At 42.4% G+C, this 72,089-nt stretch overlaps 2 protein-coding genes across 2 annotated transcripts; one reads left to right on the forward strand and one right to left on the reverse strand.

Moving 5' to 3' along the window:
* Nucleotides 1-10,059: 10,059 nt before the first annotated feature.
* On the reverse strand, nucleotides 10,060-29,078 carry FNTA (farnesyltransferase, CAAX box, subunit alpha). The gene is made up of 9 exons (XM_089675363.1): nucleotides 28,869-29,078; nucleotides 26,568-26,653; nucleotides 19,323-19,437; nucleotides 19,022-19,126; nucleotides 17,393-17,519; nucleotides 15,859-16,007; nucleotides 14,880-14,942; nucleotides 13,796-13,967; nucleotides 10,060-10,831 (listed from the first exon to the last, which is right to left on the reverse strand). Exons 1-9 carry the CDS (start codon nucleotides 29,024-29,026, stop codon nucleotides 10,691-10,693), a joined length of 1,116 nt encoding a protein of 371 aa, XP_089531489.1. The 5' UTR covers nucleotides 29,027-29,078; the 3' UTR covers nucleotides 10,060-10,690.
* A 17,033-nt stretch (nucleotides 29,079-46,111) lies between these two features.
* LOC149473584 (thymosin beta-11-like) lies at nucleotides 46,112-47,255 on the forward strand. Its single transcript, XM_089676273.1, has 3 exons — nucleotides 46,112-46,261; nucleotides 46,779-46,892; nucleotides 47,028-47,255. The coding sequence occupies exons 2-3, from the start codon at nucleotides 46,793-46,795 to the stop codon at nucleotides 47,057-47,059; spliced, it is 132 nt and encodes a 43-aa protein (XP_089532399.1). The 5' UTR covers nucleotides 46,112-46,261; nucleotides 46,779-46,792; the 3' UTR covers nucleotides 47,060-47,255.
* The last annotated feature ends 24,834 nt before the right edge of the window (nucleotides 47,256-72,089 follow it).

A 72,089-nucleotide genomic window follows, 5' to 3' on the forward strand; every position in this document is an offset into this window, starting at 1 on the left:
AACATTTTCGTGCACATAGGATTTACTTACACAATCACTTAGTATGAAGATCCATTCACAAAAAAAAGTCTACAGATCAAAATATCAAGAAAACAAAGCATGTGAAAAAAAAAACCCCTCCCACCTCTACAAATCCCCTCCCACCTCTACAAACCCCCTACACATACATTTGTCAGCAGGTTTGTAAGAAAAATGCATTGGAGTCTAAATAAGCAAACAAAATTAAAACAAGGGCAGATTTTAAACAAAACGATTGACATGTGTGAGGCTTTCAATGCAAAGAGAAAAAACACAATCATTGTGCAATAACACACAAACACTTTACAAGGCCAAAAATATGCAAACATTTCCAGCCCACTTCCAAACACAGCCTGAGTGGTGTCTGGGGCAATTCAGCACAAAATCTCTTCTTCCCCCAAACCACTACAAGCAAGGACTTAGTCACAAACCACCCGGCCTAGTAACAGGCCAAATCACTCCCTACTGCACGTCTTTATATAAGCTAGGTTGTATTTGGAGCGTGCCAAACAAGGCCCCACACCCAATGAAGCCACACCCACCACTGACCTTAAGTTGGTCAGTGAAAGTGTTTTCACCTGATGAATCCACTTCCTACCTGCATTAACCCTTGGTATACAGGCCCCACAAATCAGAAAGAAATATACAGTGAAATGTACGTGTGCAGCATACAACAGAACATTGAGCAGGGATGTGAAAGGGAACCCCAATTGGAACCTTTATTGCTACTATGGTCACAATTCCCTCCAGATTCTCGCATGAGTTAAGACAGTCACATGACCACATCTTGTATGCAATACTGAAAATGACAAATCGATTTGACTAGTATGGTGAATTTCCCATCAATTGGCAAAACACTCCAGAAATCAAACTTCACCAAACATTACACTCTGGGCAAAGCTGATTTACAAATTCTGCGACTTACAGTAAAATTGACCATTTCAATGCAATTTTCAAGACATCTGACACAGATCTCTATGCAAATTGCCACTAAAGTAGTACATGTACTACTATATACTACATACATATACTATATGTACTATAGAAATCAATGTTTGAAACACACCCATATGGTCGCTCTAATAGCATACAATAGGGTGCGACTTTGCAGACTTTATCTCTCTCTGTCAGCTCTTTGCTTGCCAAATCCTTCACAAAAGTGGATGGAGTGTAAACCATCATTATCAAATCTATTAGTGCTCCAGGCTCTTATCCCATTGTATGACATTCACATAAGGTGCAGCTTTGAAGGTGTTTCAACAGACAAGGCCTCATTCTAATTCACATTTTAGGGATCATTTAGACAGAAAGCAAAGATGTTGCCAGAACATGTATGTGAAGACAGCCACACATGGAGATCATGCTACTTCCTCACCGGGGTTGGGATTCAAACCGACAACCCTAGAGTTGTGAGGCAGTAGTGCTAACCACTAATCCACGGAGCTACATTGCTAATCCAGCCTGTATTTCTGTGCTGTGAATCAATCTTAGGTCCCTGGGCATGGTCAGTATAACTACCAGATATCTCCAATGTGACACAAATGTTGTGCTATGTTGCCAATTCAGATGTATGTTGGTTCTATGTATCCCAATACAAAGGATTGCAATACTAATACAGGCGTACCTCGGTTTACCAATGCCTCAGGGAACGTCATATTTGGGGTACAAATGCCAAACCATTTCAGTTAATTGGTCTGTTTACAAATGTTTGAATAATTTGGTATGGGCATGTGGCCTGGTATGGTTCAGGAGGGGGGGAGGCGCTCGCTTGTCCCCCCCCCCCTTTCCTGACCTGCTGGGCTGCATGCTCAGATAAGTATCTGTTATGGATTTTGGGGGGTACCCCATGCTGTTTTTTATTTAATTTCAGCGTGGAGTTACCCCTTAACATCCATACGAGACCCGAATGGCTTATTATGGATGAGAGGGGGGACCCCACGCCGGGTTTTTTACAAATTGTTTATAATTCCCTGCAATACTTTTACATCAACTGTCAGTGGGGAACTCCGCCGACAGCTGAAACATGAGCGCTGCATTGGTTTTCGCTACTAAAATGCTGCATGAGTTGATAACATAACTCATGCGGGATTGTAGGAGCGACAGCCATGTGTTTATGTTTCAACTGTCAGCGGGGTTCCCCACTGACAGCTGAATGTACAAAAAAAAAAAAAGCGTGGGGTCCCCCCTCACATCCGTACCAAGCCCTTCGGATCTGGTATGGATATTAAGGGGGAACTCCACGCTGAAATAAAAAAAAAACAGCTTGGGGATCCCCCCAAAATCCATACCAGACCCTTATCCGAGCATGCAGCCCGGCAGGTCAGGAAAGGGGGGGGGGACGAGCGAGCGCCCCCCCTCCTGAACTATACCAGGCCACATGCCCTCAACATGGGGGGGTGCTTTGGGGAAGGGGGGCTCCCCCCCAAAGCACCTTGTCCCCATGTTAATGGGGACAAGGGCCTCTTCCGTTATTGGGATAATTGGTCGGACATTTTTTGGGATTTTAGCAAATTTTGTTTACCAGTAAAGTTGAAAATTTTTTGTTCCAAATTTACTGATAAAAAAAATGTGCCAAAATCCCGAAAAACAGCTGACCAATTAACCCACTAACGGCCCGAAAATCGTTCGATTTTTTTTTCGGCAGAAAAATCGGCCGATTTTAGACCCATCTATGGCCTGCTTTACATGGGTCTAAAATCGTCCGCAAAAAAAATCGGCTGATTTTCGGCCCGTTAGTGGGTTAATTGGTCAGCCATTTTTGGGGATTTTGCAACTTTTTTTAATTGGTAAATTTGGATAAAAATTGGCCGATTTTGCAGATCGGCCGATTTTAGCTGCAATGATCGGCAAATTGGCTGATCTTTTAACAGATAAAAAATCTGCACATGAGCCATGACCTGCAAGAAAAAGAAGAATAAAAAAAAAGAATAAGAAAAAGAAAAATGCAGGCCATAGATGGGGCGAAAACTGACCGTTTTAAAAAAAAAAAAAAAATTCGGTTGTTCAATGGGCCGACGTTACCACCAATGGTAAAAAAATTGTTCGATTTTCGCCCCGTCTACGGCCTGCAAATATAATAGCAAAGTAATTACTTCTGTCCCTGCAGAGAGCTGCGCTATTATATTTGACATTAAAAAGTATAAAGGTTGCAACATTGTATCTATTTGTATCCGAATAAAAACATCTATATCCGGAATGGATACAAATAGATACAATGTTGCAGTCTCTATACTTTTTAATGTCAAATATAATAGCGGAGCTCTCTGCAGGGACAGAAGGAATGTTTCAGCTGTCATCGGGGTTTCCCACTGACAGCTGAATTTCAAATTATTTCCGTGAATTAAATAAATAATAAAAAAAACAGCGTGGGTCCCCCCCTCTCATCCTTACCAAGCCCTTCAGGTCTGGTATGGATATTAAGGGGGAACTCCACACTGAAATTAAAAAAAAAAACAGCGTGGGTCCCCCTCAATATCCATACCAGACCCTTATCCGAGCATGCAGCCCGGCAGGTCAGGAAAGGGGGGGGACGAGCGAGCGCCCCCCCCCTCCTGAACCATACCAGGCCACATGCCCTCAACATGGGGGGGTGCTTTGGGGCAGGGGGGGCTCCCCCCCCAAAGCACCTTGTCCCCATGTTGATGAGGACAAGGGCCTCTTCCCCACAACCCTGGCCGGTGGTTGTGGGGGTCTGCGGGCAGGGGGCTTATCAGAATCTGGAAGCCCCCTTTAACAAGGGGGCCCCCAGATCCCGCCCCCCCCCCTACGTGAACGAGTCTGCGGTACACGGTCCGCAGACTTATTCACAAAAAAACTAAGTGTGGTGTAAAAAAAACACAGTACAGGGTCTTTGACAAGTCCTTTATTAAAACAATGTCCCCCGAAGTAGATCCAACATCAATCACGGCGGCGGCGGCAGGGACCCGAAAAAAGAAAAAAAAAAAAAGGTTCCGCTCCCGTCGGAGGCTTCCAGCCTTGTGAAGAAGAGGCTAGCTGACAGTTCTTAAATAGGTATGGGGCGGGGCCAGCCGGGCACATCATCCCCGCCCCTTACCTATTTGAGAAATGTCACCCTGTCTCTCCGCTGAGGCTAACTAGCTGAATGCAGGAGACAGTCTGACATTTCTTATATAGCTATGGGGCGGGGCCAGCCGGGAACAGCAAGCATGTGACATGGGGCGGGTCACTCGGATGATGTCCCCGGCTGGCCCCGCCCCCATACCTATATAAGAAATGTCAGCTAGCCTCTTCTTCACAAGGCTGGAAGCCTCCGAAGGGAGCGGAACCTTTTTTTTTTTTTCTTTTTTCTGGTCCCTGCCGCCGCCGCCGCCGCGATTGACGTTGGATCTACTTCGGGGGACATTGTTTTAATAAAGGACTTGTCAAAGACCCTGTACTGTGTTTTTTTTACACCACACTTATAGTTTTTTTGTGAATAAGTCTGCTGGACCATGTACCGCAGACTCGTTCACGTAGGGGGGGGGCCGGGATCTGGGGGCCCCCTTGTTAAAGGGGGCTTCCAGATTCTGATAAGCCCCCCGCCCGCAGACCCCCACAACCACCGGCCAGGGTTGTGGGGAAGAGGCCCTTGTCCTCATCAACATGGGGACAAGGTGCTTTGGGGGGGAGCCCCCCTGCCCCAAAGCACCCCCCCCCATGTTGAGGGCATGTGGCCTGGTATGGTTCAGGAGGGGGGGCGCTCGCTCGTCCCCCCCCTTTCCTGACCTGCCGGGCTGCATGCTCGGATAAGGGTCTGGTATGGATATTGAGGGGGACCCACGCTGCTTTTTTTTTTAATTTCAGTGTGGAGTTCCCCCTTAATATCCATACCAGACCTGAAGGGCTTAATAAGGATGAGAGGGGAAACCCACGCTGTTTTTTTTTTTTTTTTTTTTTATTGCGGACCTTTATTATTACATTCAGCTGTCAAAATAAATATTATCTAGACCTTTGAAATAAGTAAAATCATTACAGAAATAATTATAAAGGATAAGAAACAAAAATAGAATCACTAGAACTAAGGAAATCTAGTTAGATTACATGAAGATATGCCGAGTGCTGTTTATTAAACACAATAGACGCGACCGAGTGCCGGCTGTCAGAGGAATCCACAGTAAGGCTACGTTCACACTAGCCTTGTGTGCAGGCGGCAGAGAGGAGTTTGGTAAGCGTTTTTACTGCTTCCCAAACGCCTCTGCCAATTCTGCACATTACAGCACATGGTGCTGTTCTAAGGGCTCGTTCACACTAGGCTGTTTTGCCAACGCTTGCCAAACGCCCCTATAGCGTTTGGCAAGCGTTGGTCCGGTGTTTGCGGAGCGTTTTTAACGCTCGGCAAACGCTCCGCAAACGCCGCATGCGCGGTTTAGCGGAGGTTGCTAGGCGTTTGCCGAGCGTTAATAACGTCCCACAAACGCCTATATTGCATTTGAGTGGTGTTACCACTCCGCAAACACCCCGCAACCGCGTCGCAACCGCACCGCAAACGCCGGCCGGGCGCTTGCGGAGCGGCACCATAGACGAGAATAGGAGGCTTCAAAGCCTCCTGACTCGACCAGAGGCGTCCGTTTTGCCACGACGCGACGCAAACGCTCCTGTTAGAACAGCACCATGTGCTGTAATGTGCAGAATTGGCAGAGGCGTTTGGGAAGCGGTAAAAACGCTTCCCAAACGCCTCTCTGCCGCCTGCACACAAGGCTAGTGTGAACGTAGCCTAACGGGAGCGTTTGCGTCGCGTCGCGGCAAAACGGACGCCTCTGGACGAGTCAGGAGGCTTTGAAGCCTCCTATTCTCGTCTATGGTGCCGCTCCGCAAACGCCCGGCCGGCGTTTGCGGTGCGGTTGCGACGCGGTTGCGGGGCGTTTGCGGAGCGGTAACACCACTCAAACTGCATTATAGGCGTTTGTGGGGCGTTATTAACGCTCGGCAAACGCCTAGCAACCGCCGCTAAACCGCGCATGCGGCGTTTGCGGAGCGTTTGCCGAGCGTTAATAATGCTCCTCAAAACGCCGGACCAACGCTTGCCAAAAGCTATAGGGGCGTTTGGCAAGCGTTGGCAAAACAGCCTAGTGTGAACGAGCCCTTAGATTCACTATTAGTCAGTGGCTAAAAAGCAAACGCCCATGGCAGAAGTCTAAAATGTGTTCTGCACATGCTCAGTTGTATCTGCCAAAGACACTGCACGGGCTTCTAGATTTTTACTGTGTCGATTTTCTTGAAAAAAACGATTTTTAACACATTCTTAATTTTTTTGGAAATAGCAGATATTGTTTAAAGTGAAGTCCTGATCTTTGGCAAAGCAAATTTCTAAGTGAACATGTCTCTGCAGTGATTTTTCATGGTTTTAGACTTGCTTCTTAGCAAGTCTGCTTTGTGAGTCTGATTCCGGGCGTGTGTCTTTTTGTGAATTAGATTGGGCATCTGCTTATGGGCTCTGCTCACTAGTGAAGTAGGTTGCAGGGTAAAAAATGACGGACGCCCATGAAAATTGGGCTTAAGCCCATAAATATGCGCCCACGCCCAATAGTGAATCAGGGCCCAAGTATCTGCGGAGAGGACAGAGCCCGCTCTGCTATATGGGCAGCCAGGAGTAAACAGACTCTGCTGTCTGTTTACAGCCGGCTACCTCCTATCTGCTCCACCTAAACGAAAGAATAGAGGGCCTAATCAGATCCAGAGGTCAGGGGTTGTAAATAGGCACAAGTCCATTTTCACCTGCCTGTCCATAGGAATGAATAGACTTTCCGATCAGGTCTGCTTGAACAACTGACAGGCGGCCCTGATCATAACGTCCATCTGAAAGGGGCTCAACAGTCATGCAATAAGATTTTTCAATTACAGAACCACAATGGCAGCCCCTACAGTTCTTTCATGACAGGTTCATGAAAACTGTAGGGGCTGCAATTGAAAAATCTTATTGCCTGGTGACCTTGCTGAGCATTGATTCATGATTGCATACCACTTGCTGCAATATATGTAATAGTGATTAAACTCTTCCATACGCTTGAATGGGAGTGAAATTTGGATTTTTACCATTAAAGCTATAATTATCAATATGTGTGACAAGATATCCTGCAGTAATGATACATTTTTTTATCTAGATTGTTTCAATTTGAGCTCTTAAACCGGCTGCATGATTAGGCTGTGGCAGTGTGCTTTCCTCCTCTCAAGCACCCACTAGCTCTGAGACAGGTAAAGGTAGTCACGGCACTGGAGCTAGTATGCCACAATTTAGTCATGGTATAGTTACTTCCATCAGACCCTAGCAGTATACTGGGGTTTGATGGACATGTCAATGCTGCGTATTCTTGTATAGTTTCAATAACTAGCAAGCTGTGAAGTCATTATAAAGAAATTGTGGAGAGCGCAACTTTACTCTGTTATAAGCAGCAATAATGTAATGAAGCCGAATGATAGTCCAAGGGCTTGCAAGCCCTAACAATGTGACCTAGTGGTAGAAATGATACCATGTATGCCATCCCACTAGACACTGACATTTACATTATTTGCTACACTGTCATTTACCTGGGAGATCTGCAGAGAGGAGCAGCTGATGCCCTAGGTCTGGTATCCCAAGCTCACGATTAACAGAATGCAGTTACACGATCTCCAACCGTCATATGCACCTTACCAGGTGGGCCAGCACTGGCCCTTTTAAAAGGCAATTTTGTGCTTCGCTGATACCATCATAAGATACCATACTGTCTTGCTGTATTAATGTAAGTAGCTGCTTGCACATACTTTTTTCCTTTGTTTGTACCATAACTATTTACATTTATAGAAAACTACATGTGGCATCAGAATGCCTATAACGCACGTTAAAAATGTCCATGGGTCAAAAGACAAATATGATGTCTTTATGACATTTCTCTACATTTACAAGTAACACATTGGCCATGACTTACTAAAGGCAAGTTCACTATTCAGTTTGCAAGTCGTACATTTCAAGGGAATTTGCCACCAGCTTTATGAATGTGGTAAAGTTTAAATTTTCAAAGAATACCCAATCATATGCAGGGGAAAGAGAAAAAGAATTCAAAATGTATGCAACAGCACATACAAACATTTTTTGTTGTTTGGGTTATTAACTAGCAAGGTATTGTCTAACTACATTGCTTTACAAATGAATAGACACTGACACGCTGAATCATCCAAAACCTTCCAATATCTGCAGAAGATTCTGGGGCCAAACTTTAGGAGATTTCTAAACTAGTTCCCAGGTCCATCCAACTGTCATTTTGAGGGTCTCCTTTAACCACTTCCCGACCACCCTATAGCAGATATACTGCTACAGAGTAGCACGGGAGCGCCAAATCACATAAACACACGATTTTGCATTTCTGGATAGGGGCACACATGCCCTACCTGCGCCACCATTCGCGGCCACAGTTGTCAATCACCAGGTCCCGGCCAATGATTACTCGCCAGCGCCCGGTGATTGCCGAGCATCTCCGACAGGGAGAACTGTTTGTAAACAAAACAGTTCTGTCAGCTCCTGCACACTTCTTTGGATGTCAGTCGTGCACAGCAGTGTGATTACAGTGAAGCACAGGGACACAGCTTATAGTGAAACAGCACACACACAGTTAACCCTTGATCGTCCCTCATGTTAACCCCTTCCTGCCCAGTGCCATTAGTACAATGTCAGTGCTTTTTTTTTTTTTTTTTTTTAGCACTGATCACTGTATTGGTGTTACTGGGGATGTCCGTGACACCAAGTCAGTTCCCCCCAGTGTCAGAATGCCCGCCACAGTCCCACTTTAAGTCGCTGATCGCCGCTATTACTAGTAAAAATAAAAAATTCCGGTATCTATACCGCCATTTGTAAACGCTATAAAATTTTCATGCAAACCAATTAATTTACACGTATTGGGATTTTTTTTGTAGCAAAGACATGTAGCAGAATACATTTTGGCCTAAATTTATGCCGAAATTTTATTTTTTTTATTTTTTTACTGTACATGTTTAATAGCAAAAGTCAAAAATATTTGTTTTTTTCCTCAAAATTGTGTTTTTTTTTTTTATAGTGCAAAAAAAAAAACAAAAAAAAAAAAAAAAACGCACAGGCGATCAAATACCACCACAAGATAGCTCAATTTGTGGGAAAAAAGGGACGTAAACTTCATTTGGGTGCAGCGTTACATGACCGTGCAATTGTCAGTTAAAGTAATGCAGCGCTGTAACACAAAAAATGGCCTGGTCAGGAAGGGGGGTAAATCCTCAGGAGGCCAAGCAGTTAATATTCCCAAATCCAGTCTCTAGCCATTTTGGTATGCCTTACTCTCTTACTTTTTATTAGATATTTAAAGCTTTTTTTTTTTTTTTTTATCAGCACAAGGGATGGTACTTACATTCAAGGAGAGCTGTCCCTTGCTGGTTCACACCTGCATTTTCCAGGAATGTGCAGATATCAACAAATCGTGCTTGCAGTGCCATTAATTGTGAATGGTACTCCAAACATGGCTAGCAAACACTCAATAACAGAAAAGGTCTTGCAGTTTTTTGGCCTATTTGTCCTATTCAAATAAATGAGCTGCACTATGCGATTGCACAAAAAAAAAAAAACTTGAACAAATGTGCAATAAAAGCAACTTGGCTGTGTGAATGGGGCTGTAGTTGAAATCTAAAGTCATCACCACCCCCCCTCCATACCCCTGCAATAATACGATCAGCTGGACCTGTCACAGCACTCAAGAGTGCTGAATACACAGTATCTTCCCTTTCTCCCTAAACTCAACCATTCATAGAAGCTGTATAACAGCTTCCAATAATGAAAAGAGCTCTATGAATGGAGGACAGGCAAATAAATGAAAGGTCCACCTCCCTCCAGTCATAGAGCGCTTTTATTGATGGAAGCTATAGTACAAATTCTATGAATGGAGGGGAAGAGGGGTCAAAAAGTTGGGCATAGTAAAGGGCGGTCAGGGTATGACCTTTGCACAGACACTGTCATATTGTCCTGTATGGGCAAGGGGTTAGTGTCGCTTTAAAGCTGCTACGGAGATAACAACAATTTGAGACAAAGCAGCACAGATACACAACTGACAGATGCAAATAGGTTTATTATAAGACCCATGTTTACGATTTAGTTTATTGCAAGAAAATGGCTACATCTTCAACAAATCATCGCAGCTTCTTAAAATATTTAGCATCTGTCAAGTAGATGTGGTAGGAGTTCACGTAAGAAGAAACATAACATGAACATACAATAAGTGATTTATATTTTTTCTCCAAAAGCAAATGTAGCAATAATTAGGGTTTAGAATAACATCACAAGCTGAAAAAATTCCTGGTGAATCTATTTTACATTTCAGAAACCCAATCAACGACAGGCATACTAGTAAAGGTTTACTTCAGCCAAGAATCAGGTAAGCTGGAACATAAGAACCACGATGGTCTTCTCCAGCTGACACTCTGGTGCTCCTTCTGGCTACAAGTGGCATCATGCTTTAAATACCTTTGCCAATATTCTGATTTTTGTTTATGTGACTGGAACTCTTTAGGCAGCTGAAAGGGCATACATGATGAGTTGGTTATCCTTGATTTAAAGTCAGTGTATCATACACAGTCATGGGTTAGACAGTTTTGGATTAATAGTGAATTTTTTTTTCCCCCCCAAGTAAAAAACGAAAATTGTTAAATACACCATTAAATATGGAGCTATATGTTAGAATCATTGTCCATTAGTATCTTCTTGACTAATTTCTTCTTTCTCAGAATTCTTTGACCCATACTTAATCTGTAGTAAGCGTCCAAGATAGCGCCAGTATTCTTTTCTAATAGTATCTTTATCTGTGGCAAGAAGTTCACAAAGCTGAAAAAGAGAGATAGACACAAAATTACTTAAGTGGCTGTACAGATAAATGGTTTTTTTACCTTAAAAAAGGGATTCTAAAAAAGGCACAAATTTTTATTTGTTATAAATAAACATGTCATACTTACCTGCTCTGTGCAATAGTTTTGCTAAGTGCCAACTGCTCACTCCCGAGTAAGCTCTGTGCGTCCATTGACACAGAGAGCAGCTCATCCCCCCCACCCCCTCCTTACTGGCTGTGACTGACAGAAATACGAGCCAATGACAGTACTGCCCTTCTATCCAATAAGAAGAGAGAGATACTCGAGCACATCACTGGACCAAGGTCAGGCTTAGGTATTTGGGGGGGGGGTGGCAGGGAGCTGCATGCAGAATTTTTCTTTTTTTATTCAATGAATGCATTAAGGCAAAAAAAACCTTTTGCCTTTAGAACCACTCTATTGCATTCTCTGCATTAAGGTAAAAAAAACCTTTCCATGTCGGGTCCTCTCAGCTCCTCCAAAATAGTTGCCTGAGCTTGATCTCAATTCAACCCTGTACCTGTCTGCAACAGCACTCCTCTTCTCCCCCCTCTTGTCACAGGAGACTCAGGAGCCATCCCTCTGCTGTCAATCAACTCCTGTGAGCAGAGTGGGGTGGGGAGCTGAGCAGAATAGCAGAACTGCAGAACTGTGCGCATCAATAGACACACAAAATGCAGCTCGAGAATGAGCCTGCACAAGTAGCCCGTAGCAAGCTGCTTACTATGGGTAGGGGCACTCAGAGAAGAGGACGGTCCAGGAGCACCAGCAGGGGACCCCAGAAGAGGAGGATTGCGGCTGCTCTGTGCAAAATCATTGTACAGAGCAGGTAACATGACATGTTATGTTATTTTAGAAAATAAAAAATTAAACCTTTACAATCACTTAAGTGTCAGATGAATTAATAAATCAAGAACAAAACCTGATAGGATCCAGTGATTTAAAAAAACAAAAACAAAACTGCCATTTGTAAAAGTTTCTGGCCCATTAGGTTGAAGTGTCTGTAACCATAATAGCTTAATTGCTTGGCATTTCAAGAGCAACAGTGACCATGGAGATGACTGCATACATAAAGCATGGCAAGACAATCTGTACAGAGAACCTTAAACTAAAAGAAACCAATGCTTACATTTAATTAAGAATTGAAGATCTTCCATGGATGATAGCTTTGTGAAGTTCTTTGAAGACGTTTTCTTGTGGAAACAGGGTCTTGGTGGATACAGAGTTCCACTGTATTAGTGTTCAGCAGTTCAATTTAATTACAGTTTGGTTTTTAGTCACCATTTTATTTTGCTGGTGAAGTTATGCCATGCGCAGTCATACCTGTGCAGACTGTTGCTGTTGAAAAATCAAACAATTTGGCTATAAGGGTTGCACATACTCCAGCTAAACAGGCACCATGATTTCTTTTGTTTGGATGTCTCACAAGTCATCCATTTTTACAGACCACTCATACTAACCACTGCTAAACACAAAAGAAAAGTTTAACAAAACTAAAAGCAGAGAGAATCTGGAGCTGTACATAGTAACCTATCAGCGCCTAACTGCAGCTTTTTCACTTGGTCTCTGACCAAACAGTCAGAAACAGACTTCATAAGAGTGGCCTGAGGGCCCGATGTCTTCTAATGGACCCTGTGCTCACTGCCCGGCACCATAGAGCTCTATTGGCATTTGCTATTGAACACCAGAATGGCAGGTCTGCCACTGGTGCCCTGTGCTTTTCACAGATGAGCACATGTGACAGACGTGAAAGGGTCTGGAGAAGGTGTGGAAAATGTTGTCTGTAACATCGTTCAGCATGACCGTTTTGGTGGTGGGTCAATGATGGTCTGGGGAGGCATATCCATGGAGGGACGCACAGACCTCTACAGGCTAGACAATGGCACCCTGACTGCCATTAGGTATCGGGATGAAATCCTTGGACCCATTGTCAGACCCTACACTGGTACAGAGAGGTCCTGGGTTCCTCCTGGTGCACTACAATGCCCGGCCTCATGTGGCAAGAGTATGCAGGCAGTTCCTGAAGGATGAAGGAATTGATACCATTGAATGGCCCCCATGCTCGCCTGACCTAAATCCAATAGAACACCTCTGGGATATCATGTTTCGCTCTATCCAATGCCGCCAGGTTGCACCTCAGACTGTCCAGGAGCACAGTGATGCCCTGGTCCAGATCTGGGAGGAAATACCCCAGGACACAATCCGTTGTCTCTTTAGGAGCATGCCATGTTGTCAGGCATGCATATAAGCACGTGGGGGCCATACAAACAACTGAGTACCATTTTGAGTTTCTGCAATGAAATTTCAGCCAAATGGACTAGCCTTCTGCATAATTTTTTCACTTTGATTTTCGGCGGGGGGGGGCTTTGAATTCGGTCCTCTGTAGGTTTATATTTTTAATTTCCATCAAACAATGGGGCATCATGTTCTTAACACATTACCCAGTCCATATCAGTATAGATATCCAGCATGATATTTTTCCCTATCGAGAGATCAGATGTGTTTTCAAGGTGTTCCTTCAATTTTTTTGAGCAGTGTATTTTGTATGTTTTCTATATATTTTGGTCTGCAAGTTTTTTGAAAGGTTTTTCAAAAGCTTACACTTCAGCTCAGTTAGACACACTATAAAAGGTATTCCCAATATTTTTACTTTCCTACTACTACCCATGGCCAACACGGGACCATACTTTATTTAATGCTACATAGAAAGGTTTGCCTGTTGCAGTGTGATCATTTACAGTGCTACAAGGAATAGGAGGAATACATGACAATGCTGGAGGATGAGCTGATCACAATGAGCAGGAAATTATGTTGCAGGAGGGTTGGCAAACCATACCAACTGATCTTTTGTGGTCTGATCCTCTGGTAGGTAGCTAGAGTGGCAGCATGTGCTAGCATAATCAGGCTGTATGTACTCTAAATGTTCCTTGTTAGAATTACAAACCTCTAGCGCTTTCCTCAGCGTATCCTCAGGATCTTTACATTTCTTTTCCAACATGTCATCAAACAAGTCCACTAAAAAGGCAATAAGAAATGGGGAGCTGTGCGTTTGCTGTATACTCTGGATCTGCTCAAGAAGGTTTGGGTAGTCAGACATGCCACGATCTTGTAATATTCTAGTGGGAAAAGAAAAACACAAAACAGATATTTTGTTTCAAAAGATTTTATAATTGGTAAACTGAATGTGTACAGACTTACTTCATAAGGCAGTGTAAAATAACAGGATAGCCCATTGCAACTAATCAGAATTCAACCTTTTTTGTATAAATTTAGAAGAGTTGGATCTGTGAAAAGCAACTAGTAAATGCTCAGAAGAAAAAACACTCTTCATTTTAGTCTTATGATAAAGTTAAGAGGAAAAAAAAAATATTCTGGGGAAGGTGGGGGAACCTCTCAACTGCTCAGGTTTATAATTTCTCCATCAAACCTGCCACCAATTATCCCCATCCAAAATGTTTATATTGCAAATGCAGGATTATTTTGTATGTAAGATTTAGGATATTAAAAGCAGTTGTAAAGGATAACTTTTTTACTTTTAAATAGTAAACCTAGTACACTTACCTGCTCTGTGCAATGGTATTGCACAGAGCATCCCCAAACCTCCTCTTCTGGGCAACCCTGTTGGGGCTTCTCTGCACGCCACCACAGGAAACCCCTTCCTGTGGAGGTGCATGTGCGGGCTAGATCCATAGACACAAACAGAGTCACTTGGCCCAGCCCTGCTCCCTCGTCATAGGATGTGAACGACAGCAGGAAGAGCCAGAAGGCTCCTGCTGCTGCCTCTGAACTGTGAATGTAGGGAGAGACGAGAAAGCCATAATATGTGGGCACAGTGCTGATCAAGTGAGGACTCAGGTAAGTATATTGGGGGGTCCATACAAAAACTGGCGCATTAAAGTAAAAAAAAAATCTTGCTTTTACAACCACTTTAATGCAGATATATTTTGTCACTGCACAAAGCATATCACAGTTGCACAAATTCTGCTGATATATCAATAGTTTTATATTTAAAAATAAACTGATCTTACCCTCGCAAATAGTTCCATGCACTTTCATTGTGTGGTGCAACCTTGATCATCTCTACAGCATATCTGAATACAAAAAAATAAATAAGTAAATAGTGACTGGAAAGTTGTAGCATAAAATATGATTTACAAAATTAATAACTAAATCAAAAAAAAGATATAATACAGAAAAACTAAATGATTTATACAAACATGTACTGACAAGTCAGAGTTTATCCATTAAAGTGGATCTAAAGTCTCAAGGTTTTATTAACCTTCATGCATTTAACCTATGTATGAAAGTAAAAAAAACCTTCTTTGTGCAGCAGCCCCCCCAAATACTCACCTAAACCCCCTCTCCATTTAGCGATGTGTACTGGAGTCTCGGCTATCCCGGGACTCCCTCTCCTCATTGGCTGAGACAGAAGCAGGCTCCCACTGCTGTCAATCACAGTCAGGGAGCCAATGAAAAGAGAGAGAGGGCGGGGCCGAGCCGCGGCTCCGTGTGTGAATGGGCACATGGGGTAGCGAGTGCCCCCTATAGCAAGCTGCTTGCTGTGGGGGCAACCGACAGGAGGGAGGGGCCTGGAGCGCTGGTGGGGGATTCGAGAAGAGGATGATCTGGGCTGCTGTGTGCAAAACCACTGCACTCAGCAGGTAAGTATTACATGTTTGTTATTTTAAAAAAATATATAAAAGTGATTCTAATGTATTACCTTCATTTGCACACTTCCTGTTTTGGCTATGGGACAGGAAGTGAAGGAAAATCTCCCCAATGGAACATAAATAGCAACAAAACTGACAGGGGTTAAAACTCTCTCTTAATCCAAAATGAAATGTTTTGCCTATAGTTCTACTTTATGAAAACTATATACAGCATACTGAAGCTGTGTAACTGGGTGACTACTATTATTTTATCATCATCGCATGAAGAATTGAGATAAACCATATTACTGTTAATCAATAATGTAACGCACAGTCCAATTACGCAAGCAACACTTACTGAACCTCTCTCTCTAGAATTTGGGGATTGCTGTATCCTGATGTGTTAGAAATAATAAAGTATCTTTGGTTCCAAGCAGAATTGTTTCGCAAGTCTCTAGCCAACAGCAGATCAACATACTGTAACTCGCCATCCCACAAATTAAATTCCTGGAATGATATAACATGATTAAACCAAACAAGGAAAATAATAATGTGTTATACCATCAAACAAGTCATAAAACCACACAAAAAAGAATCTACATCATGTATTCATATGTATATATGGCCAACAGTTAGTGAAGGAACACATAAATGAAAGAGTGGGCTACAAGGATCTTTACAGTATATTGAGTTACACATAGAAATCAACGATTTCAGCAAACACCTACAGTCAGAAAAAAAATTATTTGTGACTAGTTATCTTGGGTTACAGTAAACTGCTCCTTGCCTGTATTAAACAGAATTACAATTGAAAACCTAGAAAAAAACATTGGATATGTAATCGTGTATACACTGACTCGCTATGGAAGTTGGGTCTTCACCCTGTTCAGGTTATTTTTTGGGTTTTTTTAACAACAGAATAAAAAGTAATAAAAAAAAATGTATAAGAAAAAGGGGAGAAAAGAAAAAGAAAAAGAAAAAAAAAAAAAAAGAGAAGGGGGAGAAATGAAAAAAAAAAAAAAGGAGGGGAAAGAAGGGGACAAAGTGTGGGAGTGGGAGGGCAGAGAAGGCCCAGTTCTTCCATCCAATGATAAGCTCCCTCCTGACTTTAGAGGCCTACTCACTGAGAGACCAGATATAACTGCCAGGGAATCCAAATCTCACAATGCTTCTCGGGCTGGTTCTTAATTAACTGTTCCATAAGTTGAATGTCAGATACCCTTTTACGCCAATGTTCGAATGTGGGTGGAGAAATTTGTTTCCACTGGGCCAGTATACACGCTTTTGCAGCCTTCAGAAGACGTTTGATAGATAAATGCATATTATGTAAGAGATATGTGACTAGCGAGTCAGCAAAGGACCATCTGGTAAAATTTAACTTCTGATCAAAAAAAGTAATCATTGGACATTCCCAGATGTTGAAAATGGAGCCTTCCACCTTTTGACAATGCCAGCGTAGAGGGGACACTTGAGAGTGTGGCGTTTTATCCCACCTGGTAATTTATGACCATTTTCTTTATATGTGTTTGCCAGTGAGGCTTTGTGAGCAAAAAAATTAAATTTTAGCTTTTTGGGTGGAAAAGAACTAACATTCAAATCCTGTTTCCATTTTGTCAAGAAGCCCGAGTCCCATTGATGAATCTGTCCCTTTCAACCAGTCTGTTCTAAAGCCATTGTAAAGAAAGTTTACCACAAAGACTAGTAATTCCCAAATTATTGATTATTAATTAATGCCTGAACAGCTCACCTAACACTTTCATCAACAAGTTCAAGAATGAATTGTTTAACCTATACATAATCATTTTAATTTAGCTGTTACAAAGATCTTTGTTACAGATAAAAAAAAAAAATAAAAAAAATTGTAAGAATTGTACTCATAATAATAGAAATACCTGAATAACCCATTGCCTATGCTGCCATGCGTGGTAGTTTTTAGCATCCTGGTTTAAAATGTCTGCAATAAACTCAAGCTCTTCTGATGGATCCTTTAGCAGCTCAACCAGCACTCTCCTGTGGTGCCTAAACAAGTAAAATAGCATTTAGAGTTTCTACCGCTTCATTTAGCAACACAGTGCAAAGTTGTGATGTTCATTAACCACGGTGAACACAGGTCATTGAGAAAAACAAAATCTATTTAATTGCAACGGTTCATTGAGGTTTGTTTTCTTCGTCCCAAAAAATCTAGTGAAAACGATACCAATTATTACTTAGAGAAGAAGTATGGCACTCTAGTGAGTACTGGAAGGGCAAAGCAGAGAGCCGGTGACTGACAGTTACTGACGCTCTGCTCACTGAAGAATGAGAACTGAGTGATCAAAGGCCTTTGACTGCTCAGTTCTCAGTCTTGGAAACATCGAGGAATAAATGCAGCATTGCACTTATGTTGCATCCACTTTTATTTTTTTGTTAGGAAATCCATACTTCTTTTAAAAAGCATAAATCCAACCCAAACCAGTTTTCTGTAGTTCTGGAAAGCCTTGCCTCCCTCTGGATCAACTGTGGGTATAGGATTGTGTATATGGAGGTTGTGTGTGTGTATTTTTTTTTCCTCTATTGGTTGAATTAGATGGAATTGTGTCTTTTTCAGCCAGACTAGCTATGTACCTATAAAAGATCAGACTGTCAGATTTTAATGATCTGTGTCCCTAATGGGTATTCGTTTTATACAGTATCTGTAATGAGGACCATTGTCACCAGAAGAGAAAATTAGAGCCATTTTGAAGGACAGTTGTCACTGGGACAGAATGTGATGGGGAATCTTTCATTGAGGGCATCTACCAAATAATGGCATTCCCCCCCCCTCCCCCATTTTGAATAATTTCCATTCATGTCATGTGTCTGTCTGGACAGGAATTGCAGTGAAGTCTCCAAGTAGGGGAAACAGACCACAATAAAAACTCAACAGGCTCCAATCCTTCTCTGCACTATCCCAAAAAAATTCCAAGCAAACAGCTGAAAACATAGTTGAAACATATCTATTGTCTTAACCACAAAAAAAAAATGTCAATTTCTTCTGCCAGTCTTGAAATCCAAGCTCCCCTGTAATACATGCACACATTCCAATGCTTTGTCTCTTCAAAAACACTGCAAATACAAAAATTTCCTGTTGATCTGCCAGAAATCCAGTGAGTTTCTAACAAAACCTCTGCTGCCCCAAAGTTCCAAGCTGAGTTTTCAACCCTGCCTTGATTCTCCCCTGCTTGACTACAGAACACACTCACCTTTCCTCATTCCCATAACATATGGAAGTGGAAGGAGGTGTTCTAAAATCCAGCAGGGAAGAACTAGGCAGGACTGACAACACTGCCTGAGTTTTCAGTCCAGCAGGAGCACCTTGTCATCAGTTCAAACAGGAAGTAGGAAGGAGCGCACTAGGAAAAACATGCACATTTCTCACAGATGTACCGAATGCGGTTTGTTTTTTATGAGCACAGACATACCCCAGGGTCCACAAGGTTTTTTTAAAACCATCTGTGCACTGCACACTGAAGGAGGTCACAGCTATACGCATTCATTCTTACCAGACTTGGTAATTTTTTGGCTGGTCTTCAATAATTGCTGAGATATAATTCATTTCCTCACGGAGGTCCTTCTTCAGTGACTGTAATAATACTCTTCTGTAATGCCTAAAACAGGGATAATAGAAGACTGTCTATAATACATAATAGGCAACCCAGACTAAGTCATCACATCTGACATAGTTTATTAGCTCATGCAAAAGTTTTGCACTGACATCTTCTAGGTTATGTAAAAATGTTAATTCAACCCTTATATGATAGAGACACTGAGGCCGGCCAACTAGTGCTTTCATTCATTACTCACCATACAGTGTAGTTTGCAGCATTCAGCTCAATGGCATCCGCTGTCAGTTTAAAAGCTCTTTCACTTCTCTCATCTCGCTGAAGTACAGCACGGAAATAATCATAAACATCCCGAACTGAGAAGCAAATGTAATTACAATTAACAATGTACCGAGTCATCACTGAATACTTTTAAAGCAGGTCGCAGAAAGTTACAAATCATTTGGCAGGTAAAGCTATATTATATGCATTTCACGTGTGTATTCATCAGTTTGCCTGAATTTCAGCTTTAAAGCCCAACTCCAGCCAATATGTTTATTTTGTTTTGGATAGGGAATGGAATGTTTAGAGCCCTTGTAATGTTTTTTTATGTCTGTGTCTTTTGGGGAGATTCCCCTTATTTCCTCTCTGGAGAGGATGTGGTGGAAAATCTCCTTGATGGGGACAAAAGTATAAAACAAAATATGGAGGTTTTAGAATTTCAGACAATGTTTTTATTGTTGTCTGTACCTTCCTGTCCCTTAGATAACTACACACTTATTTCTCCTACAGACGTCACAAGGACAACTTTCCCCACTGTATACTAAAACCTTTTGTTAAAAAAAAAAAAAAAAAAAATTGTGGCTGGCTTTAAAGGTATATCAACTACATGTATAAATGTCATATTAATCACGCAATGCTACTTTCATTTTGGTACAGATAAAGATTATATTAGGCATACTTAATTCTTGTTTGTCCCACTACTGAAAATGCAGACTAAAATTTCCAAATTCAAGCAAAAAAAAAAAGCTCACAATGTGGAAAATGTCTCACCTCTGAGACACGGAGAGCTTTTCACTAAGTGATAGTTCTAGACTGGTACATTAACTCAGGGATGGACAATTACCAGTAGCCACACCAACTATAAAAAAAAAAAAAAACTCTCCGGTCGTTGGGTCACTGAGAGCAGCACAGGGCTCAGGCACTCAACTTGGAAACTGTGTAATCTGCAGGCATTAGCCATCAGTACGACAGCTTGGTTCCTACTCCGCATTCGTATATGAATGAAAGCTATTAGTGTAGGCGTTACCTGTATGCTGACTGAGGGGTTCCAGAATGTCCTAATCTTACATGTGTACTTCAGAATCCTGTCCATCCTCCGGGATGTTGTGTGTGGGGGATTGGGGGGGGGGAGCTGAGAGATCAAATTTTATTTTTCCACATCAGCATCACATAGGGCTCCTCCTGCATGTTGTATGATCAGACTGGGCCCTGGGAGTCCTAATATTAAATATTACAATTTGCATCCCATAAAGGTAAAGGAGGAGGGGAGATATCCTGTGTGGTGACAAAGTGACCACCGGTGTGCATGAAGGTCCTGTGTGGTGACAAAGTGACCACCGGTGTGCAGGGAGGTCATGTGTGGTGACAGAGGGGCTGTTGATGTTCAGATGGGTCCTACATGTTGACTGAGCGACTGTCTGCATGCAGAGGGGTCCTTTACAGGGATGAAACAGCTGGTGTGCAGAGAAGTCCTGTGTAGCGATTAACCCTTAGTGAACCCTAGTTTTTATTAACTGCTTTATTTCCAAAATACTTTTATATTGATTCATATCCCCCTGATGAAGCTGCGTCATCTGCAGCGTAACGTGTAGGGGAGGAGTCTTGACGTCACCCGGCACCCAAGGAAGGCAGGCACATACGCTGAACGGCAGACACGCTGGCAGTAAGAGATTGTGGATGATTTTATACAAAATGCTTGTTGTTTCTAAATACATGTGAGTGCATATGGGCACGTAATAAAGGTCTTTTATGTAAGGATAAGACACTATGTTTATGTCTCCTTTATACTGAGGAATATTCTTGGGAGGAGATTGAGCAAGGGATTCCTGCGTTGGTGTGAATAGGAGAGGAGAGTCACGTTTCCAGCAGCAATTGGGAGATACTCACCACTATTGCTGTGATGCAATATATGATCCATAGTTCCAATAGGTGAACAAAAGCGAGTTTTGCCTTTTAGGAGGCATCAAAAGGAGGTGAGCGCATATTGAGATCACAATAAGAAGTCACTTGAAATGAAGATTTGTTCACTTTTGAATTTGTCACGTTTGGACTGATCACATTTTTTTAGTATATTTTCAATGGTCACTTATTATTTGGATATAATTTGTCTTATGATAACACAAAGGATTATATCACTAATGTATATGTTTTGAAGGTTAGTTGTTTTATTATATGATGTAATGGTTTTGGGAGCGCGGCACTATTGTTTGTAAAGTGCTAAATGAATAAAGCTCATTTTTTTGCATAGGAGTAGAGGACTAAACAGTGACCCCTTAATCCATGCTCCAGCAGGACCCTTCAGCAGTGTGACTTCAGTAGCCTCTTCTCTAAGGCACTCCTGGCCATGCATGGTTAAATGCACATGCGCAGCTCAGAGTATGTTTATTTTTTTAAATATATTTTATTCAGTTTTTGCATTACAATAATCAACTTTATACCCATACAATTCACATATACACAAATTCCAGTTAAAATGATCCTATTCCCTACCCTCCACCCCCCCCCCCCCCCCACCAAATACTCCTGTCCATATCCCGATTCCTTCCTTCCAATTCCTTCCTTCTTTTCCTGTCTATAACCATGTCCCTTCCCTCCTACCTCCTCTCTCTCTTTCCTTCACTTACCCCCCCACAGATACTTAATCGTACACTCTCTAAACTTTCCTGCTTATACTCCAACCACTTCCAGGTATCTTTTGGATATTTTAAAGTCTAACCATCTGCTCCACATTTTCCTACATTTTTCCATTTTATCCTCCTCCATATGGTATAGCTCCTTCATCCAGTTTATATATTCAACTCTATTTAACCAGTCTTATTTTTGGCGTCTCTGTAGCTTGCCAGAACTTGGGAATAAGGCCCTTAGCCGCACTAATTAGATGGTATAGCTCAGAGTATGTTTATGGCATCAGTCTGTGCTGTGATGAAGTGACTTCTGTGCATGGGAGTGACATCATTGCGGCACGACCAATCAATTTGAACAGAAGGAAGACAAGGAGAAGATGGAAGTGTCCCAGACCTGCTGGAGTGCCGACTGGGCAGAGCTGAAGGGCTTCATTTGACCTCTTTGTCATATTGTGCTAATATGCATTGCATGCTAGCACATTATGGTATAAAAAAATTTAGTGGGGTTAAATTTTACTTTAATAGGCCAAGATTGTACTTGATGACTAAGGGACCTCCCACAGATAGACAGACTGCTGGAGGTTAAAGACAGTGCCAGAACCGGCCAACGCAGGGGTAAAGTAAGAAATGCAGTCTTTTCATCTCTTCCTAACCTTAATAAGCATTTGACCCTTGTAGCACAGAGGGCCCACTTCTTTCTTCCACTCTGGAATTGGGCTTTGAAGATGAAAGTTTTGATACTCCCTCGGCTCAAGTTTCCATTAGAAGCTATAGATCCCGTGTTTCCCATTCGACGCGGCACTAGACAGGGTTGTCCACTTTCCCCAGGAGGAGAGCACACCAGGTACAGTGAATTGCGGTGTCCAGTGTATCAGTGTACAATGCGTTGCACTGTCCAGTGCATTTTAAATATTGTATTGTTTTTCCTGTTTTTTTGCAGTACAAATAAGATATGTGCAGTGTGCATAAGAATCTGTTAATATATTTTTCAAACTACAGTCCAGCCCCCCAACAGTATGAAGGTCTGTGATCTGGCCCCCTGTTTAAAAAGTTTGAGGACCCCTGGTCTAGAGGATCCAATAGCTACTCTACAGAATTCTTTATCTCCTGTTAATAATTTATGACTGATAAATTTTGCGTTGTGTTACAATCTATAATTTTTGACAGGACATTGTTCATTAATATTATCTGTTATTTGGAAAATGTTCAATAAAAACTATTGGAATATACAGATGAAAGTTTTGCATTAGTAAAACATATGTATTGAAAACTGTGCTCTATAACATTTTAATGAAAAAGTAAAAGATAGGCATTATTTACCTATTTAGTGCTTATGTAAATGTATGTATGTAAAACATACATACAGTACATTTAGTACATCCCTGCAAAACATGCACAAATTGCCCATTTTTTTTTACCCCTTTAAAAATACTGCAAGTACAAAAAAAAGTTTGGAGTTAAAAAACGTCTTTTCGGCACTATCCCAACTATCGTCATTAGCCCTGCCTGCTACAAAAGTCTGCCTACCCCATTTCCCTTCCCAGTCTGTCTCTTTTTTTACAAGAATAAATTGATTTCTCTCCCAGAAAAAAAAAATGCTGCATCCTTGACAGCATGCGCCCAGGGACAAATGCCTGGAACACAGACTGCTTGTATTCCAATCATTTGTCCCTGGGTGCATACTGCCCCAAATGTCTGCACCACAATGTGCATTGTCCTGCAGGAGTAGCTGTCAGCCTCTCACAGAGTATGACAGGTTGCAGGCAGTGGGGCTGGATGGCGTACTTGTGTCAGAGCCCCATGCACCGGGGCGAAATGCCCAGCATGCATGGAGCCTAAAGTGGTAATAAACTCAAAAACTAAAATGTAATATATTGCAGTTTGCTAATCCTTAAATGCGTTGGCTGCAAACATTTTTTTTTTTTTAGTTTTTGGTGATCTGGCAAGTAACATTTCCTGTCTTGGGGTTTCTCCACTTGAAGGAGCAACAGAGGCACCTTTGGACCACAGTACTGTCAATCTGTGGAGAAGGTAGTGCTGGATACATTAGCAGATTTAGACAAACTTACATAGCAAAGTTGAAAAAGGGCAAAGTCAAAACAGAACACTTTTTAAGCAGTTACAGCAGCAGATTTTTTTGTTTCCGGGATAAAGGCTCTACATAAAATAAATAAAAACTGACTAGTGTAAGCACCCCTGTCAGCATCAATGGTTTGTCTCAACCCTCTAACTGCTACTTTTACTGGACAGCTTGGTCTGTTGAGCACAAAAGAAAACAATTACAGTTATTTACAGCATTCCTTAAAAGTGGAACTTTACCCATAACAACTTGATAAAAAATAATGTTCTTTAGCAAGGAACATACATTCCATATTAAAAATTATTCTAAAATTAGCGTGTGCTGTAAATTGTCTTCATTGTTGCTCCTGTTTCTTCTTGCTGGCGGCTGCCATTTTGCTGAAGCCCAGAGCCCCTGAGCAGCAGTAAATCTTTAGGCTGCCAACAGATCAGCCTCTAGTGGTTCTGATTTTTAGCACAGTGCCTAAAAAGAGAGAGCAACTGAGCATCTGCAGAGCAGGGGGAGACAGTATATTAGCCCTGGTTCACACTGACTCTGACTTTGAAGTCGCACAATTTCAAAGCCGTTTGTCAGTGTGATTTCAAGTGCAATTTGCTTGGTATCTGTGCGACTTCATGCAGAGATGTCTATGCAAGTCACACCTGAAATCGCAAAAGAAATGTGCAGGAACTTTTTTTGCAAATGAGTGTGGCACCGCAAAGTCAGAGTTGCATCGATTTGAACAGTTCCATTGCCAACAATAACGTTTGACTTGTCATGCGACTTGGAACTGTCAAATCGCATGACAAGTCATACCTGTGTGAACCAGGGCTTACTGGATTTAAAATAGTATAGACCCTTACTTTTAATGTTTTATATACCTATACCTGCAAAAGGGGCCAGCATGAACTAATCTATAAGGACTTAATTTTCTGACTAAAGTTCCACTTTTAATGTACTGTATTTTTCGCTCCATAAGACGCACCTGACCATAAGACGCACCTAGGTTTTAGAGGCAGAAAACAGGAAAAAAAATTCTGAACTAATGGACTGCAGACACAGTACAGGAGATGACCAGAGACTGCAGACAGCACAGGGATGACCAGAGACTGCGGACATAGTACAGGGATGACCAGAGACTGCGGACATAGTACAGGGATGACCAGAGACTGCGGACACAGTACAGGAGATGACCAGAGACTGCGGACACAGTACAGGAGATGACCAGAGACTGCGGACACAGTACAGGGATGACCAGAGACTGCGGACACAGTACAGGGATGACCAGAGACTGCGGACACAGTACAGGGATGACCAGAGACTGCGGACACAGTACAGGGATGACCAGAGACTGCGGACACAGTACAGGGATGACCAGAGACTGCGGACATAGTACAGGGATGACCAGAGACTGCGGACATAGTACAGGGATGACCAGAGACTGCGGACATAGTACAGGGATGACCAGAGACTGCGGACATAGTACAGGGATGACCAGAGACTGCGGACATAGTACAGGGATGACCAGAGACTGCGGACATAGTACAGGGATGACCAGAGACTGCGGACAGCACAGGGATGACCAGAGACTGCGGACAGCACAGGGATGACCAGAGACTGCGGACAGTATAGATGACTGCTGACCTTTGGGGAGGTGGGGAGCGGGTACCTGAATTTGACAGGTACCCGCTCTTACTTCCGCAGAGTTTTTGTTTGATCTTACCTGTTCCTCGATCCAGCCGCGCGCTGTCTTCCCGGCTTCTGTAATGGCGCTCGGCATGACAGCCGGGTGCCCAGTGCGCATGAGCGAGAAGCACTTGCGCTTTGTGATTGGTCCAGCGGCTTCTGGGATCTGTCATGTGTCCCAGGTACCGCCTTACCATTCACAAAAAGCACCGCTTCTTGCGCATGTGCACGTGGCACCCGGCTGTCATGCCCAGTGCCCACACTACAGAAGCCGGAAGACAGCGCGCCGCTGGATAGAGGAACAGGTAAGATCAAAGAAGTAAGAGCGGGTACCTGTCAAATTCAGGTACCCGCTCCCCACCTCCCCAAAGGTCAGCAGTCATCTCCATAAGGTCCCGCTGCAGAGCTGAGCGGCCGGCCCGGTATTCTGACACGGCCGCGGTGGAAATACCGGACCGGCCGCTCCATATTCGCTCCATAAGACGCACTGACATTTTCCCCCCTTTTTTGGGGGGAAAAAAGTGCGTCTTATGGAGCAAAAAATACGGTAACTGTTTTAGGAAGCAGTTAAATTGATGGGTTTAGTTCTGCTTTAAAGGAAATTGAAAAAAAGGAACTTCCTGGCCAGATCATCAAGTGAAAATAAAGAGAAAAAAACCCTAAAAAAGGAAAATTAAGGCAGCCACCACAGCCAAGAATTGGTAACCTGTAATAGAAGTTGTGTAAAAAGCTGTAATAGAAGTTCTCTAAAAAAAACTCAAATTCCTCTCTCTGCAATCTTTTTATTCTTAGCTAAGCTGGAGGGTCTCCAATTCTCTCTCTATATAAACCCAGACATACCAAAGTACCTACTTACATTTCTCGCTATAAACAATCTGAACAACTGGGTTAGGCCCATCATCTTGCGGGACAGGAGTCACATCTGCCCATTCTTTCCTTTCTCTGTGAATACAAAAGAACACACAATCTGTGTAATATAAACAAATGTATATACAGTATATAATATATTTTGCCAGATGTTTCTCCATTTTCACAGTCAACAGAGGACTCCGTAGCCTCCACTGTTAACATATATATCTGTAACATGAGCAAACATTCACAGGAAAAGTTGTTATGGGACATGCTATGTCAGAAAACACGTGACTAGATGCAGATGCCATTGTTTACAATAGGGATTCATGGATTTCCTCCTGGAACTTCATGTTCCATTCATACAGTTGCACTTTAAAGTATGGAGAACACGCTAATGCCAGTGCATACAAGTACCACTAACAGAAGGCTGACTGCTGATTACGGGCCCTTCTGGCACCCAATACCCGCAAGGAAGGACACTTCTAGCACCTGATATCCACGACAGGCCCTTCGCATACCACAACAATGGGTTCTTCTAACGCCTAGTGCCCACAATGAAGGATCTGTCATACACTGAACACCTGCAACGTAGGACCCTCCACCCACCCAATGCCCACAGTGAAGGGCCCTTCTCCCATCCAATGCCCACAACGAAGGACCCTTCTCCCACAACAATGGACCTTTCACCCACCCAATGCCCACAACGAAGGGTCCTTCTCCCACCCAATGCCCACAACAAAAAGGTCCTTCTCCCACCCTATGCCCACAACGAAGGGTCCTTCTCCCACCAAATGCCCACAACGAAGGGTCCTTCTCCCACCCAATGCCCACAACGAAGGGTCCTTCTCCCACCCAATGCCCACAACGAAGGGTCCTTCTCCCACCCAATGCCCACAACGAAGGGTCCTTCTCCCACCCAATGCCCACAACGAAGGGTCCTTCTCCCACCCAATGCCCACAACAACGGGTCCTTCTCCCACCCAATGCCCACAACGAAAGCTCCTTCTCCCACCCAATGCCCACAACGAAGGGTCCTTCTCCCACCCATTGCCCACAACGACGGGTCCTTCTCCCACCCATTGCCCACAATGACGGGTCCTTCTCCCACCCATTGCCCACAACGACGGGTCCTTCTCCCACCCATTGCCCACAACGACGGGTCCTTCTCCCACCCATTGCCCACAACGAAGGGTCCTTCTCCCACCCAATGCCCACAACGAAGGGTCCTTCTCCCACCCAATGCCCACAACGAAGGGTCCTTCTCCCACCCAATGCCCACAACGACGGGTCCTTCTCCCACCCATTGCCCACAACGACGGGTCCTTCTCCCACCCATTGCCCACAACGACGGGTCCTTCTCCCACCCATTGCCCACAACGACGGGTCCTTCTCCCACCCATTGCCCACAACGACGGGTCCTTCTCCCACCCAATGCCCACAACGAAGGGTCCTTCTCCCACCCAATGCCAACAACGAAGGGTCCTTCTCCCACCCAATGCCAACAACGAAGGGTCCTTCTCCCACCCAATGCCCACAACGAAGGGTCCTTCTCCCACCCAATGCCCACAACGACGGGTCCTTCTCCCACCCATTGCCCACAACGACGGGTCCTTCTCCCACCCATTGCCCACAACGACGGGTCCTTCTCCCACCCATTGCCCACAACGACGGGTCCTTCTCCCACCCATTGCCCACAACGACGGGTCCTTCTCCCACCCATTGCCCACAACGACGGGTCCTTCTCCCACCCAATGCCCACAACGAAGGGTCCTTCTCCCACCCAATGCCCACAACGAAGGGTCCTTCTCCCACCCAATGCCCACAACGAAGGGTCCTTCTCCCACCCAATGCCCACAACGAAGGGTCCTTCTCATACCCAATGCCCACAACGAAGGGTCCTTCTCCCACCCAATGCCCACATCAAATGGTCCTTCTCCTACAATGAAGGGTCCTTCTCCCACCCAATACCCACAGTGAAGGGCCCTTCTCCCATCAAATTCAAACAATAGGCATGTTCCTTTAACATCCACAGCCCAAACCAATGGGTCTTTCTTACACCGAATGGCTGAAAGCCCACAAAGTCAGGTCGTTCTCAAACTGAACACTCACAAGGATGGGTCCTTCTCATACCCACTGCATATACAGGCAGGCACACCCTGCACCTTCTGCCCACACTGACATATCTACACCCATTCCCTGCTCTCACGTTTCTACAAATATCTGTCACATCTCCCAAGATCAGTGTAGATATTAAGTCTGAATGGCTTCCAATACCATGTGATCTCTCATTCAAGTGTAGCAGTACCTGTAGGGAATATAGCGCTCAGACAGGTTGTCATAATCCATCTCGGAGTCCCCTATCCCCTCCATCTCAAAGTTTTTATACTCCAGGTCCTCCATTCCGGAGTCCATTCCTGTATTCTGCCTGCACTGGTCCCCATCCTCCTCTGCCTGGCACTGCATCCTCTCCGCTGGGAAGAGAGTAATAGATACACAGGAAGAGGAAGCTGTACTTTACCCACAGCCGCCAATCACTTCTCTTCCTGGACATCCACGCATGAGCCCTATGCACTGTCTGCTAGAGGCAGTATGTCCTGCAAGCTGGTGTCTGCCAATGGCGGCCATTTTTCCGAAGACCAATGCACACAAAGTGCCAGCCAGAAGAAGAAACTTGTATTTCAGTGCGAGTACCCCTGATGGTTTCGGTGAAGGTGTACCTAGAGAGCTACAAGACAGTGTATGTGCTTGTGAAAGGTATCCCCCTCCCAACTGCACCCCATCTTACACATATGTAGAATCCGAGGGTCCTGCAGGTTCAGGTCAAGTCCCACAGCAGCAGGACACAAATGATTGCCTGCCCAGGCTGTGCAGCTGTTAGGTCACTTGCAGAATTTCCCTGTGAACACCAATGTTTGGACATTCTGCCTCCCGCTGGACAGAGATATTGAAATATTTTTCCCCTCACTAACCTCAAACACAAATGGACTGTTTCTGTTTATTTGCTGTGATAATAATAATTAAAGAAATTAATGCCTAACGCTCACCAATGTAGTGGTAATTCAAAACTAAGCTTCAGTACTCAAATTTATGAGAAAAAATTGCACCACACTGACAAAAACCTGTTAAAATCAATGAATAATAATAATAATGTGCGGTTCATTTCGATCCAAATCAAAATTCAGACAGAATTCTCATTATTTGGAGATTCAACTGTATCTGAAATACAACTGTAACAAATTTAAGCAAATCCGAAATAACAAAAAAAAAATTTTTTGATCGAAATTCAAATTGAATCGCATTTGCAAATACATTCGAAATATAAACATTGCTGACTATTGCTGATTTCTGTCAAAGACACTGGGCTTTATTTACTAAAGCTGTAAGAAAATAGAGTAAAACTGAATAGAATAGAAAATAGGAGAACAGAATAGAAAAGAATAGACTAGAAAATAAAAGAATAGGAAAAAATAGAATAGAATAGAATTAAATAGAAATAATATAGCTGCCTTCCAAAATTTGAGTTTAAAAAAAAAATAGAGTAGAATAAAACAGAATAGAATAGAAAAGAATAGAGTAAGAACAGAATAGGAAATAAAAGAATAGAAAAAGTAGAATAGAAAAGAATAGAATAGAACAAAAATTAATAGAATAGAAAAGAATATAAATTAATAGAAGAGAAAAGAATAGAGTAAAACTGAACAAAATAGAATAGAATAGAAAAGTATATAATAAAATAGAATAGAAAATAAAGAAATAAAATAAAAGAATACAATAAAATAGAATAGAAAATAAAATAGAACAGAAAGTAAAAGAATATAATAAAATAGAATAGAAAATACAGGAATAGAATAGAAAATAAAAGAATATAATAAAATAGAAAATACAGAAATAGAACAGAATAGAATAGACCATAAATTAATAGAATGGAATAGAAAAAAAATAGAAGAAAACAAAATAGAAGAAAAAGTGATAGAGTAAAAAAGAACAGAATATAATAGAATAGAAAATAAAGGAATAGAAAAAAAATAGAACAGATTAGAATAGAATTAAATAGAAACAATATAGCTGTCTTCTGAAATTTGAGTTTCAAAAAGAATTGAGCAGAATAAAACAGAATAGAATAGAAAAGAATAGCATAAGAACAGAATAGAAAATAAAAGAATAGAAAAAGTAGAATTGATTAGAATAGAAAAGAACAGAATAGAATAGAACAAAAATTAATAGAATAGAAAAGAATATAAATTAATAGAATAGAAGAGAAAAGAATAAAGTAAAACTGAACAAAATAGAATAGAACAGAAAAAAGTATATCATAAAATAGAATAGAAAATAGAGGAATAGAATAAAAGAATACAATAAAATAGAATAGAAAAGAAAATTATAGAATAGAAAGTAAAAGAATAGAATAATATAGAAAATACAGAAACAGAAAAGAATAGAACATAAAATAATAGAATGGAATAGAAAAAAAATAGAAGAAAACAAAATAGAAGAAAAAGGGATAGAGTAAAAACGAACAGAATAGAAAATAAAGGAATAGAATAGAAACAAAAATAATAGAATTGAACATAAAAGAAGGGAATAGAAAAGAATTAAATCAAATTAAAAAATGAATAGAAATAAAAGAATAGAATAGAAAAAAAAATAACCGGTTTTCAAATAGAACAGAACCAGTTATTCTTCACAATGAATTTGGATTGATTCAATATTTTCAATTGGAGTTCGATTTAATCACTTTGAATCCATTGGAAAAATTTGAATTCGGTAGAAAACGAATAAACATAACGAAATGAAACTAAACAAATTTTGTTACGAATGCAATTAAATGAAATTAGTAACTTAACAAATCCATCCAAAACTAAACAAGTGATTTTGTTCTGTACATGTCTAATAAATAACTATGCTGAGTAATCAGCAGTGACAACACAATAAATCACAAAACTAGTGCATGCATTAATAGTAGTCAATAGTGCCACAAAGTGCTAATATAAGTGCAACAACCACAAAAAAAGTTCATAAATGATCTTCAACAACCGCAAATGTTTGAATCCATCTTGCATAAACTCATTACAGTGAACAGTGTGCAAGTGAAGGAAATAAATATTTGATCCCCTGCTGAATTTGAATGTTTGCCCACTCACAAAGAAATGATCAGTATAAAAATAGAATGGTAGGTGTGTTGTAATACTGAGAGACAGAATAGCAACAAAACATTCAAAAGAAATGCATGTCTAACAAATTATGCACTGATTTGCATGTTCATGAGGGAAATAAGTATTTGATCCCCTATCATTCAGCAGGATTTCTGGCTACCAGGTGTCTTTCATACAGGTAACAAGCTGAGATTAGAAGCAGTCTCTTAAAGGGAGTGTTGCTAATCTCATTTTGTTACCTGTATAAAAGACACCTGTCCACAGGAGCAATCAATCAGATTCCAAACTCTCCACCATGGCAAAGACAAAGAGCTGTCCAAGGATGTCAGGGACAAGATTGTAGACCTACACAAGGCTGGACTGGGCTACCAAACTATCGCCAAGCAGCTTGGTGAGAAGGTGACAACAGTTGGTGAAATCATTCGCAAATGGAAGAAACACAAAACAACTGTCAGTCTCCCTAGGTGGTGCACCATGCAAGATCTCACCCCATGGAGTGTCAATGATCATGAGAACCGTGAGGAATCATCCCAGAACTACACGTGAGGATCTTGTCAATGATCTCCAGTCAGCTGGGACCACAGTCACCAAGAAAACAATTGGTAACACACTACGCCGACAAGGATTGAAATCCTGCAGTGCCTCAAGAAAGCACATGTCCAGGCCCATCTGAAGTTTGCCACTGAACATCTGAATGATGCAGAGGAGGACTGGTTGAAAGTGTTGTGGTCGATGAGACCAAAATCGAGCTCTTTGGCATCAATTCATCTCACTGTGTTTGGAGGAGGAAGAATGCTGCCTATGACCCCAAGAACACCATCCCAACTGTCAAACATGGTGGTGGAAACATTCTGCTTTGGGGGTGTTTTTCTGCTAAGGGGACAGGACAACTGCACTGCATCAAAGGGATGATGGACGGGGCAATGTACCGTCAAATCTTGGGTGAGAACCTTCTTCCCTCAGCCAGGGCATTGAAAATGGGTCGTGGATGGGTGTTCCAGCATGACAATGACCCAAAACACATGGCCAAGGCAACAAAGGAATGGCTCAAGAAGAAGCACATTAAGGTCCTGGAATGGCCTAGCCAGTCTCCAGAACTTAATCCAATTGAAAATCTGTGGGGGGAGCTGAAACTTCGAGTTACCAAACGTCAGCCACCAAACCTTAAAGACTTGGAGAGGATCTTCTAAGAGTAGTGGGCCAAAATCCCTCCTGAGATGTGTGCAAACCTGGTGGCCAACTACAGGAAACGTCTGACCTCTGTGATTGCCAACAAGGGATTTGCCACCAAGTACTAAGTCATGTTTTGTGGAGGGGATCAAATACTTATTTCCCTCATGAACATGCAAATCAGTGCATCATTTGTTAGACATGCATTTCTTTTGAATTTGTTGTTGCTATTCTGTCTCTCAGTGTTACAATACACCTACCATTCGATTTTTAGACTGATCATTTCTTTGTGAGTGGGCAAACATTCAAAATCAGCAGGGGATCGAATACTTATTTCCTTCATTGTACATCAAACGTCTACTTTCTTGCTGTTCTCTAGCCATCCCTTTACATTCATTTTATGTTTCTTTTGTGAGTTATTGGAGTCTTTTTAATTTTTTTAACATAATATTTCTATTACTATTATATTTCTATATTATTATTATACAGGATTTATTTTGTTTTCTTGCTCACAATGCTGTCACCTGCTTGACCTGCATCACAAAGCCAACAGATAGCATAGAGTGCAAAGAACATTGCAACTTAAAAAAGGCAAAACATTTCAAACAACATAATCAGAGTACTTGGCAGGCATGCGTCCTCTAGTGCAGAGGTTTTCCAACTGCGGCCAGGGAGCCAGATGTGGCCCTTTACTTGCTTTTATGATGGAGAGCTGGCAACCGCAGCAGCTTTCAGAGAGTCCGAATGGAACACACAGGGTTGCAGGAAGTTCCGATGTAACTGTCTACAATGTCTACTTTACAACTGTACAAAGTTCTTCAGATACAACATCATACAGTGGTGCCCAGGAAGAGGTTGCTGTTGATAAGGGGATGGGCCTCCAGCTTACCACCTCTGGTGTTTTGTCTTTATACACAAAGACTCTGTTCCCAGGCTTTACAAAAAAAATACCAGTCATCAAAAGTTTTTTTCACCCTGTCACTTTTCCCATCCTGCTTTAATGCTTCAAAACAGAATAAAAAAAATGTATGCATAATATGTATTAAATATAACTACCTTTTTCCCCAGCTTCTTCCCACAGTGCCTAGGCAAGAGTCACATCATGCTCCTTCTAGTGAGATCCTGGGGAATGCTGAATAGCCAAAATATCATTCCTATGCTGTTCTTTGGCATCATAACAGCATTCCTTAGGATCTCCTTGGAAGGTTTGTGATCAGGGGCGGACTGACCATTTGGAAATTCGGGCACTGCCCGATGGCCCGGGGTCAGTAGGGGGCCCCATGAGATGCCCCTGGTACCTTTTTCATAGGCTTTTTTGAGTTTGGGCAAGGACACAGGGGCCCCATGATCCCCTATTGCCCGGGGGCCCCATGAGTTGTCAGTCCACCCCTGCTTGTAATATCACCCCTCCAGTATTTAAGCCAGGAAAAAGGGAAGTAGATTTAGCCCTGGCTCGCACTGATTGCAACTTTGAAATTGCGTTACTTAACTTGAAGTAGCGTGATTTCAAAGCCGCATATCAATGCGATTTGTACCTCCCGTTTCACTGTGGCTTGCAACTTCATTTAACAGAAGTCAATGCAAGTCACTATGAAAATCGGAAAAAGGTAGTGCAGGAACTCTTTTTGAAGCTGCGCTACTTCAAATCGTTAAAACAGTGCCACAGAAATACATTAGATGCAATTTCAGGTGCGATTTGTGAATCGCATGTCGCACGTGAAGTTGCACTAGTGTGAACCAGGGCTAAATAACTTTTTATGCAGAGTTTATTTTCTTCAGAATTTTGCCATTGAGAGGTCAGAAAGTTAATAAGTGGTCATTGCTTGTAATTCAAGGTCTGCTTTAAGAAGGACCGCACCACAGCAGGCGCGTGGGGGAGGTGAGGTTCTAGGAGGATGTCAATAGACACCCTCCAAGAACTGGACGGCTGCGCTGTAGCCATCATTCAGCTATAGCACGGTTAGCAAGTGGTTAACTACTACAGGAGCGGGTGGCCGTTTATAAACGGCCTCCGCATTCACTGCCTGTGCACGATCCCTGGGAGCACGCGGCACCGAGATCCAGTGCCTATTGGGTCCGGAGGACACAGTGGAACACTAATCACGATACAGGACCTCTGTGTAAAGTCCCGATTCATGTGATCCCTGATTGGCAAATCAGTGATCACAGGAACAGTAGTAAACAAGAAGTCACTTCCTGACATCATTGCTAACTACGTGTGAAATCTGTGAATGATCACAGAGATCACATGGTACAAGGCTATTCACAACAGCCTTGTACCATGTGACAAGCTGTGACTAATCACAAGTCTCACAGTATTTCTCAGAGAAGGAGAAATGATTGCTTTTACAGCCTGTATGGATGTAAAAGCAATCAGTGTAAAAAAAAAAATAAAAAATCTTCATCACCCCCCACAAGCTAGGGTGACGGTATGTTAGGAAAAAAAACTAAACAAACATAAATAATAATATAAAAAATTAAAATGTAAAAAAGTTTTTTTTTTAATTATAATTTTTGGTTATAAACATAGTTACATAGCTAGTATGGCTGAAAAAAAAGACAAAAGTCCATCCAGTTCAACCATAGAAAAAAAAAAAGTTATAATCCTACACCCACAGTTGATCCAGAGGAAGGCAAAAAAATAACCCAGCAAAGCACGATCCAATTTGCTCCTGCTGGGGAAAAAATTCCTTCCTGATGCCCAAGAGGCAAACGGATATTCCCTGGATCAACTTTTCCTATAAATGTTAGCATCCAGTTATATTCTGTGTATCTAAGGAACAATCCAGGCCTTTTTTGAAGCAATCCACTGAGCTGTCCAGAATAATTCTTGAGGGAGTCTATTCCACATTTTCACAGCTCTCACTGTGAAGAAACCTTTCCATGTTTAGAGATTAAATTTCTTTTCCTCCAGACGTAAAGAGTGCCCCCTTGTCCTCTGTGATGACCTCAGGGTGAATAACTACACCGAGTTCACTATATGAACAACTAAACGAATTTGGGTTATTTTTTTTTACTAAAAAGATAGATGAATACATTTTGGCCACCATTTATGAAGAAAGATTATTTATTTGCAAAATTTTATAAGAAAAACACTTTTTTTTTTCAAAATCTTTGGACTTTTTCATTTATATAGCAAAAAAATAAAAATCCCAGTGGTGAATAAATACCACCAAAATAACATTTTACCTCTCTCAAAAAAATGCTAAAAAATTCATATGGGTACAGTGTTGCATGACCGCACAATTGTCATTCAAAGCGTGGTAGCACTGAAAGCTGAAATTTGCACAGCGCTTTACAAAATGAAGGTAGACATTACAGTTACAATACAATTTGGTACAAGAGGAAACAGAGGGCCCTGCTCGTTAGAGCTTACAATCTAGGAGGAAGGGTTGTGTGATACAAAAGGTAATAAGTGTTGGATGTCTATTTACTTGGCCAGGGGCGGACTGACAACTCATCGGGCCCTCGGGCAATAGGGGATCATGGGGCCCCTGTGTCCTTGCCCAAACTCAAAAAAGCCTATGAAAAAGGTACCAGGGGCATCTCATGGGGCCCCCTACTGACCCCGGGCCCTCGGGCGGTGCCCGAGTTTCCAAATGGTCAGTTCGCCCCTGTACTTGGCACAACCTCAACATTTATATTTTACCAAACATGTGGGTAATCTATTGCAATGTATGCCCTAAAATTCACTTTAGTGTGTCTTTAATAACTTTTTGCGCTTCCTAAGATCTTTGAGATAATATTGTGTGACATTAAAAATTGGAGCTTTTATTCTCTAGGGTCTCTGCTTTCAGAAAATATATAATGTTGTGGGGTTTTGTGTAATCTTCAGGCCTAAAATGTTTTTTTAAACATGTGTGCAAAAAATGCAAAATGGCACTGGCAGCGAAAGGGCTAAAAAGGTAAGTATACACTTTCATTTATAGGAACAATTTTTATCTGCACTTTTAGTTTTGTCACATGTTACTTTACCTATAGCAGTTTTCTTTTTCACTTGAATAAGTAATAAATGAATCCAATATGATCAAAGCATTACCCATAGAAAACATTTAAAATAAAATATTTATTATTATTTTTTTTCAGGTGTATTTGCTTTAATGTATAGTAATACCTACTGCTGTTCTTTTGTTTTAAACAAGGGAAACTGCATTAGCACATTGTTATAAAGATAAGTGCATCTGCGGTAAATGGATACAGTAATACTGCTGGTGGGTGAAGGCTCTGCTTTGTACTAATTATATATGTTCTGTTTTGTTGCTGATTTTCCACATTTGCCTTTACCATCAATATTATTATTCCCCTTCACCAGACATGGCACTGGTCCATGCAATATTTATTAAAGCTAAATTCCATGCAGATATAAATGCTATACATAGATGCTGACAACTCATGGGGCCCCCGGGCAATAGGGGATCATGGGGCCCCTGTGTCCTTGCCCAAGCTCAAAAAAGCCTATCAAAAAGGTACCAGGGGCATCTCATGGGGCCTCCTACTGACCCCGGGCCCTCGGGCAGTGCCTGAGTTTCCAAATGGTCAGTCCGCCCCTGGCTGTAACTAGAAAGGAGACTTCCTCCAACAGCCACAGTATACCTATAGTTTAAGTAAATTAGTCAGCTTACCAATGCAAATAACATTTTCACAGTGGAATATATTATATTCTCTAATAACAAATAGTAATGCGTACAAATTAAATAGCACAGGATGTCACACTGCTAAGTTATACAACAAGTAGCTAACTGTTGCTCAGAATGCACGTAAATAATATAGATAGTGATAAAAGGACATCCAGCACATAATACAGTAATAATTACAATACCATAAAGTACAGAGAAAAGTCAAATACCCAATAGAATGTTTCATGTTCTGTCCTCGTTATACATTTCCCTGTGTGTAATTTGACATGCTGCTAAATCCTCCTAGCAATAATCCAGACTAAATGTAATCTTGAAGCTTTATTAACAAAACAGGGTGGGTGAAACTATTAGGAAAAAAACAGATAAAATATTTGTACAATCAATGTATGAAGCATACAGAGAACACGATGAATAGTTAGGCTGTAAATGGCAATGAATCCATGCTCACCAGCAATGCTGCCTGTAAGGAATGTAAGTTTAGTCCACAACATATGCTGCAGATATAATTGGTTTCCTCTCTCCCTCCATTCTTAAAATGGGGTCTTAGCTCACAGGATGCACGTTTCCTTTTCTTAGACTGAAGGATGATGGAAGCTTTTGTTAAAGTGTTACTAAGCCCTGGACCCAGCGTTCACTATATCTGGTCTCCCTCAGTAGATACAACATGGAAATGCAATTATTTTAGTAAATATAAACTGCTAAATACCTTTTCTCAGCAGCAGTATATAGGAGTCTTGTGACTTCTAGCAGTGTCCGGCTGAGTGCTAGTTAAAACTTATAGGAGGAGTTTTCATTCTGCTTTGATTGTCCTGTCTGCATAACCTCTGACCCTCTGTCTGGACAGCGCTGATCACGTGCACCCTCCGAAAAGAAAAATAAACTCTCTAGCCATACACACTAAACTGAGCATGTGGATAGTGACTCCAAGAGCTCTGTTCTATCAGCAGATGGCTTGAGGACAGTAAAAGAAGGGTAGGATCAGAGAAGACAGGATCAAGCAGCCTTTTTGTACAATGTGGATTAACCCCTTAGGGTTCACAGTGAATATAACAAGCAAGCTTTACTGCATATACAGAATAATTTTACTGTTGTGGGCTTAGTAACACTTTAAAGCTGAACAATCTTTGGCTTCTGCAAAACAGTAAATATGTTCTGGAATCCATCTAGTGGCCACATTTAATATTGCAGACTGAATTTCCTTCCTGGAGGCAGAACATTTGTGGAAAGTAACTCCTTTATCAAGTCCAGTCTCACATGTGAGCTAGGAAATTCACTTGCAGTGGATATAAAAAGTCTACACACCCCTGTTAAAATGTCAGGTTTCTGTGATGTAAAAAAATGAGACAAAGATAAAATGATTTCAGAACTTTTTCCACTTTTAATGTAACCTATAAACTGTACAACTCAGTTGAACAACAAACTGAGATCTTTTAGGTGGAGGGAACTAAAAATAAAAAACTAATATAATATGGTTGCATAAGTGTGCACACCCTTAATCTAATACTTTGTTGAAGCACCTTTTGATTTGATTCCAGCACTCAGTCTTTTTGGGTATGAGTCTATCAGCATGGCACATCTTGACTTGGCAATATTTGCCGACTCTTCCTTGCAAAAACACTTAAAATCTGTCAGATTGTGAGGGCATCTCCTGTGCACAGCCCTCTTCAGATCACCCCACAGATTTTTGATCAGATTCAGGTCTGGGCTCTGACTGGGCCATTACAAAACTTTACTCTTCTTCTGGTGAAGCCATTCCTTTATTGATTTGGATGTATGGTTTGGGTTGTTGTCATGATGAAAGATGAAGTTCCTCTTCCTTGTGCCAATGTTGACTGGTATTTGGAACTGTTCATAATTCCCTCTACCTTGACTAAGGCCACATTTCCAGCTAAAGAAAAACAGTCCCAAAGCATGATGCTGCCACCACCACGCTTCACTGTGGGTATGGTGTTCTTTTGGTGATGTGCAGTGTTGTTTTTGTGCCAAACATATCTTTTGGAATTATGACCAAAAAGTTTAGCCTTGGTTTCATCAGACTAGAACATATTTTCCCACATACTTTTGGGAGACTTCAGATGTGTTTTTGCAGAATTTAGCCGGGCTTGGATGTTTTTCTTCATAAGAAAAGGCTTTTGTTTTGCCAGTCAAACCCCATAGCCCAGACATATGAAGAATATGGGAGATTGTAGTCACATGTACCACACAGCCAGTACTTGCCAGATATTCCTGCAGCTCCTTTAATGTTGCTTTAGGCCTTTTGGCAGCCTCCCAGACCAGTTTTCTTCTCATCTTTTCATCAATTTTGGAGGGACGTCCAGTTTTTGGTAATGTCACTGTTGCGCCATATTTTCTCCACTTTATGATGACTGTCTTCACTGTGTTCCATGGTACAGTATATCTAATGCCTTGGAAATTCTTTTGTACCCCTCTCCTGGCTGATACCTTTAAACAATGAGATCCCTCTGATGCTTTGGAAGCTCTCTGCGGACCATGGCTTTTGCTGTAGGAAGCAACTAAGAAAATGTCAGGAAAGACCTACTGGTGGAAAATGTTCTGAAATGATTTATCTTTGTCTCATTTTTTTTTATATCACAGAAACCTGACATTTTAACAGGGGTGTGTAGACTTTTTATATCCACTGTATAAAACACCATGAGCCATCAAACACTCCTTAGCCCCGAAAAAGAAAAACCGTACACAAGCGCTCAAGTCCGTAAGGCTCCCAGGACCACAATACCAGTCTTTAGGGGTGCAGCCCTCTAAAGATCGGGGAATCTTGATGGTACTGGAAGAAAGCAAAGAAGGGGCACACTCTCCTCGTGCATTACCGTGATAAAAAGGAATTTATTTAAAATTACAAAAGTGTATATTCACAAACCAAGACTCATAATACAAGCTGGAAACCAGTGTGACAGTCCGAAAAACCGGTAATCTGACAGCAGGGTGTGCTAATGCGTTTTGGGAGACATACTCTCTTCATCAGGGCTAAAGCAACTATACAAAGAGCAAACTTATAGCCCCGCCTCTTCCCCTCTGTTGGCCAGCATGATGTCACTTTTCATGCCATAAGTGCTGGAAGTGATGTCATTTCTTGTCCACGCTGCCTCAAAAAAACAATTCATCAAACCCTGGGCAGGAAGAAAATAAAAAATACAGAAATTAATGAAATTCTGTAGTCATGAGTACATAATTAATCATACTATCAGCATCCCTGGCGGTATTCCCGAGTGTAGCTCGGGGTTAATTATCAGTGCCAAAAGCGGTAACCATGGATTCCCTTGATCACTTACCTTGTCCTGTGCTCCCGCGATGTCCCCCCTGCAGCGTCCCCGCCCATCTCCTCTGGCCGATGCCGGCATCCGTCTTCCAATCCCTGCGAGCGTTGGGATGTACGGGGGCCAGGACCGGCGGGAAATTAAAACATTTTAAAAAGTGACATTCACGAATACACTAAAATCACATAGTATAACATTACTGTATCAAACCATTTCACATACATTTTGTCCCTAGTGCTTTGTCCTGTGCCCTGCCTGCATTTTTACTGTTCTTTCTGCCTGGAAACTGAGAAACGTCCATGGCGTCCAAAAAGCGTCCCTTTAGGTCAAAAGCGGTTTTAGACCAGCTAGAATACAGCGATAGTAAATTAGAACCACTTGCAGAATTGAGTGATGATTCGTAGGGAAAAATGATTTGCGACTAAGCTCAGTGATGTGCGAACTTGGCGCTATATTTCAGTGGTTTTGGTTTGATTACATTATTGAATTATTATTATACAGGATTTATATAACGGCAACAGCTTTACAATAGAATTAAATTTATTATTATTTATGATTATTTATTATATTATAATTTATGATTTTGTGTTTCAAATTTTATTGTATCCATGTGTGTAGGAGAGGCAGCCGGCAATAGTTGCTCCATTAGTCTATGGGTGACATCACTTCCCAGCCGCTGTCGGCTTTCTCCTGCAAACAGAAGGTGCACTGGAGACTGGACCGGAGTGGCTGTAGAATAGGTAAGTATAGTGATTTTTCTTTACAGGGCTAGACAGATTGGACTTAGAATGGGGATGAGAGTAGGTCTAGAGTTAGTTAGGTTTTGCCTTTCCTTCAACTTTGAGTGTGGATTCACATATGTGCGGTGCGAACTAAAGCTCCATTTTCACAGCTAATTGATAAAGTAGTTGTTCAGCAGTTTAGACCAGGTTTAGATCAATATCAGATCAGGATTATATCAGGAACAGGAGAGATTCAGGTCTGCCTGTCAGGTTTTTAGTCGGACCTGATCGGATGGTCCATTCACCTCTATGGACCACCTGTGTAAACGGACCTATGTCTGTTTACACCCAACTACCTCCAATCTGTCACTAAAATAAACGGAAGAGAATCTGTCCTCCCCTGTGCAGATCGGATCAGAGGGCAGTCAGGCGTAAACAGACAGCGGAATCCGTTTTCATAGAGCAGGCTTTGTGTCTGCTCTACGTCAACTCAGCGAACGCGGACCTCTCATCCACCTCTGATCAGCAGATTCCCCCACTGAGCAAATCAGAGTCTGCCTGTGTGAAAGGGGCCTAAGTGCCCGGTCACACCGATGCCATTTGCAAATTGAAATCGCACCTGAAATGGCATCTAATGAATGTGAATGTCAGTGTCTTATCATGTGCGATTTGCTGCAGTGCGATTTATAAAGTAGTTCTTGCATTACTTTTTCTGCAGTTATGTTGCAATTTCACATACATAGAATATAATGGGAATTGCATTGCAAATTGCAAGAAATCATTGAACATCTTGTACAAATCATTAGTGAGACCTCATCTGGAATATGCAGTTCAGGTTTGGGCACCAATTCACAAAAAGAACATTGGGGAACTGGAGAAAGTGCAGAGAAGGGCAACCAAACTGATACGAGGCATGGAGGAGATCAGCTATGAGGAAAGATTAGAGGAACTGAATTTATTATTATTTAGATTAAGGAGGGATATGATCAACATGTATAAATCCATCAGTGGTTCATATAGTGAACTCGGTGTAGAGCTATTCACCCTGAGGTCATCACAGAGGACAAGGGAGCACTCTTTATGTCTGGAGGAAAAGAGATTTAAAGTGTTACTAAACTCAGGACCCTGCATTCACCCTATCTGGTCTCCCACAATACACAGAACATGGAAATGCAAATATTTTAGTAAATATAAACTGCTAAATACCTTTTCTCATCAGCAGTTATAGAACTATTGTGACTTCAGCTGAGCACTGGTTAACCGCTTCCTGTCCGCCCTATAGCAGATATACTACTACAGGGCGGCACAGCAGCGCAAAATCACGTATATATATATAGGCGATTTTGCATCTCCGGGTAGGGGGCGCACGCGCCCTACCCGCGCCGCCATTCGCGGCATGGCTGTTAATTACCAGGTCCTGGCCGGTGATTACTCTCCGGCGCCAGGTGATTGCAGGGCATCTCTGACAGGGAGGGGGGAGAACTGTTAGTAAACAAAACAGTTCTCCTCCCTGTCAGCTCCTGCACACTGCTTTGCATGACTGTGCACAGCACAGCCATGCAAAGCAGTGTGCTTACAGTGAAGCACTAACACACAGCCCCACAGTAAAACAGCACACAGTTAACCCTTTGATCACCCCAGATGTTAACCCCTTCCTGCCCAGTGCCATTAGCACAGTGTCAGTGCTTTTTATTAGCACTTATCACTATATTGGTGTCACTGAGGATGTCAGTGACACCAAGTCAATTCCCCCCAGTGTCAGATGCCCGCCGCAGTCCCGCTATAAGTCACTGATCGCCACCATTGGGTACAGCATGGCATGACCACGCAATCATCAGTTACATTTGTTGCTCCTTTTTCATTTATAGTGCAAAAACAAAAACCCCAGTGGTGATTAAATATCACCAAAAGAAAGCTCTATTTGTGTGAAAAAAAAATGCTAAACATTTCACATGGGTAGTGTTGCATGACCGTGTCATTCAAAGTGCAACAGTGCTAAATGCTGAAATTTGGCCTGGGCAGGAAGGGGGTATAAGTGCAAGTGGTTAAAGCTTGTAGGAGTTTTCTTTCTGCTCTGGATGCAGGACCCAACCTCTGTCTGGACAGTGCTGATCACATGCACTCTCCCAAGAAGAAATAAAACCTCTCTAGCAATACACACCAAACTGAGCATTCCCAGAGGAAACCCACACAGGCACAGGGAGAACATGCAAACTCCATGCAGGTGGTGCTAGATACACATAATATAACTGGATACTAAAATTTAGGCCCCTTTAACACAGGAGTTACTTTTTTTTTTTTATCAGTTCAATCACAATTTTTTCAAGCAAAAATGGAGCAATTTACATTTGTTTTTCATCAGTTTTTTTTTTCTGTTTACATCAGTTTTTTGTCCGTTCCGGTTTTTTTTATGGAAGAAAAATAGTGTTTTCTTCCGTTCAAAAATAAACGGATGTTAACAGATACGGACATTAACGGATGTAAACAGGTGATCACCCGTCTACCTCCGCTAGTCCATAGAAATACATGAGCCTCCATTTTTCATCCGTAAACGGACAGATGAGAAACGGACATACGAAAAGCCCATATGAAAGAGTCGTTACAGGTAAAATTGATCCAGGGAATATCCGATTGCCTCTCGGGGGATCAGGAAGGAATTTTTTTCAAAGGCAGGAGCAAATTGGATCATGCTTTGCTGGGTTTTTTGCCTTCCTCTGGATCAACTGTGGGTATAGGATTATAACTTTTTTTTTAATGGTTGAATTATTTTACTTAGTTCAGGTACTTATACAGTAATACCTCGGTTTAAGAACGCCTCGGTTAAAGTAATTTTCGGTTTACAAATGAAAACCCACTGAAAATAATGCCTCGGTTTACAAATTTTGTATGAATTTTTTTCACAATACAAAGTGTATGTCAGTGCTGATTTTTAAACGCAATTGCTGGCTCTTTTTTTGTTCTTCACTATAGCTTACAGAATTAGCTGTCAGTTTCCCCAAAGTTAACAGAAATGTTTCTTTTAAGAAACTAAAAAGAAACATTGTTTGCCCCCCCCTTTCCTGACCTGCCAGGCTGCATGCTCTGAAAAGTGTCTGGTATGGATTTTGGGGAGGACCCCCACATCATTTTGTTTTAAATTTTGGCATGGCAGTTCCCCTCAAAATCCATACCAAACACAAAGGGCTTGGTATGGATGGGAAGGGGGACCCCACGCAGTTTTTTAAATTATTTTTTTAATTGCCAGAAATTCTTTTACATTCAGCTGTCAGTGGGGAACCTCGCTGACAGCTGAAACATTAACGCATGGTTGTCACTACTAAAATGCTGCATGACTTAAAATAACTCATGCGGTATTTATTAGTGTTTACTTTTTTCTGATCTCCGGAACAGATTAATTGGTTTTCAATGCATTCCTATGGGAAACGGCGTTTCGGTTTAAGAATTTTTCGCTAGAAGAAAAGTCCTGCAGAACGAATTAAATTCTTAAACCGAGGTATTACTGTATAGCGCTGTCAATTTATGCAGCGCTTTTACATATATATTGTACATCCACATAAGTCCCTAACCCTCAAGGGGCGTACAATCTAAGGTCCCCAACTTATTCACACATACACATACTAGGGTTGATTTAGACAGGATCCAATTAACCTACCAGCATGTCTTTGGAGTGTGGGAGGAAACCGGAGTACCCAGAGGAAACCCACACAGGCACAGGGAGAACATGCAAACTCCAGGCAGGTGGTGCCATGGTTGGGATTTGAACCAATGATACTGCCAGGTTGAAGTGCTAACCATTTAGCCACTGTGCTGCCCATGAGATATAAAGAATTCATATTAGGTGGACTTTTGTCTTTTTTTCAGCCAGACTATGTAACTGTTAATTTTATTTACTTATTTCAGGTACTTATATAGCGCTGTCAATTTACGCAGCACTTTACAATCTTCACAAGTCGCAATAAAGTCTTCAGAAATCGCAGCTGAAACTGCAGCGGTGTGACCGGTGACTAAAACCTGGAAGCTGATTGGTTACTACGCACAGCTTCACTGGATTCTGCATGCGCCTGTTTTAGTAGATCTCCCCTACTGCAGTGCATAGACTGGGACAGGGGCAGACTGACCATTTGGAAACTCGGGCAGTGCCCGAGGGCCCGGGGTCAGTAGGGGGCCCCATGAGAAGCCCTGGTACCTTTTTCATAGGTTTTTTTGAGTTTGGGCAAGGACACAGGGGCCCCATAATCCCCTATTGCCCGGGGGCTCCATGAGTTGTCAGTCGGCTCCTGGACTGGAACAGTGGATCAGTTGGTGACACATTACAGACATCAGACTCCACTCCTCACTATGCAACACTGACAGGAATTCTATGAACACGTGGTAACCTGGGCAGCACTGCCCCCGGGAACCTGTCACGTATAAAATTCTGGAGACCTCAGCAAACACACATTCAGGGCCTGAGGTTTGGAAGCCGCCATGATAAAAGATTTCCCGCTATATCGTCCCCTCACTCGCCCTGCTTCCTTCATTGTTCTACACACCCACGTGCCGGTTCCGATCCATCACTGGGCGTGACCCTAGGCTGCACCACGTGACCCACTCTGCCGACAGCTTCGTTAGCGCTCGGCCAATGAGGTGAAGCCATGACGAGTGCATTGGGCTGGGCTCGCAGTATAAATAGTGGGGGCTGGAGGTCTGTGCCCATTGTTCCTCTTGTGGAGTGGTCCTAGTTGAGAAGAACTGCTGCCTGGTGAGTACCGAGTGAGAGCAGTATGGGGTGTGTTAATAGGAGTCGCTTTATTGCATGCCTGCGCAATGACTATGTAGTCTGCCTGGCTGTGAATTGTTTACATCCCATTCACACCAGGACGTCTGGTTTCAGCTATGTAAAATCTGCTTCGCTTCAGCTGGAAGTGTTAGCTTTGAAATATGGTTTCTTTTAGCTAGAAAGGGGGGGGGGGAGGAGTGTGTATATGAAAGTGGCTTACAAGAGGCCACCATTGATTAGGAATGCAAAATTAGGGGGGATTTTTTTTTTCTTCTAAAAGGGGGGGGGGGGAATATATATATATATTTTATGCATGCCTATAATCAATGGTGGCCTCTTGTAAGCTGCTTTCATTCATTTGACATGTGTGATCAGCCCTTAATGCTGCAGCCTGACAAGTGGAAGTGTGGGTGGCTTGCTCACTAATGCTGTGCATAGATGAGGATTTGTGTGGGTGCTCCGTCCGTCCTGACAGCCCCTCCATCTGCTCCTTTTGCAGACAAGAGCTCAAAGATGGCAGACAAACCGGACCTGAAAGAGATTGGCAGCTTTGACAAGTCAAAGCTGAAGAAAACACAGACCCAAGAGAAGAACCCCCTGCCTACAAAAGAGGGTAAGTCTCTGGATACACCCTGTTGTGTGTTCTCATGCCTAATTTGAATTTTGTGGTGTTTGTTTGTTTTTTGTTTTTTTTTGTATATATCTCTATCTTGTGCTTTGTGATCTAATAAAATGTCATGCCTTCCAGAAATTGAACAGGAAAAGCAAGGCTACAATTAGCACCTGAACCCTTCACAGGAGTTGGTGAAATAATGGCTTGTGGTGGAGAGTCGTAAGCACTGTGAATGAAGATGTGACCTGCCAGTCCTAGGAAGGATCGTAGAATGCCAAAAAAAGGGAATTGTCTGTCTAAGCTTGTCTTCCCTCTAAGTATTTGAATGGAATAAACATTTTGTGCAATAAAAGGTCATCTCTGCATTTGTTTATCAGTTCTGCTTTGTATAGTGGATGTGGTATTGATTACCCTGGTGATGTATAAAAGGGTTTGCACTTTACCAGCCAAATTGGGATAATGCCTACATTGTATGGGATATATATATTACCCTTTTTTTTTATTTTATTTTTTTTTTATTTTTAGCAGCTGAATTTGACATGGTATTTTAAATCTTGTGCACCAGTTAGCTGGTGTTATGATTGCCTCTGGTTTTAAAGTGGCTCCCTTTTTTTTCTTGCTGCACCCTCTAAAACATCACTTATTAAATGCAAGACCTTGAGTTCTCTATGCTCTGCATCAATAGAACACACAAGGCATTCCCCCTGGTCTCCCTTTTCCAAGGAAACTGCTTGGCTGAAGAGTACACTAACTCATGTCCTACAAAGACCAGACGTTCAGGGAAGCTGCTGAGAGATGGGTCAGCAGCAATATGTAATCTGCCCCCTGCAACCCCCCCTGGTAAGCATTAAGTTTGTGGGGTTTATTTTTTCCCCCCCCAATTTAAGCTTTATGCTGAGTTTTTACTTCCTAAAGCCTATGCTTGGAACAGAATCGCTGACATTGGTCAAAAGCTTGAGGCTTTCTGGTAAAGTATATAGGCAAGGTTGTATAAATGAACACGAGGGGTTATTTCAAATTTGGCTGTAACTGTGGAAATGCACTTTAGCCTAACTCCATGTTATTTCTTTAAATTGTTTGCTTAGGACAACTATTTAGTGCACAAATGGGTGAACTTGATTGGTGTGCTGTATTAACTATATGTAGCTGAGGCTACATGTGTGTTCCAGCAGTGGGATGAGAACCTGTACCACTCAGAACAAAAGTCTTGAGTGCTACTCAGCCATTCTCAGTAAATGTAATTCTATGAATATGAAGCCTCCTCCTGATTGGTTGAGGTGAAAATCAGCATCTGCCCCATCCAATCGGAGGAAGCCTTCATAGACTGGCTGAACAGCGCTTAGCCCAACGCTTATTTTCTATCAGGAGTTGGATGTGAAGTCCCAATACCAGAACACATCACTGGCTGTAGGAGATGCAATATGTGTAAATTAACTGGTTTATGTGAAAGTTATAGCATATAATTTTATTAATTTTTTTTACTAGTAATGGCGACTTATAGCAGGACTGCAGCAGGCATTTTGACACTGGGAGAACTGACTTGGTGTCACTGACATCCCAGTGACACCAATACAGTGATCAGTGCTAATGCCATGCCACTGGGCAGGAAGGGGTTAACAGGTGGGGCAATCAAAGGGTCAGTAGCTTGCTCTTTCACAGTATGTGGTGTGTGTGTGCTTTCAACTGTAAGCACTGCTTTGTATGGCTGTTATGCAGAGCCATACAAAGCAGTGTGCAGGAGCCGACAGTGGAGAGAACTGTATTGTTTACATAGTTCTTTCCCCTCTCGGTAATATTTTGGCTATCATGCAGCAGCGAGTAATCACTGGCTGGGACCCAGTAATTGACAGTCATGGTCGTGTGTGTGTGTGTGCATGCTCCCTCCCTAGAATTGCAAAATCGCATGTGCTTTTTGTGCACCTGTAGCAGTATTTCTGCTACAGGGTGGATTGTAAACTGTTCACAAAAAAAAAAAAATGAAAGCACAATGCATTTTGGGGTGAACCAGGTCTAAAGGAAACAAGTTCTGATTGGGGTTAACTTGGTTTTAAACTGCTACTTTGCTGTGGTGATCTGGAATAGGTCTGTGGTTCAGGTAAGTGGAATCAGAACGCCTGATCTATGTATAATTGTTTGAAGTTACAACTTTTTGTGCTGAGATTATTGGATCAGCATGGTAACTAGTGTTTTCAAAATGAAGAAAGCAGAAACTCATATGCTCAGGACAGGTTTTCTATGTTGTGTGCATTTTATTCAGTCTCGGGTATTTGTATTGAGGCTGAGCACCAGGCATTTTCAAGTGATCAGCAACAGCCACCATATTCCTTTTTGGTACAAATTTCCTTTAAATGACTTGTATTGAGAACTTGTAGACAACCATTGCTGAAATGGCTGTTATGAGCCAAAGCCTTCAATGCTTTGAGCCACTTGCCCAGAACACGCTTGTAAAATTTGTGATGTACCAATGTCTGCACTTATATTTTGGGGCCGTGAATAGGAAGGCTTTGCTGGAAGAGACATCCAAAGGCTTACAATGGCAGGGCAGCCTATGTATTTCCCTGATGTGTATGGAAACTTAAATGTTTCCTTCTTTGGTCACTTTTGGTCTGTTTAAACATACTATTTAAAGCACTTTATATAGTATCTGAACAAGTGCAAAAAAAAAAAGTATAGCTAACTGTTCCCTGCTATTTCTAGATTACAAAAGGCCTGCCCGTGTTATGGTAAAGAGGGAGGTGTTATGTAGTCCTAACATCTCCTTTCTAGGGTGACAATGCTGTTCAGTATGCTTGTTGCCCTAGGATGTGATGTGTGTTAATGTCAGAATTGCCCAAATTAATGTGAAGGGGGGGGGGGGGGGAGTGGAAATGAATATAGCCAGCACATCCAAGGACTAGTAATCTGCACCACTATTCATTTTTATTAATGGGTTTAAAAACTGCACTACCATGGTTATTAGGATAAAGATGCCTTTTTTTCAGAGTTTCTGCTGAAAGAGCAGTAACATCTGATGTTTTCTATAAATGTTGAGGTCCTCTGTAGCCTCGCACCAGACCTAACCTGCCATTCTGACAGCGACCTTGCATAATTCACTTTAAACTATGTTTGCAGATCACTCAAGCGTTCCCTGCTTCCAGGAGCACAGGTAACTTCAGATCTAAGGAGGAGATGCTACAGCATCAGCATAGAACAAATCTGACACATCTGTAAGAACAGGACATTGAATGTGTTTGAGTAACAAAATTGGGCAGCGCTAAAAGACACTAAAAATAATTCCTGATTGCAAAATTCATGTAAATAGTGTAATTCATAATAACCATTATAAAACCATATGGCATTCATTGTTAACAATGATATATATCAATAAACAAGAAAAGTAAGATGTCAAATAAATAGTACACATGAAAGCGACACAGTCCTATGACTTTTAAATGTATAAACCAGTGACATCAATCTGCTAGTGACACCTCTTCCGTGAGACCTTCACCTCTATGCACTCACCCGAGCTCTGGTAAAAAGAAGCCCACAGTTGTATAACAATCTGTGACAGCCTCCTTCCTCTTGACGGATTCAATCAGAAGTGACCAGGACACACCTTAATTAAAAAAAAAAAGCTTGCCCCACAGAGTCCGAATAAAGGTGCATAGTGTAGTATTTTATTCAAAATATCAAAACTCCACGTGGAATACATAAAAACAAGCGGCCGAGCTTACATGATTGGCCACCGGACCACACACACTTGCCAGCGTAACATCAGCATGTAACCCTCCTCTGATGCATTTTATGCACACACATGTTCTCAAAGGGACCTGCCTTCTGCTGATGTCTCAAATACCCATCTTTAAATAGCCTACATACGCTCGATACCGACAATAATTGTGCTCCATTTTGTTGGAGACTATATGGTCTATGGAAGACAACCATATTACCGTATTATATTTTCTTTATTGAATGTGTTTGAAATTCTTTATAGAAAACTAAAACTAAATGCAGCCACAGCTTTGTATTGTAAGTACATGCACAGGGTCTCTTTAACCTCTTCACGCCGGCTGAACGCAAATGTGTGGCCTCCCGGTGTCTGGGCCTAGACGCCGAGTGGCCGCACATTTGTGTTCTATTAAAAAAGGACATATATGCTGAGAGCGCGCTCCCAGCACGTGTTCGGTACTCACGGAAAGGTCCCGATATCCTCTTTCGATCAGGTCCTTTCCCGATCATGTGATTGCCGTCACGGCGGTCACATGACCCTAAACCCTTCCCTGCCTCCCGGCTTCTGAAACCCTTAAAGGGCTGGGAGGCACCGGCACGAAGGGGTTATTTAAACTTTAGAGATGATGTATTTTTAAAATTTACATAAAGCATCCCCACACGCCCACTCTCTGCTGCGGGTAACCTCCCTGCACCGCTCCTGTGTGAACTAAGGCTATAACAGCCTGGGATCACACAGGAGCAGTGGGGAGACCGCCTGTGAATTGGACAAAAATCGCATTCCTGTTCATATCGCATGCTATTGTTTCTGGTGCAATTTGCGTCCATACAATTTGTATGGACGCAAATCACACCACAAAGTGTCAGTAATCGGTATCGGCTAGTACTTGACTGAAAGCATTGGTACTCGTACTCGCCGATAAAAAAAAACGGGGTATCGGTGCATCCCTATTTATAACCCAATACTTGTGTGAAATTTACTTGTGAGCCACTGGAGGGTGCAAATATCTGTGTGTATACAAACAATATGTCGCAGGCGTCCTTGCTCACCCTCACGTGGTGTGCGTCAGTAAGATAGCAATGAGAAAATTTGGGTGCCGGTGCAGGTAAAACTACATCCCCCAGAGGAAGCTACGAGTCCCTGTAGCGTAACGCGTAGGGTAGGGGCAGTGACGTCACCACGCATCCGCATTCAGACACGGCGAGTATTCACAGTGTGCGCAGGCACACCAACAAGGCTGATCTCACCGCTAACCGCGGTTATATATATGAAAAGCGCATCTAATTCCAATTACATGTGAGTGTATTACTAGCGCACATTAAAGTCTTTTACTCCGGATAAGACACTATGTACCTCTTTTTATTTCCCTTATGATCCATAGGAGGAGAATTGGATTAAGGAGAGTGCTGGGGAAGGAGAGACCTTGTTTACCACAGTGATTCACAGTGCAGCTTCTATTGCTAACCATTGCAGCAATAAAGCACATGCTATTATAAAGGAGAGTATACTGCATTCAATCTTCTGTTAAACTTATAAGGAATTTGATATCATCTCAGTGCATATGGGACTATTCATCCTTAATTTAAAGTTATAGTTTGTTTTTTTATTTGCAATCACCAGTATTATTATTATTATTTTTATTATTTAATTATTATTTTTTCTTTTATACAATTATTGGCACAAGGTACACGGATGTTTATTCACGGTGATAATTAAGAGAGACTAATACACATTGGTTTAAATAACAATTTTTTAATTTTAAAACAATAAATAGAGCGCGGCACCCACATTTTCTCACTTCTCATAACTATAACCCCTTCAGATTTTTTTTTTTTGCCATCTGTGTCCAGTTACGGAGATTTCCCTTAACTTCCTGTCCCATAACCAAACAGGAAGTGAGAGGAAATCCCTGCAAAATTAAGGAAATTCCTTGGGGACCAGCATGTCACCAGATCTAGTGTTGGAAGATTTCCCCTCTACTACTGTTCTGAGGACAACCCAAAGTTTGTGATTTTCTTTTACTTTCACTGATAATGGTAAACAGGACAAATAGAGAGGGTGACACAGACAGCAATAAAAACTGACCGGTGTTCTAATCCCTCTCCACTGTCCAAAACAAAAAAAAAAAGTATGCCTTTAGTTATGCTTGAAAGAAGCAGCAATTTTGAAATGGTGCCTGCATTACTTTACAGTAATATGACAGCTCCAGGGAGTGTAAAGTCGAATCAAAGTTGCACTCCAAAGTCGCACAATGAAATCCCCTCATGGCAGTGCTCTTTTTGAATTGTGACAACAGGTGCAGGAAGTGGATCCCAAGCCCGCTGTCACAAGGAGGAGGGGATCGGGAGGAGAGTAGGCAGATGCTGAACATGTTACATGTGTGACAGGACGAGACACTAGCACTGTGGAATTTGTCAAAGGACACAGGGTGTGGACATTGGATGAGTGCAGGACTACGTAGTATAGCTGTTAAGTGGTGAAAACTGCTTTTGCAGCTTTTCCCAGGTTTTGCTATTCCTGGAAGGGGCTCCGTAGTTTGGAGATTTCATAGTGTCTTGGGTGGGATGGAATCTCCAACCCAGTGTCCGGGTTTTGTGGAGGAACAGCAGAGTGTGTGCCCAGGTGCACACAGACCTTATAATGGAGGTTTAGGAATACCTCAGGGCTCCACTCAAGAGAGATAGGAGGTCTCCTACAGGAGTCAGAGAGGCTGCAGGTGGCAGCCAAAGTATGGTCTGTAAGAGACAGTTAATGGCCTGAGGACTTGGCCAGAGGAGTCATGTGTGGCTCTAAGCTGTGTACTTGAAAGAGCTGGTGGTCAGAAGGACCAGTAACTATAGCAGCAGTGCTGCAGAAGAGTAGCCAGGTGGGCTAGTATTTTCATGTGGACTTTGTGTATTTTACTGGGAAACCTTTGGTTGGACTTTTGTTTTGCCTTTCCTTTTAATAATAGTGGGCTACCAAGCCCTGAAAATAGTTCCTGAATGGTGTAAACTCACTTGAAAACGCATCTACCACTGAGCTAGACATCCCCAAATGTTACACACTAAATATGGATGTAACATGTTCAAAAAGGTGAACGTATCTTTTTGAACAAACATTTTGAACAAATGTCCTTACGAAATTATTTTATACATTTGATGACTGGACAAATGTCGATCGAAAGTGCTTAAAAATTTTGTATGCTTTTAACATTGAAAGCCACATTCCCTGGGAAAACATTTTGAGAAAACATTTCCATCCTGGTTGAAAACGAACGGAATTTTGACCCCATTAATGATTGGAAAATTGAACGAAGGTTCTTAAAATGAAAAATTTCAAACTAAATTCTATTAGTATATAGCCAGCTTAAGTATGACCCAGAACAAAGATGTGCTGTAGATGAGGACATATTTTGTTTCTGATACTTGTTCCATGTCTTAGTACTAGTACTAAAACCAGTTGGACTGCATAAGGGCCAGGCAACTAGCATACACACCATGTTAGCAATTCATCTTCCTTATTCCTCCCACAAATAATTTGCAAGGTGGACCACTTCACATCTTTTCTGTTGGTGCTTTCCACCACAACCTTGAAATCAATAGAAAATCCTGTTGTTATATTGCCATGTGTTTTAACTTTGCAGTTTATGTCAATGCAAGCAAGCAAGTTGGTAAACCCATTCAGAGAATGTTTCTGTCCTGTGTTGGTGGTTGCTTGAGTTGTGCTTTTCAGGATTAGGTGGCACATTTATAAAGCCATGCCTTATTTATATATATATATATATATATATTATTATTTTATATATTTTTTTTTTATCGCCTAAGAGCCCTAATATTTTACCTAAAACTCCAGATCTGGTCAAATGGCTCCTTCTGGTGTGCTGTCTGATAGGGTCTGATCTACAGTGTCCGTGACATGGACGCCATTGGCAGTTAGAAGAATCCAACACAGTTTTTAGGCATTGAAATCTGAACTCCAGCTTCAAAAAGAGATATTAAAGGATTATTATTATTATTATACAGGATTTATATAGCACCAACAGTTTGCTCAGAGCTTTACAATATAAAGGGAGACAATACAGCAACGATACAGTTCAATACAAGAGGGTTAGGAGCTCCTTGGAGCTTACCATCTAAGAGGGAGGGGCTGGTGGTACAAAAGGTATTAACTGTAGGGGATGAACTGACAGGAGAGATAGAAGATTCGGTTATTAGGTTGTCAGAGATTGCCTAAAAGTTGGCAGAATAGGCGATAGACCGATTAGGGTAGAGCATTCCAGAAGATAGGGGAGGCTCTGGAGAAGTCTTGGATGAACATGGGAGGAGGAGACGAGAGCTAGAGAGCAGGAGGTCGTGGGAGGAGCAGAGAGGATGGTTTGGGTGATATTTGGAGACAAGATTGGTGATGTAGTTTGGGGCAGAGTTGTAAATGGTTTTATATGTTATTGTTAATGTTTTGAATTTTATTCATTGGGCAATGGGAAGTCAGTGGAGGGATTGGCAGAGAGCGGTAGCAGATATGGAACAGTTGGTAAGGTGGATGAGTCTGGCAGTATCATTCATGATAGACTGAAGAGGGGATAGCCTGCGATGAGGTAGGCCAATGAGGAGGGAGTTACAATAATCAAGGCGAGAGATAACAAGGGAGTGAATAAGTTGCTTAGTGGTTTCAGAGGTTAAGAATGGGCGTATCTTGGAGATGTTGCGGAGGTGAAGTCTACAAGATTTGGACAGTGATTGGATTTGGGGCTAAAAGGACAGATGGGAGTCTAGGATTATACCTCTGGCATGAGGGGAGGGACTGATGGGTATATTATTGATCTTGATGAAGAAGTCAGGGGAGGGGGCACAGGCTGGAGGGAATAGTATGAGCTGTCAGCTTGTAGTCCTCAAGGAACTATCACTGTTGAGCGCCATGGTAGTTCATTGAATCTTCCTGTCAGTATATCTGCTTGTCTGTACATCCCATAAGGCAAGCAGATATTCTGACGGGTCTGCAGGATATCTGCATGGCACCAGCGATCTGCTGGTCACTGGTGCAATTCATTACAGGCTCTTGCAGACAAAAATAATAAATGCACATTTTTTACCTGCAAAAAAAGTGCATTTATTATTTTTTACTTAAAAGTGAACCCTTTATACCCAGAACCAAAAATGTTATATATTGCAGCTTACTAATCATTAGATGTGGTGGCTACATTGGTTTTCTTTTTTAGGCTTTTCTTCCCTCTGCATTAGAGTGCCCCTGCTCTGGATACACAGGGGGCACATTTAGACAGCAGCATTGTCAGTCTGGGGGGAGGGGAGTGTTAGATGTACCAGCACATCTAGATACACTAACAAACTGAAGCCAAACCTCAGCTCACACCACAGTTACACAAGCAGGTACAAAGGTGCAAAGTTTTTTACCTTTTAGGATAAAGGTTTTACGTGAATAGAAAGCTAATCATTGTAAGCACCCCTGTCAGTGTTAAATGGTTTGTCTCAACCCTCCAACTGTTACTTTTGCCCGACAGCTTGGTCTGTTAAAGAAGTTGAAAAATAATAGACTTGCTGGCTGGATCACCAGGTGAAAATAAAGGAAAAAAAGCCTTAAAAAAAAAACGAATGTCAGTCACCACATCTAAGAGTTGGTATGTCTCAATATAATAATTTTTTGGTCTTAGGTTTATTACTGCTTTAACGTCAGCTAGGCAAACTGTTGGCTTTGCAACTGCTCCCATTCCAATTCATGGGATCTACCCCTTCTGTGAGTTTATGGCCTGTACTGCACCACAGAGGCATGTACTCAACTGCTATTATTGTGGCCAGAGGGCCATCTCTGTTCACGAACAGCATGTCTGTGTTGCTGAACTAATCTTCAGACCTCTTCCTGTCATATAAAGGAAAGAACTTTAGATACCAAGGACCGATGAATGACCCCATGCCTAAAGAGGGGTGGCAAGGAGGGTAGCAAAACAGTACACAGCCTTCTTTCAGCATGGCCCCTAGTGGCATACCCCCTGTGGATATAGGAAATATTGCAGCTGATCGGTTCCTTAAAAGGACATCCTTGTTCAGTTACGTTTTCCTGTCCTGTTGGGAGGAGCCACAGTCTCTTGGAAGATTGGAGAAAATTTGCAATTCTTTTTATTTTTAGTTAAATATGGAATTAGAATATGCTGCACTCTCAGTCTCTGATAGCCATTTCTTTTCAAATGTTTGTCAGGCTTGCCCATCGAGCTTTGCTGAAAACAGCCCACGAGCTATCCACTCAGTAGGGCGGCACAGCACTGAACCTCTGCACAGATAAAATGGGAAACGAGGGGGTAGGGTTGCATACAAACATGGAGCTAGTGCAACAACGGCATATTTCACATACAGGTTGCTACACACTTTCTAGCAAGGGTGATTGGAGGCAAAACAAAGCAAATAGACCCTAATGCCTGGAGACTTCACTATTACATTTTCCAAATTGGTTTCCTTAATGGGGCCCCCTACCCACCCCAGGCCCCATAGCAGCTGTGTTGGCTGCTATGGCTATAATTGCATCACTGGTTTTGACAGCAACTGTCTAAGAGGGTCTAAGATTACCCCCCCCCCCCATATTTGAGTGATTTACTTTCACTCCAAGTTGCATCTTCAAGAGAGGAACTAAAAGGAAATATCTCCAGCATCTTTCCAAAGGAAGGGGCCATTGTCACCAGAAGGGGTGTCCATCTGTTTTTTTTCTGGTGACAACTTAAAATGACTTTCAGCCCCAGCCACAGTGGTCACCATGACTAAGGCTAGGTTCACACCTATGCAGGTTGCATTTTAGCCGTTTCTGCATTGCGTTTTGTGTTTTTGCATTTTTGATGCGTTTTTGCCGCATTTTTGATGTGGTGGTTTTTTTTTTTTTCCTTTTTTAATTTTCTTGTTGCTAGACAGATTTAAAACCCAAAACGCATAAAAAACATGGCAAAACACATCAAAAACACAATACATACTTTTCTGTAGCATTTTCATTGAAGTCTAGAGAAACTGTAATAAGCTCACCTCTGTCCATGATCTTTTTGTATCCCACTCCCTTAACCTACTGTCAATTACAGAAACCTGGCTTCAAGCAGAAGATTCTGCTTCTCCTGCAGCACTTTCCTATGGAGGCCTTCTCTGGACTCATCCAGACCCAGTGGTCGGAAAGGAGGTGGAGTTGGTTTGCTTCTATCCCCACTGAGCACCTTTCAAGTCCTCCATAACCCTCCCTCCCCATCCTTCTCTTCTTTCGAGACTCACTGCAATCGGCTGTTTTCTCCTATTTCTCTGAGGATTGCAGTGATCTATTGGCCTCCTGGACCAGTGTCCCGCTTCTTGATGACTTTTCTGCCTGGCTACCCTACTTTCTCTCCTCTGAAATACCCACTATCATTCTTGGAGACTTTAAGATCCCCATTAATGTTAACAACTTGGCTATATCCCAACTCTTCAACCTAACCTCATCTTTTGCCTTCTCACAATGGCCACAGTCCTCCACTCACTCTGATGGGAATACATTAGACCTTGTTTTCTCCCATCTTTGTACTCCCTACAACCTCACAAACTGCTCCTTTCCTCTCTCTGAAGACAAGGACACTGTAAAGGTGATGAGATTGTGATCAAACACCTATCCCTTTAAGCAGCAAACAATTACCCGCAGAAACTTTCACAACTTAAACCCTTCTCTTTTCCTCTCTGCAACTGACCGCCTCTACGACAGAATCTCTCCCCTGTCCTGCCCTGAGCTGGCCTCTTCTATTTACAACAGTTCGTTTTCATCCACATTAGACTCACTTGCTCCTCTAACTACACGAAGTATCAGGCCCCAACCATTACAACCGTGGCAGACTGACGACACCATAAATCTTAAGAGACATAGCCGTGCACTGGAGCGATTGTGGCGTAAAACCAAATCTCAGCAAGCATTCACCCTATATAAATCTGCTTTCTTATCATACAATTCCTCCCTCCATGCTGCCAAACAAGCCTACTTTGTCACTCTTATTAATAGCTTATCATCCAGTCCTCGTTGTCTATTCTCTACTTTTAAATCTCTACATTCTCCACCCAGTACCTCACTCACTGCTTACGAGATTGCAAATAATTTCAAAAACAAGATTGATGCCATTCATAAGGGCATCTCTACCGCACAGACATCTATCCAACTTAGCATACCTTATACTAAACTTCCCTCAACACTTCCCTCTTTTTACCTTGCTACTACTGAAGAGGTCACTAAGGTTTTCTCAGAAGCCGGTCTCACTACCTGCCCCCTGGATCCTGTCCCCTCACAACTACTACGGTCACCCTCTTCTTCCATCCTATGCTCCCTCACTCACATCTTTAATCTTTCTCTCTCTAATCGTGCCTTCCCCACCCCTCTAAAGCATTCACACATTACTCTCATACTTAAAAAACTCTCCCTGGACCCCACCAACCTGAATAACCTAAGACCCATCTCCCTGCTGCCATTTACCTCTAAACTCTTAGAATGCTTAGTCTACAATCGCCTGAGCTCTTACCTCAGACAACAACCTTCTTGATCCTTTACAATCTGGCTTTTGCTCACTACACTCCACTGAAACTGCCCTACTAAAACTCACTAATGATTTACTAACAGCTAAAACCAATGGCCACTACACCATACTCTTACTACTTGACCTCTCTGCGGCTTTTGATACTGTTGACCATCCCCTCCTCCTCAAAAAACTCCACTCTCTTGGATTCTGAGACTCTGCTCTCTGCTGGTTTTCCTCCTACCTATCGCAGCGCTCCTTCAGCATAACCTTTAACTCTGTTTCCTCCTCTCCACTTCCTCTTTCTGTAGGGGTCCCTCAAGGTTCTGTCCTTGGACCCCTTCTCTTCTCCATCTACACCTCCTCCCTTGGTCACTTGATAAATTCCCATGGCTTTAAGTACCATCTCTATGCTGATGACACACAAATGTATCTTTCTACTCCTCGCCTCACCCCTTCAGTCTCCTCTCGTATTACTAACCTACTAAGCGACATATCTGCATGGATGTCACTCCACAACCTCAAACTCAATCTTTCGAAAACTGACCTCATACTATTCCCTCCAGCCCGTGCTCACTCCCCTGACTTCTCCATCAAGACCAATAATACAACCATCAGTCCCTCCCCTCATGCCAGGGTGCTAGGTGTTATCCTGGACTCCCATCTGTCCTTTCAGCCCCAAATCCAATCACTGTCCAAATCTTGTAGACTTCACCTCCGCACATCTCCAAGATATGACCGTTTTTAACCTTGGAAACTACTAAGCAACTTATTCACTCCCCTGTTATCTCTCGCCTTGACTATTGTAACTCCCTCCTCATTGGCCTACATTATCGCAGGCTATCCCCTCTTCAGTCTATCATGAATGCTGCTGCCAGACTCATGCACCTTACTAACCGTTTCATATCTGCCATCCCTCTCTGCGAGTCCCTCCACTGGCTTCCCATTGCCCAATGAATAAAATTCAAAACATTAATAATCACATATAAAACCATTTATAACTCTGCCCCAAGTTACATCACCAATCTTGTCTCCAAATATCACCCAAACCGTCCTCTGCGCTCCTCTCATGACCTCCTGCTCTCTAGCTCCCTTGTCTCCTCCCATGCTCATCTCCAAGACTTCTCCAGAGCCTCCCCCATCCTCTGGAACTATCTACCCCAATCTATCAGACTATCGCCTACTCTGCCCACTTTTAGGCGATCTCTGAAAACCTATCTCTTCAGGGAAGTCTATCCTGCCTTCAGCTAATAATGGAATCTTCTATTCCTTCTACCAGTCCATCCCCCATAGTTATTACCTTTTGTACCACCAGCCCCTTCCTCTTAGATTGTAAGCTCAAAGGAGCAGGGCCCTCCTAACCCTCTTGTATTGAACTGTATTGTTGCTGTATTGTCTCCCTTTATTTTGTAAAGTGCTGAGAAAACTGTTGGAGCTATATAAGTCCTGTATAATAATAATAGAAACAAAAAAGCAACTTTTTGTGTTCAAAAAAGTCCCTGACTCTTTCCAAAAAATGGACCAGGTGAAAATGCACAGGTGTGATCATGTCCCATAGGAAATCATGTTAAATGGACTGTACTGCGTTTCTGTACCAGGGCATCACTGAGCTCCTGGACAGTCTGAGGTGCAACCTGGCAGTGTCAGATGGACAAAAACATGATATCCCAGAGGTGTTCTATTGGATTTAGGTCAGATGAGTGTGGGGGGCCATTCAATGGTATCAATTCCTTCATCCTCCAAGAACTGCCTGCATACTCTCACCACATGAGGCTGGGCATTGTTGTGCACCAGGAGGAACCCAGGACCCACTGCACCAGCGCAGGGTCTGACAATGGGTCCAAGGATTTCATCCCAATATGCAATGGCAGTCAGGGTACCATTGTCTAGCCTGTAGAGGTCTGTGTGTCCCTCCATGGATATGCAACCACAGACCATCACTGACCCACCACCAAAATAGTCATGCTGAACGACGTTACAGGCAGCAAAACGTTCTCCACGGCTTCTCCAGACCCTTCACGTCTGTCACATATGCTCAGGGTGAACCTGCTCTCATCTGTGAAAAGCACAGTGGTGGACCTGCCAGTTCTGGTGTTCAGTGGAAAATGCCAATCGAGCTCCATGGTGTCGGGCAGTGAGCACAGGGCCCACTAGAGGAAGTCGGGCCCTCAGGCCACTCTCATGAAATCTGTTTCTGATTGTTTAGTCAGAGACAGTCACACCAGTGGCCTGCTGGAGGTCATTTTGTAGGGCTCTGGCAGTGCTCATTCTGTTCCTTCTTGCACAAAGGAGCAGATACCGGTCCTGCTGATTGACCTTCAACAGCCCTATCCAGTTTTCCTAAAGAAACTGCCTGTCTCCTGGAATCTCCTCCATTCTCTTTAGACTGTGCTGGGAGACACGGTAAACCTCCTGGCAATGGCACGTATTGATGTGCCATCCTGGAGGAGTTGGAGTGCCTGTGCAACCTCTGTAGGGTCAGAAAAGATGAGTAGGGAAAAAATGTCAGTGGCTTCCACCTATAGACCAGGAGTTTAATTGACTTGATGCTATACTATGATTAAAAAGTGTTCCTTTAATCTTTTTGAGCAATGTATATATTTTACTTTTCTTGTTCAATATATTTATTGGTATATATTTTGTTTTTAAACTCAGAAACAATTGAGTACTGACGTGATTCTTTTTTTATTTGCACTAACATACAATTTTGAGGACAAGCTTTCAGGGTATGTCCCCTTCTTCATGGTCCAGGCAGTAACTTGGACCTTGAAGAAGGGGACATACCCCGAAAGCTTGTCCTCAAAATTGTATGTTAGAGCAAATAAAAAAAGTATCACGTCAGTACTCAATTGTTTCTGTTGCAAGTGGACTAATACGGCTACAATCACCTAAAGTTTTAAAACTCACTAATACAAATATTTTTGATTTCATTGCTTCAGAGCCAGAGGGAACAATATTATTTTTTAATTGAAATCTGTTCAAATCCTTTCCTTCCTATGGGTAGGGCTTATGCCTGATAAGTCTGTATCTTTCCCCAAGTGACCAATCAAAGAGGGACAATCACTTACGTTATGCAGTTTAAACCCTAACATGTTCTCCTTATTTTAATTAAATTTTCATTAGGAATTTTGTGACTTTTCAATTCCAACTACAGAATCATTGGCAAAATCTGGAATATGATGAATCAAAAATATCTAATTTTTGGCCATGGCTAGAAAGTCAGGGAAGTCAGTGATGTTCATGCTATTCTAAAAAAGGAGATAATAGGAAGTATTTTCTTCTTAAACTGCAACTAAACCCATCAATTTAACGGTTAAAAAAAACAGTTAATTTCCTGGTATGCCCTGAATGTTAACTGTCACATTTGCTTGTGCTCTCAACTAAACTGTCAAAGCATCAAATGACTGGAGTCATACCTGATCACATGTGCAGCACCATGGCAGTTGAAGATCAAACAGAAGCTAAGATGGCAGCTTCCTTGGCTGAAAAGGATAGGAGGGTTTAGTTCCGCTTTAACCATAAAGAGTACAAACACCCATATTTGTTTTACTTTACAAGTGCACAGAACAGGTTAACCACTTGCGCTCCAGAGGATTTACCCCCCTTCCTAACCAGGCCATTTTTTGCGCTATGGCACTGTGTTACTTTAAGGGATCATGTACACTGCAGCTGTTAAACTGACATTCAGTATCTGTTCAGCGTTTATTTCAGCAGCCCCTGAACTCTCCTTTGTTTTCTTATTTGACCATATACACTATGTCATTTACAGTCGTTTACAGGCAGTTGAGTTTACAATAGTTTTTTTTTTTAACGCAGCAAACTTGCATTCAGGAGTAGATTTTACCGGCGACTCAAATGCCAAACGCTTGTAAGCGTGGTTAACTGCATTTATTATCGTTTGCGTTTATAAGCGTTTTTTATCTGTTCCATGTCCTGATGCTGTTCAGAGCCTTTTTCATCATCAGAAATGCATGCACAGCATTTTCCATGTATTCAAATGGACCCAGTACACCAGTGCAGTCAGTTCCAGGTTCGCGTGAAGGAAAAAATGGTAGAACGTGCTGCATTATGCTCATGATGGGATCCATAATGAATACAACATGAAAAAGACAGGTAATCTCAACACATACTGATCTCTCTGCTCTCTCTATTCCTCTCAAAATGTCTGAACTAGTTACATTTTTACTATTTTTTAGTGCATTCTGGGCATTTGGTAAGGTCTCCTGAGGTTATCTTTTAAAAATGCTTATAAACGTGGCATGCAAACGCAGCTAAATTGACGTTTTTTAACCTATGTTTTCCAGAAGTCAGTTTCCATCATTTAGAAGAGTTTTCCAAACGCCCCGTGTACATGAGCCCTAATTGACAATTGTGCGGTCATGCAACACTGTACATAAATGAATTTGTCTTTTTTTCCCCCACAAACAGAGCTTTTTTGGTGGTATTTGATCACCTCTGCATTTTTTATTTTTTGTGCTTTTTAAAAAAAAAATACTGACAATTTTGAAAAAAAAAAACCCAATATTTTTTACTTATTACTATAAAACATATCCAATAAAAAAGTTTAAAAATCAAATGTCGTCATAAATTTAGGCCAAAATGTATTCTGCTACATGTCTTTGCTAAAAAAAAATCCCAATATGTGTAAATTAATTTGTTTATGTGAAAGAATGAAATTTACAGTAAAGTCAACTGTAGACAATAGATTGCTGGAAAAAAAAAATCCAGACATAAAACTTTGTTTTTCCCAACAGTAAATCCATATAAAAATTAAGAGATGCAGCTGAATTTTGTTTGGAGAGTAATCTTAACAACCTAAGTGGTTTAATTTGAATAATCATTTCTGTAAAAAAAAAAAACCACAACACTGGTTGGGAGCGCAGAATTGATTGCTCAAATACTTTCACAGCAGGTTTAGACTCTAACATCAGGTGTGAAATTAATAGACATTTCCAGAAAAGAAAACTAATAAATATTCATCAAAATATTTTTATTAGTAAATCTTAAAATAGTTTCCCGTCAAATGGTTTCCTCCCTTTCTTCCAACAAGCGCAACAGTGAAGGCAGGCCTAGACTGGGACAAAAAATAGGCCTGGGCACTTTGGACTGAGCAGCGCAAAGCCTGGGGACCCTTTCCTCGGATCCCGGTGGTGGAATACCAGGGCCCCGTCGGAAGAGCGACCTTTGCGACCCTGGTAATTCTGCCACTAGTGTCAGTAGGTTTTTATATTTATTTAATTTTTCACAATTTTACATTTTATTTTTTAACATTTTTTTGTAGGAAAGAAAGAGAGGGAAATAAAGAAGGAAGGAGGGAAAGACAGAGAGCGGGAAAGAGAGAGGGGAAAAAGGGAAAGAGAGAGGGAAAGACAGAAAGAAAAGAAAGGAGAGAAACAGGAGACAGAGAGAAAGAAAGAGAGGCGTATAGAAAGAAAGAAGGAGGCAAAGAAGGTAGGGGGGAAAGAAAGAAGGAGGCAAAGAAGGTAGGGGGGAAAGAAAGAAGGAGGCAAAGAAGGTAGGGGGGAAAGAAAGAAGGAGGCAAAGAAGGAAAGAGGGAAAGAAAGAAGGAAGGAGGGAAACAGGAGACAGAGAGAGAGAAAGAAAAAGAGATGTATAGAAGGAGAGAAAGAAGGAGAGAAACGGGAGACAGAGAGAATGAAAGGCGAGAGAAAGAAGACAGAGAGAGAGGAAGAAAGAAAGAGAGAGAAAGATGTATAGAAAGAAAGGAGGGGAAAAAAGGAAAGAGGGAAAGAATGAAGGAGGAAACAAAAGAAGGAAGGAGGGAAAAAGGAGACCGAGAGAGAGAGAGAGAGAGAAAGAAAAAGAGATGTATAGAAGGAGGGTAAGAAAGAAAGGAAGGAGAGAAACAGGAGACAAGGAGAGAAAGAAAGAGAAATGTATAAAAAGAGGGAAGGAGGGAAAGAGAAAGAGGAGAGAACTATAAAATAAGAAAGAATGAGAGAAAGGAAAAACATGAGAGAAATGGGAGACGGAGAGAAAGAATGAAAGGAGAGAAGCAGGAGACAGAGAGCGGAAGAAAGAAAGAAAGTGAGAACTATAAGAAAGAAAGAGATGAGGGAGGGGGCCACTGGAGGAGATGAGGGGGGGGGGGGGTGCTGGAAGAAATGAAGGAGGGGACCACTGGAGGAGATGAGGGAGGGGGTTTCTGGAGGAGATGAAGGGGCCGCTGGAGGAGATGAGGGAGAGGGGGCGCTGGAGGAGATGAAGGAGGGGCCGCTGGAGGAGACGAGGGAGGAGGGGCGGCCGCAGGGGACATTGATAGGAGAGGCGGCTAGGCTCACATAGAGGAATCGAGAAATGCATAAACCTCTATGTGCTGCCCTGCCACCTCTCCTATCCAGGCGGCCCCGGCCCACCGGGCAAATGCCCGGTGTACCCTATGGCCAGTCCGGGCCTAAGTGAAGGTGAGTATATGCAGCATTAAAGTGAACCTGTTGGTCTGCATAAGCAAAGCACAGGTTTACTTTATTCAGGCAATCATGAGTAAGGTTTTGGGGAAGGGAACCCAATGCAGGTGTTACATACCTGGTGGAGGAACCTAAATAGATGGAGATGGCCTCTCTTACACTTCTGGCTCAGGGCCCCTGGTAAAGTGAACAGGTGCTACAAGTTCCTCATTATCTCCCCACAGGAGATAATAAACTGGCTGGATTTCCGCAACTGCGATTGACAACTACAAGAACAGCGAAAGTTGGTAGGCTGCCATGTAGGTTGCCATGACCTGAAACAGGTGTGTGGGCAGCAATGTCATCTGAGTAATCGCAGGCTGAAGATGAAAATGGAAAAGAAGTTAAAAACTGGCACAAAGTCAGGCAATCTGGGTCTGCCATAGGCATATGTGTAGTTTGGGGTCAGTACAGGTAGATATCAGGGGCAGGTCAACGCAAGTCAGGTCACTAACAGGTAGACAAGTACAGAGTCAAAGATCACAGATGTCATAGAAGTGCTGTAGACAAGACAGCAATTGATATGAAATCAGTTTAAATAGCCTGTTTGGCACCATCATTAGTGACAGGCATATGCTCATATTCTAGAACACGCATGCGTGCAACTGCGTGCTATGATCTGGACTGTACCTGTGCATGTATATTTATCTAGATGCACTAGTGGTGTGACCCTCCTGCGCTCCAAATGTGTATTAAAATAATAAACCAAATAAATAAATGTATAAATCCCAAAAGGAGCTGCTAGCATTAAATCATATACCAGTGATCAAGTGAATGTAAAACATAAGGAATGCTGCGCTACATTCAAATCAAATGTGAATGTGGGATCCCAAAATATCAAATCAAAGAGTGTGACAATATTAACAATATATATTGTTAATATTGTCACACTCTTTGATTTGATATTTTGGGATCCCACATTCACATTTGATTTGAATGTAGCGCAGCATTCCTTATGTTTTACTATCTAGATGCACTATTCTGCATATTTTTAAGCAGGTTGTAAATTAGCCTAGTTAGGTTCTGCCCCAGAGTGGAAGGTTAAGGGTTAGCTGTATGTCCTATCTCTTTTTGCTTGGTGGGCTTTTTGGGTCCAACCCACTGGTCCTGTGCCTATAAAATTAACAGTGGTCCAAAGCCAATGTTGTTGTTGTTGTTCTTGGGTATGTAGAAGAGGAGAGAGTCACCCGTAGACCTGCTGAAGGAACCCTCCATCATGTTGGGGAGGACTGCTAGTTCCCCCTGAAGTCACCATTTGTTGGACTGCCAATACTGTACTTATGAACTTTGCCACTCATGGGCTCTTCCTTTGCAGGTATGCCAGGGCAGCACACAAGCCTGAGTTGAGGACATGGGGATGAACTGTTACTTGTGCTTGGACTCTGTATTGTTTTGGCACTTTTCTAAGAAAAATGTTGAAACTTTGCCTGTTGCCTGGTCTGAAGTTATTAAAGAAATGTAATGCAAGTAACCGGCACCACACATAGTCTCCTGCTTGAGTCGATAGCACATTGGGGTATGAGGACAGCAAATGGTTACCAGGGGTAACAGAAGCCAACAGCTAGTCAAGGAGCTTGTCATTAAGTGAGTACCTGTGTCAGGTAGGAAAGCATTTAGCTGTGAGGGAGATGTTGTCAGCACTCATTCCGCAGCAGTCTTTCTCCCATAGCAATGGGAGTGGATTGGCACTGCCGAGATCCCCAGCATGTGCAGTGGTACAGGAAGTCCAGAGTTAAGTTAAGTGCACACATGGGCCCTGATTCACTATTGGGCGTGGGCGCATATTTATGGATTTAAGCCCAATTTACATGGGCGTCCGTCCATTTTTGACCCTGCAACCTAATTCACTATTGACCAGAGCCCATAAGCAGACGCCCAATCTAATTCACAAAAAGACACACGCCCGAAATCAGACTCACAAAAGCAGACTTGCTAAGAAGCACGTCTAACACCATGAAAAATCACTGTAGAGACATGTTCACTTCGAAATTTGCTTTGCCAAATATCAGGACTTCACTTTAAACAATATCTGCTATTTCCAAAAAAATTAAGAATGTGTTAAAAATCGTTTTTTTCAAGGAAATCGACACAGTAAAAATCTAGACGCCCGTGCAGTGTCTTTGGCAGATAGAACTGAGCATGTGCAGAACACCTTTTAGACCTCTGCCATGGGCGTTTGCTTTTTAGCCACTGACTAATAGTGAATCTGATTGTGGATTCCTCTGACAGCCGACACTCGGTCGCGACTACTGTGTTTAATAAACAGCACTCGGCATATCTTCATGTAATCTAATTAGATTTCCTTAGTTCTAGTGATTATATTTTTGTTTCTTATCCTTTATAATTATTTCTGTTATGATTTTACTTATTTTGAAGGTCTAGATAATATTTTTTTTGAAAGCTGAATGTAAAAATAAAGGTCCGCAATAAAAAAAAAAAAAAAAAACAGCGTGGGTCCCCCCTCTCATCCATACCAAGCCCTTCAGGTCTGGTATGGATATTAAGGGAGAACTCCATGCTGAAATTTAAAAAAAAAAACAGCGTGGGTCCCCCTCAATATCCATACCAGACCTTTATCCGAGCATGCAGCCCGGCAGGTCAGGAAAGGGGGGGGGATGAGCGAGCGCCCCCCCCCTCCTGAACCATACCAGGCCACATGCCCTCAACATGGGGGGGGTGCTTTGGGGCAGGGGGGGCTCCCCCCCCAAAGCACCTTGTCCCCATGTTGATGAGGACAAGGGCCTCTTCCCCACAACCCTGGCCGGTGGTTGTGGGGGTCTGCGGGCGGGGGGCTTATCAGAATCTGGAAGCCCCCTTTAACAAGGGGGCCCCCAGATCCCGGTCCCCCCCCCTACGTGAATGATTCTGCAGTACACGGTCCACAGACTCATTCACAAAAAAACTAAGTGTGGTGTAAAAAAAACACAGTACAGGGTCTTTGACAAGTCCTTTATTAAAACAATGTCCCCCGAAGTAGATCCAACGTCAATCGCGGCGGCGGCGACCCGAAAAAAGGAAAAAAAAAAAAGGTTCCGCTCCCGTCCGAGGCTTCCAGCCTAGTGAAGAAAAGCCTAGCTGACAGTTCTTATATAGGTATGGGCGGGGCCAGCCGGGGACATCATCCCAGTGACCCGCCCCATGTCACATGCTTGCTGTTCCCGGCTGGCCCCGCCCATACCTATATAAGAACTGTCAGCTAGGCTTTTCTTCACTAGGCTGGAAGCCTCGGACGGGAGCGGAACCTTTTCTTTTTTTTCCTTTTTTCGGGTCGCCGCCGCCGCGATTGACGTTGGATCTACTTCGGGGGACATTGTTTTAATAAAGGACTTGTCAAAGACCCTGTACTGTGTTTTTTTTACACCACACTTAGTTTTTTTGTGAATGAGTCTGCGGACCGTGTACCGCGGAATCATTCACGTAGGGGGGGGGACCGGGATCTGGGGGCCCCCTTGTTAAAGGGGGCTTCCAGATTCTGATAAGCCCGCAGACCCCCACAACCACCGGCCAGGGTTGTGGGGAAGAGGCCCTTGTCCTCATCAACATGGGGACAAGGTGCTTTGGGGGGGGAGCCCCCCCTGCCCCAAAGCACCCCCTCCATGTTGAGGGCATGTGGCCTGGTATGGTTCAGGAGGGGGGGGGGCGCTCGCTCGTCCCCCCCCCTTTCCTGACCTGCCGGGCTGCATGCTCGGATAAGGGTCTGGTATGGATATTGAGGGGGACCCACGCTGGTTTTTTTTTTAATTCCAGCTTGGAGTTCCCCCTTAATATCCATACCAGATCCGAAGGGCTTGGTACAGATGGGAGGGGGGACCCCACGCTTTTTTTTTATTTTTTTATGCAATAAAGGGAATTATTTTACATTCAGCTGTCAGTGGGGAACCCCGCTGACAGATGAAACATTAACTCATGGCTGTCGCTCCTACAATCCCGCATGAGTTATGTTATCAACTCATGCAGCATTTTAGTAATGAAAACCAATGCAGCGCTCATGTTTCAGCTGTCGGCGGATTTCCCCACTGACAGTTGAATGTCAAAGTATTGCAGTGATTTATAAACAGTTCTTTAAATAACTGGCGTGGGGTCCCCCCTCCCATCCATACTAAGCCCTTCGGGTCTCGTATGGATGTTAAGGGGTAACTCCACGCTGAAATTAAATAAAAAACAGCATGGGGTACCCCCCTAAATCCATAACACATACTTATCCGAGCATGCAGCCCGGCAGGTCAGGAAAGGGGGGGACGACGACGAGCGAGTGCCTCCCCCCCTCCTGAACCATACCAGGCCACATGCCCATACCAAATTATTCAAACATTTGTAAACAGACCAATTAACTGAAATGGTTTGACATTTGTACCCCAAATATGACGTTCCCTGAGGCGTTGGTAAACCGAGGTACGCCTGTATTAGTATTGCAATCCTTTGTATTGGGATACATAGAACCAACATACATCTGAATTGGCAACATAGCACAACATTTGTGTCACATTGGAGATATCTGGCTAGTTAAACTGACCATGCCCAGGGACCTAGGATTGATTCACAGCACAGAAATACAGGCTGGGTTAGCAATGTAGCTCCGTGGGTTAGTGGTTAGCACTGCTGCCTCACAACTCTAGGGTTGTCGGTTCGAATCCCAACCCCGGCGAGGTAGTAGCATGATCTCCGTGTGTGGCTGTCTTCACATACATGTTCTGGCAACATCTTTGCATTCTGTCTAAATGATCCCTAAAATGTGAATTAGAATGAGGCCTTGTCTGTTGAAACACCTTCAAAGCTGCACCTTATGTGAATGTCATACAATGGGATAAGATAAGGGCCTGAATCACTAATAGATTTGATAATGATGGTTTACACTCCACCCACTTTTGTGAAGGATTTGGCAAGCAAAGAGCTGACAGAGAGAGAGAAGAGTGAGACGAAGAAGAGTGAGCGAGAGATACATATGAAGAGTGATAAAGAGAGACATTCAGAAGAGTGAGCGAGAGAGAAGAGCGAGCCAGTGAGATAAAGAAGAGTGAGCAAGAGATACATACTGAAGAGTGATAAAGAGAGACATTCAGAAGAGTGAACGAGAGAGAAAAGACTTGGTTGGTGAATCCACACATCAAACTTGTCACAAATCCTGGCGTGCATTTTTCCCCCAAATGCATAGCAGACCCTTATCCCAGCAGGCAGGTACCGCACGCCTTCAAAGATTTATTTCCTTTGTTGATTTTCCTGCTTCGCTCACACTATATGCAATTGAAAATTACTCTTTAAGTTGCCAATTTTACTGTGTTTTCTAGAGAATTACTAACTAGTTGTGTTTTCAATTGTGTGTAGCATTGCGATTTCTATTTGAGTCTAGATGTTAAATTGCTAATAAATGGCCACAATTCTCAAATACCTTTGAACTCTCGCTGCAACAAATGGTGTATGTTAATACACTCACATTCATTATATCCAATATCAGGTACGATGTCAATGCACAAATCGCACCTGAAATTGCACACCCTGGATGTGACTTGTCATGTGATTGGCATGGCCAGCAGCTTGCTCTTTGCATGGCAAATTGCACCCAATGTTACTGGGGGCCAACACCACTGTCACATCTAATCCGATGCGGCAATTGTCCAACTTACAGTGAAGTTGCACGAGTTCACAATCCAATTGGATGTGAACAGAGCCTACAGTGGCCAATAGGGTGCGACTTGGTCTACGATTTGCAAGTCGCCTGTCATGCCAATTGCATGGCAATCGCAAACAATGTTACTGGGGGCTACCCGGTCACATTAAAGCAGATTTCTAAGTGGTGTTATTGACACCACAGTCACATCATGTGACTTGCATAGAAGTTGCATAATTTCAAAGTCGGGGTACATGGTGATTTCAAGTGCAATTTGCAAGACATTCGACATCGATCTCTCAGCAAATTGCATGAAAAGTAGTGTATTCATTACTCTATTATTACTTGCGGCTCCTACCAAGTTTGAACCACAACAATATGAACGCTCCAATAGCGTGCTCATTGAGTGGGACTTGGCATGTGATTTGCACAACATGCAAGCTGTAAATCGTCTGCAAAGTCGCACCCTATTGTCTGCTATTAGAGTGACCACATGGGTGCGTTTCAAACACTGATTTCTATAGTAGTACATGTACTACTTTAGTGGCAATTTGCATAGAGATCTGTGTCAGATGTCTTGAAAATTGCATTGAAATGGTCAACTTTACTGTAAGTTGCATGATTTGTAAATCAGCTTTGCCCAGAGTGTAATGTTTGGTGATGTTTGATTTCTGGAGTGTTTTACCAATTGATGGGAAATTCACCATACTAGTCAAATCGATTTGTCATTTTCAGTATTGCATACAAGATGTGGTCATGTGACTGTCTTAACTCATGCGAGAATCTGGAGGGAATTGTTACCATAGTAGCAATAAAGGTTCCAATTGGGGTTCCCTTTCACATCCCTGCTCAATGTTCTGTTGTATGCTGCACACGTACATTTCACTGTATATATCTTTCTGATTTGTGGGGCCTGTATACCAAG

Source organism: Staurois parvus, unplaced genomic scaffold, assembly GCF_062004578.1.
Source record: "Staurois parvus isolate SC_StPar_1 unplaced genomic scaffold, SC_StPar_1.0 ptg000013l, whole genome shotgun sequence".
NCBI classification, from domain to species: Eukaryota; Metazoa; Chordata; class Amphibia; order Anura; family Ranidae; genus Staurois; species Staurois parvus.

Excerpts from the sequence above, each read along its gene's own strand:
- LOC149473584 (XM_089676273.1), top strand. The coding sequence starts at position 46,793 with ATGGCAGACAAACCGGACCTGAAAGAGATTGGCAGCTTTGACAAGTCA. Across the intron at positions 46,893-47,027 it reads CCCCCTGCCTACAAAAGAGG|AAATTGAACAGGAAAAGCAA; the intron begins GTAAGTCTCTGG and ends CATGCCTTCCAG.
- FNTA (XM_089675363.1), bottom strand. The coding sequence starts at position 29,026 with ATGCAGTGCCAGGCAGAGGAGGATGGGGACCAGTGCAGGCAGAATACA. Across the intron at positions 26,654-28,868 it reads GAGCGCTATATTCCCTACAG|AGAAAGGAAAGAATGGGCAG; the intron begins GTACTGCTACAC and ends TTGTATTCACAG. Across the intron at positions 14,943-15,858 it reads ATTCTAGAGAGAGAGGTTCA|ATATGCTGTAGAGATGATCA; the intron begins GTAAGTGTTGCT and ends TTTTGTATTCAG.